At 39.2% G+C, this 72,089-nt stretch overlaps 3 protein-coding genes across 4 annotated transcripts in view; all 3 read right to left on the bottom strand.

Annotated features, from left to right (window-relative positions):
* mmp30 (matrix metallopeptidase 30) overlaps nt 1–3,087 on the bottom strand; it is a 7,643-nt gene extending 4,556 nt beyond the window's left edge. For both annotated transcript variants that reach the window (XM_061250473.1, XM_061250474.1), the window contains exons 1-7: nt 2,826–3,087; nt 1,581–1,816; nt 1,246–1,394; nt 1,032–1,157; nt 767–928; nt 479–650; nt 1–100 (exon numbers count right to left, since the gene is read on the bottom strand). The exon at nt 1–100 is cut by the window's left edge and continues 31 nt beyond it. In XM_061250473.1, coding sequence (XP_061106457.1) covers nt 1–100; nt 479–650; nt 767–928; nt 1,032–1,157; nt 1,246–1,394; nt 1,581–1,816; nt 2,826–2,936 — 1,056 coding nt within the window. In that variant the 5' untranslated portion in view covers nt 2,937–3,087. The remainder of the gene's footprint in view (nt 101–478; nt 651–766; nt 929–1,031; nt 1,158–1,245; nt 1,395–1,580; nt 1,817–2,825) is intronic.
* Nucleotides 3,088–26,605: 23,518 nt separating this feature from the next.
* On the bottom strand, nt 26,606–32,991 carry mmp13a (matrix metallopeptidase 13a). Its single transcript, XM_061250475.1, has 10 exons — nt 32,832–32,991; nt 32,439–32,680; nt 31,784–31,932; nt 29,959–30,087; nt 29,670–29,831; nt 29,443–29,563; nt 29,044–29,177; nt 28,598–28,757; nt 28,332–28,435; nt 26,606–27,342 (listed from the first exon to the last, which is right to left on the bottom strand). The coding sequence occupies exons 1-10, from the start codon at nt 32,934–32,936 to the stop codon at nt 27,242–27,244; spliced, it is 1,407 nt and encodes a 468-aa protein (XP_061106459.1). The 5' UTR covers nt 32,937–32,991; the 3' UTR covers nt 26,606–27,241.
* A 2,941-nt stretch (nt 32,992–35,932) lies between these two features.
* Nucleotides 35,933–58,877, bottom strand: LOC133134078 (interstitial collagenase). Its single transcript, XM_061250477.1, has 10 exons — nt 58,774–58,877; nt 50,460–50,695; nt 50,238–50,383; nt 49,884–50,009; nt 49,516–49,704; nt 48,024–48,153; nt 47,801–47,931; nt 44,406–44,565; nt 36,420–36,523; nt 35,933–36,326 (listed from the first exon to the last, which is right to left on the bottom strand). Exons 1-10 carry the CDS (start codon nt 58,828–58,830, stop codon nt 36,226–36,228), a joined length of 1,380 nt encoding a protein of 459 aa, XP_061106461.1. The 5' UTR covers nt 58,831–58,877; the 3' UTR covers nt 35,933–36,225.
* Nucleotides 58,878–72,089: the final 13,212 nt, after the last annotated feature.

Here is a 72,089-nt window from a genome sequence, read left to right as displayed (position 1 = left end):
GTATTCATATGCAGCATCCACAGAATTAATAGAAGGCCAGGTGGACTCCACAGTGTTCAACTCGATGTCCATAAAATAGTGATTTCTCTTCCAGTAGTACCTAACACATATATTGATATATGTATCAGATATACTATCAAACTCTCTGGACAAGTAAATGTTGCACTGAAACAGGTAGTGAAGTGTATATCTTTTATGAAAACAAACATATGCAATAAAATCATAGAGGAACATGCTTTTCCATAGTCATGGCAGTTAATATAGAAAAGCCACAAACTGAAAGTGAATGCATGTCTGTCCTGACAGAGATCTTCAACTTCAAAATGAAACATGTTCACATTAAGGTCAAAAGTGGAAATTACTTTTCCAATTGTGGAGTGCTTTCTTAACACATAATGCACTGATTTAAAACAGAACACTTGAAAATATACTTTTTCATTGAATAGGTAAGGATGTTTTCAAAAAAGGTCAAACTCACCCATCTTTGAAGAAGTAAAGTGCATCCCTAATGGTGGTAGCAGCATCAAAAACCAGGTCTGGATCGCACATTTCTGGTTTAGGCTTTGGCTTGGGATCTGGTTTAGGCTCTGGTTTGGGCTCTGGTGTAGGTTCCGGTTTAGGTTTGGGTTTTTCATCTGGAGTCCGAACACCTTTAGAGGCAAGGAGAGGATTACATTATAGTACTCACATTCTGTCTATATGACACTGTAGTGTCTCTATATTGCATACTGTAAGATAACACTATTACAGATGGTAAAACAGTTACCATATAAAGCTTGGACTCCCAATCTGTCATCTTTTGGCAGCTTGTATCCTCTTGTGTCCACATACTTATAGTTGGGGAACATCAGAGCAGTGGGATCTCTTGAGTGGTCCAGGCCTAGAGCATGGCCAAACTCATGGGCAGCCACCAACAGCAGATTAATTCCTGAACACATAATAGATGTATGCAGTTAAAAATGGAGACATTACAGAGATTTGAATAAGGTATTGCTCAATTTCTCCAACCCAATGCTATGCAGTATCTATACCTTTCTGGCTCAGAGTCCATTTCTCATCATCATCGAAGTGTGTGTCTCCACCTTTATTTGGTCCAGGAGAGAAGGCATGGGCCAGAACTCCATAGGGACCATCAAAAGGAGAGGAGTCACCATGATCTGAACATCAAGAAAGGGGAATTGTATAGTCAAGTGAACCCAAGCAATAGACCCCTTTGGTGTGATAAACTATGGTTTTCATACTCACATCCACCCTTAAACAGGATCATGATATCTGCAGTGCCACTGTAGATTTGCTGGAAGTCCAAAGGGATAACATCACTGTACAGCTTGAACGCCTGGGCGATGGTGGCATCCACCTCTTTCTGCCTCAGGTGTTGTGTGTACTGGGTTATTCTGTAAGAAGCGAAACATTAAATGTATAAGAACACAGTATTTATTATGTTGCATGTGACATCTTGTTCTATAGCAAAGCTTCAAATGATTGCCCCTAGATTGAGTTTCTAGCATAGATTCTGCTCCAGAGGCATTGCATCACATCTTGTACAGACTTCTGCAGTTTGTATGAAGTCAAAACAGCACCTATATGTAACCCTTTTCTTCTCCCATTTGGGTTTTCCCCGAAAGTGGCCGTATCTGTTGATGTCAGCGACCCCGCAGCGTGGCTTCTTCATCACCTCCAGGGTGTTGGAGTCCAGTTTCCCAGTCACCTCCAGGCCAAAGAACTCCTGCATTGATTGAAGCCTCTCTCTGAGGGAGTCACTTCCAATTCTTCTGCCTCTGGATACATCGCTCGGAAAGAACTGAGACAGGTAGTACTGAACAAAAGATATGGCAAGAAAATAATTAGTTATGCAGGTGCTGCCAAAAATCAGCCGTGCCATGGACCAGCTCTTGTTTAAGACTGGCCTTTAAGTGATTGCCAGGCAGTCGAGATTAGTGTTTCAGCGTCAATCTCAAAATGGAATGGCAGGTGTTCTTGTGCTGTTTACACAACTGTAACACCATGGCATGGTGCAATGCATATAATTTTTTTTTGTTTTGTTATAATTATCATGATCTTATATCTAATGCTGAAAAAGGTAATGGTGTGTTACTACATTCTGATATAGGTGGTAGTGTGGTGAAGTTGATAAGTATTTAGGCAAGAAGATTACTGGTTTGTTTCCCACAATGGGCCACCGCCACTTCAGCATATCCTTCAGTAAAGCACTAGTTTTCAGAAAATAGCAAGATGAACAATAATAAATACATGTCTGCAAATTAATAATAAAAATACAAAAGCAGCCCAGGTGATTTTAGAGCAGCTCTACTCAACTACACATCCTGTGGGCCACAATTTCTGCAGCTATTTGCTCCTATCGTGCACTACACTACCTGATTTCACAAATTATTATACCTGGTTCAGATAATAAGCTCATTAGTTAAATAAGTGGAAGCAAACGCCTGCTGACACTGCAGGTCCAGAGTTAAATGAGTATGACATTTTTACACTTTCCAAAGACAAGTGTTTCCATCTGAACTGCTGAATTGTGTTTTCTGTCTGTTTTTAAATGCATTGTCTACTAGACCATGTCATGGAGCACAGCACATCTGCATAAGAATGATTAATCAGACACCATAGTTTCCTGTCAATGATCAATGGTGCGTTGTCAGCATTGTTAGCACCACATAGACACATCTCTTCCTATATCCTTGGGTGAGAGACCCTCACTTTAGACTAATTCATTTCTGAGTTTCATGGTCATCTTTCCAGAAAACAGTAACACAGCAGAATTTTTTAATAAATAGCACATTATTTAGGTAAGATTTATTAGAAAGTATTACCTCTGCTTTTTCTTGGTCCTCAAAGGTGACATCCTGACTTGCAGATGGGGCAGCCTGACAGAGACTGAACACCAATGCAGTGATCAGTGTGAAAACTATGCAATGGTCCATTGCTCCAACCTTCTTCTTCTGCAGAGAAGATACTTTTTCTGTCAGCTCCACTCAACCTCCCCATTTTATAACATTTGGGTGTTTGGGGTGTGGTACATAGGTCTGCTTTTGTGCCACACCCCAAAAGCAGACCTATGTCCAGATATCATCACAAAGCCTGCACTTGGCTTGTCAGTATGCATCTAGTACAAGAATTATTGCTGAACAAGGTAATTCTGGGAATTGTCTAGACAGGCACGTGGCCTCTTGGGTAAGGGATTATGGCAATGTGGGAGGAGGTTGCCCACATTTAGGTTTGCAATATCCTTGCAACATATCTGAGAACAGATTAAGATATTTGTTGCAATATATGTGCATCTCTCTTTACATAACTTTATTGCAGTGGGTGCAAACACAAAATTTGCTATTACAGCCTGACTGCACTCCTGCTTTGCAATACTGTGCTCAGCATCATTATGTAATCAATTACTGAAATGAGACTAAAATGTATTTTGCAAGAGAGACCTCTCCAACAACCATTAAAAAATAAACAATGTTTGTTTAAATTTTAAATTTTTAAATTCAGGCTCAGGTTTATGTATTCCTTTGTGGTTTATGTATTGCTATCACTGACAGAAAATGTGTTAGGGGGGGAAATTGTCACATATTCCCAGGAAACTGGGAAATTCCACAAGTATGGTGTGTCACAAGCAGAGGCGTCACCAATGTTTGCATACATTTGGGGCTGAGCCAATGTAATGAGGGGCTGAGCCGGGAAGGGACATTCCATGTATTTAACTGCATTCTTTAGTCCTTTTTATATTTTTATGTGTATATTTTTATGTGTAGGACTATACCCGTTTAACTTTACTTTTGTCAAGAACTGTTACCCTTGTGAGTTTCCCTGTGGCTAAATGTGCTACACAAATAAAGCACGACTTGACTTGTATCACCCTATAGTGCAGTCTGTATGTATTTGGACAGTTGGTACAATTTCTGTTCTTTTGGCTCTGTAGTCCAGCACATTTTGATCTGAAATAAATGTTAGGCTAAAGTACAGACTGTCCCCTTTAATTTGAGGGTATTTGCACATTTCCATTTCATATCGGTTGAATAGGAATCACATCCGTTTTTGTACATAGTACCCCCCATTTTAGGGGACCAAAAGTAATTGTACTGAATATTCAGGTGCATTCAATCACTTCCTAAGTGCAGGTATAAGAAAGCTTTCAGTATCTATTCTTGAGTGAAGGCCAGTGGCGTCACCAGCTTCGGGCTTCCGGGGCTTCAGCCGGGAATCTTTTTGAGTGTTCTCGCTGTGTGCAGTTGTTTGCTAACTTCCCGACTGACTGATAAAAACATAAGCACAGATTTCGTTCACACTCCTGTGATTGACATTGCAGACAGCCAATGAGAGTGTAACAGTGGGCGGGCTGTCTGAGACTACTCCAGCCCTGTAACGTTTCTCCCTATGGTTTCCCCGTGATTCAAGCGGACTCAATTCCAGAAGTTATGCTGCGTTCCATTTTCCATCGGAGATCAGAATTTCCCTGTTTAAATTTCCAACTTCCGACCTCCAAGCGTTCCAGGTGCATGACGCCAAACATAAACGAAGAACACGCCAAACTTGACTGTGAACTGGTAGTGTTTATGTGGCCAGTGTATAACCACATAAACTCTCTGCATTATACTCTCCGAAATTAATTAATTTAACATGTTTTTTGGTATTTTTAAAATTTTCCTAAATAACGTTCGTGCAAAGGCATTGCCGCCTCAGCAAGGAGATCCTGGGTTCAAATCCCGGTCGGCCGGGGCCTCTCTGTGCAGAGTTTGCATGTTCTCCCCGTGATCATGTGGGTTTTCTCTGGGTACTCCGGTTTCCTCCCACAGTCCAAAGACATACAGGTTAGCCTGATTGGAGAGTCTAAATTGCCCATGGGTAGGAGTGTGTGAGTGAATGGTGTGTGTGCCCTGCGATGGACTGGTGACCTGTCCAGGGTGTATTCCTGCCTTTTGCCCAAAGTATGCTGGGATAGGCTCCAGCCCCCCTGTCACCCTGTTCAGGATAAGCGGGTTAAGATGATGGATGGATGGACATTGGTGCAGAGAAGATAACTTTCAGAGATCATTTGCCCTAACCAGTGAACTAATAACATTGTAACATCAGTTTGCACACAGGCTTTATTTTAAAGCCATGCAGGAACAAATACTTTGTGTTGCTTTTTAGTTGGTGGTTTAATATTCATGATGTGTGCCTCCAATTGGTGCTGCCATTGTTGTCATGTGATGTCAGACAACTGCTTCTCATGAAGTTGGGGTAGATAGATTTGCCCAGCATTTGCTATGAATTGTGATCAAGACACTGAGTGATGATCGAAGCAGGTGTTTCATTACACCAAAGTGTCACTTGTGAGGGACTAAGTCAATTAATGTCACGTTGCAAAGACAGAATGAGGCTAACCTAGGGTATGTAACGTTAACGTTAGGTATGCAATGTTTTTAACTAAATGTAAAGAAAAATTGGGGACCCTTGTGAACCACTGCTGTGGATTGTGAAGGCACTAAACAGCAATATGAACTTACCTACTACATTAAGTACATATGTCTAAATTAGTTTGATGGGCAATATATAGTACTGGGCAAAAGTTTAAAAATAGAACTCTTAATAGTTTATTTTTATCAATGATCAAAATGCTAAGTGAGTGAACAGAAGAAAAATCTAAATCAAATCAATATTTGGTGTGACCACCGTTTGCCTTCAAAACAGCATCAATTCTTCTAGGTATACTTGCACACAGTAAGAACAGTACAGAACACAGTAAGTAAGGAACTTGGCAGGTCGGTTGTTCCAAACTTCTTGGAGGGCTAGCCACAGTTCTTTTGTTAATTTAGGCAGCCTCAAATACTTCTGTCTCTTCATGTAATCCCAGACAGACTCGATGATGTTGAGATCAGGGCTCTGTGGGGGCCATACCATCACTTCCAGGACTCCTTGTTCTTCTTTATGCTGAAAATAGTTCTTAATGACATTGGCTGTATGTTTGGGGTTTGTATGGTTTTTGTCCTGCTGCATAATACATTTGGGGCCACACCTGCCTAAAACTTTTGCACAATACTGTATGAGATTGTTTGAGATTATATAGTCTAAATTTAATGGTTGTTAAAACATTTGGTGAAGAAAAATATTTTAAACAGGTTTGTGTCCACCCACTAGGTGGCTGTGTATGCACACATTGCATTTTTTTTTTTTTTTTGTGTCCCCGGTATCTTGGGCAAGCAGTATGATTGATCTGGGTGCCGTGTGTTTTGGGGCCAAATATTCATTAAAGTGGTATGTGTGTATACGCGCATGTAAGTGGGCGTGAGCAGGTTTGTCACTTCCTGTGGAATGTTGGTGGATGTGAGGGGCGCGACAGGGCGTGGCTGGCCCCGCCAACCAGTGGCCCCCAAGCATCGGGCCCCCCGCACACACCCCGGCCGGGTCCCGGGGCCCCCGCCCCCAGGCGGCCACACGCATTATGCAGACTTATGTATTTCCCCTCCTTAAAATCTTAATCTTGCAAAAACAAAGATATCATTCTATAACTTAGAAATATTCCTTACATTCTTACAAACAACACAATTTATTAGATCATTTTGTGAATATGAGAAAAGTGTAAAATCAATTATTACATGTTATTATTTGATGTATGAATAGGCTAGATGACAGGAGTTATATAGATATGATACTTAGGGAGTTGGTAACCTAATTTGGTTAATGAGATAAGCAAAAACCTACTGCTTAAATGGTTATACAAATAAGTATTTCAATTCAATTACTGTCATCAGGCTCCTTGTTTATTATATTTATACATACAGACTGACACAACAATTTAACCTGTAAAGGTAAAATGCATGGAATGCCCCTTCCCAGCTCAGCCCCAAATTATTTGGCTCAGCCCCAAATGTATTCAAATCTTGGAGAGGCCCCTGCTGTGATGATTATCATGATACAAATTTTGTCCATATCGCCCACCCTTACAATCAGGTGTAAAAGATCAAATGGGGAACACCTTTGCCCTCAGGAGGTATGAAGTCGTTCAAGACTTGCCTTTTATGGCCGAATTTAAAAGCAGATGGCCAGCTCTGATTAAGTGTTTAATTTTGCATATTGCATAGTCTTCTTGCTTGATGTGCTGAACAATGAAACTAACCACAGATTGTTTGTTAAATTGTTTCTGTACCATCTTAGTCTTAAATGCCATCAAAAAAAATGGTTGTGTTGTAAGTTGCCTTTGTTGTATTTTTTCTCATTAAAACTCCAGATATGTGCCAAGTTCACGCGAATCACCACTATTCCCAAATTCATGTCACAACTAGACAAGTACACCACCAAACTCAAGGTGCAGGGTGCATAATCAATGATACCCTCGCTGTCATTGACCAGGTTCGCATATTTCTGTTCGGTGTGTCAGTAGGGAGTTGCTTATAGAATGCAGTGAAAGTTTTTGCCCCCTTCCTTTCCTGTATTGTTGTATATTTCTCAGGATGTTTTCAGATCTTAAGACAAAATATAAATTAGATATTTAGGGAACCTAAGTGAACAAATTACATTTTTTTACATATTTCAGTTTATTTAATGAACTAAATATTTCCATAATGCTTTTTTACTGCATTGTAAGTGTCACGTCATGTTTTCTTTTTTGTTTTATAGAATTACATGATTGCAACAAGGAGAGCCTGCTAATTAAAAGCACTTGCTGTGTATTTTAATGAAGACCCAGGGAAGCTCATAAAGGAGTGGTAAGTGGTCCAAACTCCTTTTTCCATGTAGCATTTGTTATATATTAGGGCGGCCTGTAGCATAGTGGTTAAGGTAAATGACTGAGACACGCAAGGTTGGTGGTTCTAATCCCGGTGTAGCCACAATAAGATCCGCACAGCCGTTGGGCCCTTGAGCAAGGCCCTTAACCCTGCATTGCTCCTGATTGTCTCCTGCTTCATCTGTAAGTTGCTCTGGATAAGAGTGTCTGCCAAATGTCAATAATGTAATGTAATGATTACTTATTGTTCAGTGTCATCATTGTCAACATTTTAATTTCTTAGTTAAGCCTCCTCTAGCAATGCACTTTTGATGCAGACATCAGCCTGATGTTGATTTTCAGTGGTGTTATCCTGTACTCAGTCTCTTACACAAACCCAAAATCATGCTAATGTGTATTTGACATGGAACTGTCTAAATGAGTGCATGGGGCGCATTGTGTCTGTTGGGCAGTGATTCCCAACCCTGGTCCTGGGGACCCCATGTGTATGCTCGTTTTTGTTCTAACCAGAGTTCCATTTCAACAAGCTGTTAATATGTGCTGCTTTTCCTGTTTAGAGGAATTAATAATCTCTTTTACCAGGTTTAAGAGATTTAAATCCTTTGTTTATTGTGCTATATTGCAAACAATTACATAAAAATGGTGACAAAATATGTAAACAGATCAAATTAGGTGAATCAATAGGTTAATTAGGTTGTTCTACACGTTTCAGTTCATGATGTTCACGATTCAGGTTTGGCTCATTATCATTTGCTTTGGCTTTGAATTCTTCATTATCTACTCTACCAAATTGTTAGTTTTATTGTCCATTTTAGTGTCCATTTTTATCAGCTAAATAATGTTGTCTTATGCAATATTTTTGTCATACATCATAATAAGCACAGCATGAACATCAAGATTGGTATTCTTAATGGAATGCTCAGCTATATCTGAAATAACTAAGAGTTAATAATTCTTAGATTCCTAATGACCTAGACATGAAAAGCACCTAATTAAGAAAGGTTAACAGCTTGTTAAAATTCTTGGATTGCAACTGTGGTTGAAATGGGCGTCATCAGGACCAGGGTTGGGAATCACTGCCGTAGGGATACTGGGGTTAGGGCAAGGGCTCAGGGTCAACATTTGGTCAAATGAAATTCAATATTAGTTTGAGAGTAATTTATGGTACGCTACAAAGAAAACAAACAAACACTAAAAACATGATGCTTGCCCAGTGTGAACTTAAACAGACCAATTTAATGGCTGAATGCAGATTAGTAAACAAACTGCTAACCAGAAAAGAAAGTGGTAGTGATATAGGCCTAGGCCTATTATAAAACCAAAAAATGTGCCAAAGTAACCATTGTTACTGAAATTAATGCAGTGGATTCTTTGGAGACTTACTTTTTCCCTCCATAGCCGTCTCCATTTAACACTGTAAAGGCCACCAAGGTCATTATGAGCAGGATTCTTAAATTCCAGTTGTTTTATATTAGACCTTGTCTTTGAAAGGTCATTTTTAAGAATTTATGAAAATGTAAGTTGCACTTAATAATTATAACAATAATATCCAATCTGCTTGAGAAATCAACCTCAATTTTAACATTTATCTAATAAAATACACAACCATGTTAATTTACATGAATGCACGTGCAATGCATAGAAATGAAGATATCCAGTTAAGTAGCATTTACTTAAGTCACTTTTGTGTACTTTATTTGAATTGAATGAGTACATATTAATGAATTAAGTATCTAACACAACCATGTTAAGCATTTGGTCTGAACAACATCTTGACCACATCTGCATGCTTTTATGAATTTAAATGGTAAATTGTTGGCATTTATATAGCTCCTTTATCTTAAATAATTTGTAAAAAAGCATTTATGCTTCTTATTGACCCATTCATACACTCACTCACATACTAACAGCAATTGGCTGCCATGCAAGGCATTAACCAGCTCATCAGGAATATCTGGGGGTTAGGTGTCTTGCTCAGGGACACTTTGGCACACCCAGGGCGGAATCGAACCAGAAACCCTCCGACTGCCAGACAACTGCTCTTACCACCTGGGCCAATGTCGCCCCCTTAATCAGTCAATCATGTGGCAGCAACTAAATGCTGATTAAATATTTGCATTAACAAGCTGGTGTACAGGTCTACCTCATAAATTGCTCACTGCACTGCAGACTATTCAAACTGTGACTGCATATTTTGAAGTCGCAATAGGAATAGGAATCGGAATATTTAATTATTTTCCCCATTTTGCAATAATATAAAAGAAATATTTATAGTCAGTACATTGTAGATTGTCATTTAGCACCAATTACAGCATGGAGTATGTTTGTATAAGCTTTGCTCATTAGATTTTTAGGATTTTTAGGAAATTTTGAAATTCACTCCAACTGTATGTGTTGGATGTAGAGTATAAATGATTTCAGGCTATACCACAGTTTAAATGGGCTTTGCCCAGGCCATTCCAGAAAACTGACTTTCTTGTTTTTAAGTGAGATAAGTTGGAAAACTATTGGTGTTGTCCAAATAGGTCCATACAAACGCTGCAAATGTGTAATAATAATCATCCGCACTTAAGTGATTCTTGGAGTGTAAAAGACCAGAGATTTAGTACTGGAGGTGAAACATGCAACTGTGGCCAATGTGATTACGCAGTAGGGTCAATTGCACAGCTATCAGTAGTTGAGTAAGTTTGCTGTACAAACAGGCAAGCGAGACACTTTAACAAGTGTTTTTTTCCACTTGCGTCACAGCCCTTGGACACAAGTAATCATAGAACTGTTAGAGAAAAAGTTGTTTATTTTGATGCTTTTATTTATTTCTCAGACTGTCAACACACATAAACACATACAGACATGCATGCATACAAATGCACAATTACCACCAAGTTTTAAAAAGTTTTTACTTCCATGCAGTCAATTTATTCAGGTTTACTAAATCAATTGAGGTTAGGTACACCAGCAGTGTCCCTTCTGGGAACCAACAACCTTAGGGTTGTAAACCCAGTTCTATAACCATTACACTACACACTGCTTTCCCAGACCTTTTACTGTTTTTCCTCAATCATTTTCACCCTGCTTGGCTGCATCATTTTTGATGTTCTCATAACTGTCGGAGCATTTGTCAAAACATATTATGCATACAGCACATGCCTTTCAAATAGCCTTTTGGCTAACTTTAGGTAATTTAACCTTAGCACACATATTACAATATTCAGCCTTATTACTCTCAGTGCTGTCATTTTTATACATATACAGTTAATTTTTATGTATAGCTTTATTCTTCCACTGTGGAGATGGTTTTCTCAACTTACTTTTCCGCACCTTTGTTATTGATTTACACTGCACTTCAAGTAATGTAATGTAATGTAATGTAATGTAAGTATAACCCTTTTGAACCTGCCCCACTTTTCATTCACAGTACTGCAATCAAGAACTTGCTACATTAGTCTACATTACTGAAAGTTGGCACGCTTAAAATAAAAAATCCTTGACTTAGAGGAGCCCCTCTTAATTTTGCCAAAATTCATCAAAACTTATTGTGGAATGATCACTTGTCCCAAGTGGTTCCATTACCTTTATACTGCGAATTCTGTCTAGATCATTACATATTATCAGATCTAGAATCAATTGCCCTCCTGGAGGCTGACTGACATACCCATGATAATAGTCTCACCTCCCTGACAAGCTTGTTTATATTTTTGAAGAGCATTGTATTTAGACTGCTATCTGAAGCTGGCTTTCAATAACACTCCAATATTAAGACCCTCATCTTGTTCCCCAATAAGCTTAATCCAAATATCCTTGCAAGGCATGAGTTGGTAAATTTCTGTAATCTCTTGCACATTAAGATTTTCCCTTACATAAACAGCCACACCCCAACCTCTATAACCTTCCTAATACTTTTACACCCCTGTCAGAGATCGAACGGAGAGAACCAATTGCAGACTCAGGGATTACGTAATAAGGCGGGCTTTAGTGATGGCATAGATCCTGTCTGGAGGGTTTTAAGTTATTATTGGCAGTGGTGCAAACTCTGTGTTCGGTTGTCCGTGTTCCTCCACTGTCTGTTTTTCTTGTTCACACAATTCGTCCTCTGTAAATTCTGGTTAAAAACTGTAAGGTTGCATTGTAACTTGGCAAAGTCAGAGCTGTCCATCATATCACTCAGGCTAGCCAAGGTTTTTTCTTTATTAATTTATTTTTTATACAGGTTCCGTGATATCTTTATGCTTATGTTACCGTATTTTCGTTGGAGTGTCATGTAATCGCCTGGATGGGTGGCCGCCCATAAACCAGTCTCTGTGTTCAAGGGTGAAGATTGAGCACCCATTACCTTCTGGGTAACACGGAATGGAGAGTGAAAAAGTTGTTCCCAATATTTAGGAAACGGCTACACTGACGGTGATTTTAAAAATGCCTACACACATCATTTAAGCATTTAATTAAGCATTGACCAAATAAGCCTGAGCGTGATAGTGCTCCTTTCAATATGTATGTAGCTGGCTCACATGCTGTATTATTAGACATGATTCTGTTTCCATTTGAATTCTTTTGCATACTCTGTTAATTGAGGAGCAACTGAGTGACAGGGATATTGATTGCTCATCAAGTGTTTCTTGTGACATGTTGGCTCTTGATGGTCCGAACACCTATTCACTCTGTTATGCAGGCTGAGCTGTATAAGCCTGCCCAGTTCGTCATCCCTCATTAGCAATAGCTTCTCTACCACAATGTTACAGTGATCATCATTACCATGCCACTGAAATGGATCACTTATGTACCAAGTTTTTATGAAAACGGAATGAATTTGAACTTTACACACACACAATAACCAAAGCGCCACTCCGCTTCACTTTCAAGAAGGCCGCTCTATGCTAGATACTATTAACTGCATCCGATACGCAGACTGTCACCGACCATAGACTAGATAATATTCCGTGTGCTTCGAATAACCATTGTCAACTGCTGAGAGGTGAAACCACCGTCTCTCTGGATTTTGGACACGCCAGATTAATCGATGAGAAACTTGCATACTCAACTTATTAGTCTGAATACTTAGCAACATTCAGGCTTAACAATACTCTTGTAAATATTAAACTACTTTTCCGTTTCTAACTACCACTGTGTGCTCAACTCTTTCTGTGAAATCGTGATCGTGGCGGTCTAGTGTTACGACCCATTGATTCACTTTGTTGTCGAAACATTGGTGGAAATTCGGGACGTAACACTTGCTAAGATGCCCATCATCTGAACTAGCTGTTAACCCCACATGCTGTTTAGTTTGTTTTGGGCCTTTCCAGTTAATTACAATTTGACTGACATGCGGCTCATCCAGTAGAGTACATTAACTAGTTTCCATCGATGTTCATCATTTGTCCCATTTGAGCTACCGTAGAGCTCTTTGGAAGCTTGCCTAAGCATGAAGTAGTTGTCATTGTGTGTACTTTGTCACATCCGTGCCCTTCTATTGTTTTTCCCTGTTTTATGTTCTCTATATTCTCACTCCAGTCCTTATTTTCCCTCTCTCTCTCTATTATATGTCTCCGCCCTTCACTCCCCATTTGGACTTCCTTCCTGTCATTTATAAATTCATCTCACCTGTTCCTCATTTCCTGTTCCCCAACTCCCACACCTGTTTATTGTTTAGTTAATTTGTTAGTGCATTTAAGCCCGCCTGTTTTATTCTCTTGTTGCTAGTTTGACAGTTCTGTTTCCCTTCTGTTCTGTTCTCAGTTTTATATTCTGTTCTGTTTAGATTTTAGATTTCTGGATTTGTTTTGACCTCTGCCTGGCTCTTTGGTTTTATGATTGCGATCTCTGGATTAGGATTGCGAGCCCTGTTTGGAATCACCACCTGGTTTTTCAACTTTCAACTCAACCGCTCTGTCTGCCTGTCATCTGCCTTTATTAAACCCGGCATTTTCTTATCTCTGAGTCTGTGCTTGGTTTCTCTGTCCCCCAAACCTTACCGAGCAAACTAGCCAGTCATGGAACCAGAGGACTCCGCCTGCTTGGACAGTCATTACTACTGCTCCGTTCACTTGGCCCAAATGCGACCCGTCTCCAGCCCCCGCACCACTTCTGCTTGAAGACGAGCCATCTCTGTGGCCATCTGGGCCCACCTTGATCCAGTTCTGAAGGTAGTGAGAGAAAGACACCCTCAAGTCAGCATACTTCATTTTTTTAGTGATGGGCCTGGGACGCAGTACCAACAAAAGGGAAATTTCTTCTACCACTCAACGGAAACCCTACAAGTATGGCTTCAAATAAATAATGTGGAATTTATTTGAGGCTAGCCATGGGAAGGGGGCACCAGATGGTATGGGTGTGGGACTATGGCCCATGGAGGAGACATCCCTGATACCCAAAGCTTGTATGACAAGCTGAAAAGCCTGGACACATGTGTTGAGCTGTTCTTCATCCCAGAGAGGGATCTTGAATCAAAGACTGAGGTAATTGTCAGTTAAAGCTACAGTCTATCCAATGTGCCCCATAGTTCATCTGCCCCAGTTTCAAGTCCCTGCCCCCCCTCTCCGGTCCAGATTACGGACTATAGCTCAAATCTGATCGTTTTTCATGTGTTGTGCTTAAAAGTTAGATTTTTTTCCATCTCACTATATCTGCAATAGCTGCTGTAAAAGGCACTAGGAGAATCCACCAAGCTATCAGTTTGACCTGGCCAGATGAAATACAGAGACATTTCATGTCTGTGTAAAAGGGAGGAAGGTGTTTTGGACTGCCTCTACTTTAACCTTCAGGAGGTCACTCTAGCTGATATTCCTCATCTGATCAGTCCCCAGCATGTGGAAAGACACCAGATAACCCTAGGAGACCAGAAATGATCGAGTTAAAGCACATTGGAGAGTGGTGTGTCATTAATTACGTCTCCGGGAGGACATCTGTTAGTACCAGGATTGGCATATACTTTGCCTAATACCAGAACGACAGGCTCTGAACTGGCACTCTCTACAGATTGAGCCGTCTGCTTGGAAGGATGTGGAAGAGCAACTAGAGAATTGAGCCTTGTCTCTCTGCAGAGAGGGAGTCTAAGTGATCTCTTGGTAGCACCCTGTTTTTTTTTTTATCAACTGTTCTCCACTTAAAAATGGTTTTCTTCTTGTTCTACAGTTGAATATTTGAGTTTCACTGTACTGAGTTTAACACATTTTGGGCATCATTATTCAGTGGCTGGATGCAGGTTCAAGTGGTAATTTCCCCCTATGTGAGAAAAGGACCTCTGACAATTTTATTTACATAATTTCCTTTCGATTTATTAAATTTATAAAGTAATTCAATGACACTCACAACTTGTCCACCCTGCCATGCCCTAGTTCCACCCAGTCATGTCATTGTCTACCCTGTCATTTTCATGTTTTATGAAGTTATCAAAGTTATCAAAACCTTTGGTGTGATTTATTTATAAACAAATGAGGGCCAAATAGTATTGTTTGAAAGTTTGACCAGATATCTTTGTTGTTAGATTGTATTTGGAAAAGAAAGTGCAACTCTCGCAGATTTTATAGGGAAACAAATATTTTGCCTTAATTTCATTATTATCAAAAGACTTAACTAAAACATATTGTTTCTTTCTGAAAATGTACATTTTATAATCACTATGCAATTAAAATGTATTTACTCCACTTTTAATTTGTCCATGACAGGGTGGACATATTTTGCGGTTTGCTTGTACATTGTCTGCGTGCAGTTAATGTATAAAAAGTGCTGGAGCTTGACCAACATGCATTTCTAACAGCATACAAGTGAAACTCGAAAAATTAGAATATCATGCAAAAGTTCATTTATTTCAGTAATTCAACTAAAAAGGTGAAACTATTATATCATATAGACTCATTACATGTAAAGTGAGATATTCCAAGCCTTTATTTCTTATATTTTTGATGAGTATGGCTTAAAACTTATGAAAACCCCAAATTCAAAATCTCAGAAAATTAGAATATTGTGGAAAGGTTCAATATTGTAGGCTCAAAGTGTCACACTCTAATCAGCTAATTAATCCAAAACACCTGCAAAGGGTTCCTGAGCCTTTAAATGGTCTCTTAGTATGGTTCAGTAGAATTCACAATCATGGGGAAGACTGCTGACCTGACTGTTGTGCAGAAAACCATCATCGACACCCTCCACAAGGAGGGAAAGCCTCAAAAGGTAATTGCAAGAGAAGTTGGATGTTCTCAAAGTGCTATATCAAAGCACATTAATAGAAAGTTAAGTAGAAGGAAAAAGTGTGGAAGAAAAAGGTGCACAAGCAGCAGGGATGACCGCATCCTGGAGAGGATTGTCAGGAAAAGGCCATTCAAAAGTGTGTGAGAGCTTCACAAGGAGTGGACTGGGGCTGGAGTTGATGCATCAAGAGCCACCACACACAGACGGATCCTGGAAATGGGCTTCAGATGTCATATTCCTCTTGTGAAGCCGCTCCTGAATAACAAACAACGCTAGAAGCGTCTTACCTGGGCTAAAGAAAAAAGAACTGGTCTGTTGCTCAGTGGTCCAAAGTCCTTTTCTCTGATGAGAGCAAATTTTGCATCTCATTTGGAAACCAAGGTCTGGAGGAAGAATGGAGAGGCACGCAATCCAAGATGCTTAAAGTCCAGTGTGAAGTTTCCACAGTCAGTGTTGATTTGGGGAGCCATGTCATCTGCTGGTGTTGGTCCACTGTGCTTTATTAAGTCCAGGGTCAACGCAACCGTCTACCAGGAAATTTTAGAGCACTTCATGGTTCCTTCAGCAGACAAGCTTTATGGAGACGCTGACTTTATTTTCCAGCAGGACTTAGCACCTGCCCACACTGCCAAAAGTACCAAAACCTGGTTCAATGACCATGGGATTACTGTGCTTGATTGGCCAGCAAACTCACCTGACCTGAACCCCATAGAGAATCTATGGGGCATTGCCAAGAGAAAGATGAGAGACATGAGATTGAACAATGCAGAAAAGCTGAAGGCTGCTATTGAAGCATCCTGGTCTTCCATAACACCTCAGCAGTGCCACAGGCTGATCGCATCCACACCATGCCGCATTGAGGCAGTAATTTGTGCAAAAGGGGCCCAAACCAAGTACTCAGTACATATCCATGATTATACTTTTCAGAGGGCCGACATTTCTGTATTTAAAATCCTTTTTTGATTTCATGTAATATTCTAATTTTCTGAGATTTAGAATTTGAGGTTTTCATAAACTGTAAGCCATAATCATCAAAATAAAGGCTTGAAATATCTTGCTTTGCATGTAATTTGTCTATGTAATATATTAGTTTCACCTTTAAAGTTGAGTTTCAAATTTTTCGAGTTTCACTTGTAAGGTCTACTTAATACAATGAATATGATGCATACCAAGAAAAAAACCTACTCTGGATCCCTCCATCATCCAGAACTACCACCCGTTATCTCTTCTTCCTTTTATATCTAAAATCATAGAACAAGTTGTTTCTAGTCAACTTTCTTCTTTCTTTTCTAACAACAACCCATTAGTCTGGCTTCAGATGTGGCCACTCGACAGAGACCTCTCCATCAGTGAATCACTCCATGCCGCACAAGCAGCCTCCCTCTCCTCTGTCCTCATTCTTCTAGATCTCTCTGCTGCCTTCAACACTGGATCGCTCCATCCTCCTGTCCTCCCTGTCAGCAACGGGGATCTGTGGCACAGCCCTGGACTGGATTTAGTCCTACCTCTCTGGTCGCTCCTTCCAGGTTGCCTGGGCTGGTACGGTATTGACACCTCGGCCCCTTGCCACAGGAGTTCCCCAGGGCTCAGTCCTAGGCCTGCTTCTTTTTTATCTTCCCACTCGTTCCTTGGCCCTATTATCACTGCACATGGTCTATCCTACCACTGCTATATAGACGATACCCAACTCTTCATCTCATTCCCACCATCTGATACACAGGTTTCAGCCCGTATCTCTGCTTGCCTGAGTGACATCCAGAGCTGGATGGACAACCACCACCTAAAGCTCAACCCAGGTAAGACTGAAATGATATTCATCCCTGCCATTACCTCTCCCCATCTGGATCTCTCCATTTCCCTAGGGGATATCACACTGACGCCATCACCCTGTGCAAGGACTGTCCCTCTCCGAGGACATTGTGGCACCGCCCGGTCATGCAGGTTCTTTCTATACAACATACGGAGAATCCCCCTCTTTCTCACCCCCTACTCGACCCAGGTCCTGGTCCAAGTGATGGTTTTGCCTGGACTACTGCAATTCCCTCTTGGCTGGCCTCCCAGCATCTGCCATCAGACCCCTCCAACTTATCCAGAATGCAGCAGCTTGTCTGGTCTTCAACCTTCCCAAATACTCATGTCACCCCCCTGCTTACTTCCTTCCACTGGCTGCCTATCATGGCTCGCATCAAATTCAAAACATTGGTGTTAGCCTTCCAAGCAGTCTGCCCCAGCTTACCTCACCCCTGCCAGACCTCTTCATTCAGCCTCCACAGGCCGCTTGGCACCTCCCCCTCTCCAAACTTCTACCTCACGCTCACGACTACTGTCTGTTCTGGCTCCATGGTGCTGGAACGAACTCCCCGTTGAGGTCAGAACTGTAGAATCTCTTCCCATCTTCAAGTACAAACTGAAGACGCACCTCTTCAAGCAGCACCTCTCCCTGTCCCTCCCTACCTCCCTGTGAAGCTTAATTGTTGTCTCTCTGTGATTTACTGTCTGTGTATCAGGATGTTGTAGTTTGGCTAGGTAAGCAGTGTTTGGCTAGTTAAGTGGTTGGTTCATACATTTGCGTGTTGCGCTTAAATAAAAATAATAAAAAATTATGATGATAAAATCGGCCCTGGTCCTTATCTTTGTTGTGCAGGTAGCAATTGAAATTGTACTTCCCTCTAGGGTCTTTCAGTGCACCTATCCCTGGTTGTGGGTATGCACTTTGTTGTACGTCGCTCTAGATAAGAGCGTCTGCCAAATACCATTAATGTAATGTAATGTAATATGAAGTTCAATGGAAAATCTCAGCTTTTTCTTTTGGAAATTGGGGAGTTTCAAAGGCACTTTATGGTGATCTTGACTCTAATATGAATTTAGAGAGTGAATCAGAAAAGAGAATTGGGAAGAGAAGTGCTTCTGAACTGGATTAACCTGCATTTCTACAAGCTCACTGTAAGTAGTAATATTATTGTTTGCACTATTTGAATTATAGCTTGCTAGCTACGTTATTATTTTCTGCTTTGCCTTTGCCACATTTTGATCAACAACTGCTAGCCATTTCTAGCAGTTTTTTTGTCCGGGATTCTATTTGAAGCCGGGCCTCAGATAATAGCTGGGGGCGTGGTCGATTCGGACAAATAAAGGCCGGCCCCCAAATACAATAATATTGCCTGCCAGTAGGGCTATCAGTCCATGAGCACCAGAAGACATTGTTTCGATTTAACTAAATTAAATAAAAGAGCTCTTCTTAATATTTTATATTGTTGGTTGGTTTAATACTGTTGCCAATGAAAAGTCGTTGTCCTACACCATGGGTCCCCAACACGTTGCTCTCAAGCTACCAGTCTCTTGCCGCCCCCTTCTGAATATCTTGCCAAAGGCTGAAGCAGTATACATTTAAACACAATTGTTGCCGCGAGGCATTCCAGCCTACAAATTTAATAAAAAGTAAATCAGGCAAAATGAAAAATGAACTCAATTTAGGCTACTTGGCTACGCAATAAGGTTTCCATGTATTTACAGCACAGCACACATTCAATGAATGAATGAAAGCGGCTGCCTTGACTCGCAATAAACAGACGGGTGGAAATCCCAACACTCTTTCAATTACATGAAACTTAACAGTGAACCATCAAATACCCCCCAGATTTCAGTGCCCATCAGTCCCAACATTTAGCAATAGAATCAAACAGTCCAAAAGTAAATTAAATCCCAAACCAAAGCGAAAATCTTTTGATAGCCTACCGGTATGCTGCTCCAAACGAAGCACTTGTCTCACAATAAAACGCACTTTAGGAAAAAAAGATCCTTAACTTGCTGTTATCTACACTAATTTGTTATTGTTCATGAAGGCGTGTCTGGCAAGTTGTTATTTTATGAAGACGCATCTGTTTTGGCTTTCATTAATGGTTTAGCTACTCAAGTTGCGTTTCTGAACGGTTACAGGAAGTATTGAACAGTGTTGGCTCACTTTAAGTGTAGCCTTTTACTTTATTTCTAAGAATAAAATTCTGCAACAGAAGCCTAATAAGAAATAAAGGCCTGCCTCGAATACAAGCCTGCCCCAAATAAAGGCCTGTGCTTTGTGCAGCCTAAGTAAATAAAAGACCCCGGCCACAATTTGAGGATTTACAGCATGTTAGCTTCAATGTTTATCTTGCATTTACAGCTTCTAATATCTGGATTTATGTCCCTGGGACGTTGGTGTTATGAATTTGCACATCGTATTACCTGGTATGAACTGGTCAATTAGCTACCAGATACGAGCTGCTAATATAACACTTCCCTTGGACTGATTATACACTCACTGAACACTTTATTAGGAACAGTATACTAATACTGGGTAGGGCCTCTCATTAATCTCACAACAGGCTCAATTCTTTGGGGCATGGATTCCACAAGATATTGGAAATGTTCCTTTGAGATTCTGTTCCATGTTGACATGATTGCATCATGCAATTTCTGCAGATTTGTCAGCTGCACATTCATGCTGTGAGTCTCCCATTCCATCACATGCTTTTTGAATAATGTACTTTGTTCCTGTTCTTACATTTCGCAATGTTTGTTCATTGGCTGGGTGAAGATGAGGAGGTGGCAACTGTGTCATTCTTGTGATATCCCTCTCAGCAGTGTGGCAGACAGCATCTACTTCAGTGGCATGGCCTTCAGAGGAGACAGGCACTGTGAAGGACTGAACATGCAGTCCAGGGTCTTATGTAAATAGTTTTTTCACCTGTTCATTTTTTATGCCTCCTAAAGTCCAACCCCTGTCCAGACCATAGGAGGTCATAACAGCACATTGTCTTCTTACATAATGTTTTGTTAACCACAAATACCTCACATTTGTTTTACGATGGCAAAAAAACATCTGGTATGCTGCCTTCACTGTGTATAACAAGGCTGCTAATCCCCTCAGGGTTGTCTGGCGCTTTGATCTACAGGTAGGGGTGTCTTGACCAGGAGGTAGATGGAAGGGAAGTGAAAGATAGTTTTGGGTTGATGAGAATGAACAGACACAGCAGACTTTTGTACTCATCCCATTTCATGGCCATAGGGAAACTAAAAGGATAAAAAATTGATGATAATCACAATGATTATCAATTATCCTATATATATAATATGTATAATGTATCTGTATAAATGCATTTCCGCTAATTGTTGAGCTATCAGACATGTAAAAGACTACAGGCTAGCCTACTTGAATGGTCAATGGGCTGTATTCTTGGACACATGTTGTATATTCAAAACGTTGTCTTTTTTTATTTCAATATGGCAACATGATTTGTAGCCTATATTTACCGCTATAGTACAATACATGATTGGCATACGCTGTTATCCGGAGCAAATGACTAAAATGTAAACATACAGTTGATTAGACTAAGCAGGAGACAGTCCTCCCCTGGAGCAATCCAGGGTTAAGGTCCTTGCTCAGGGGCCCAACAACTGTGCGGATCTTATTGTGGCTACACTGGGATTCGAACCAGGATTCAGAACTCATAGGCTCACGTATGTAAACTTGTTACATTTGGCAATAGGCAATGAGGGCTAATTGTCTTTCACACCATAAAATAAAATGTTCAACTTTCAAATATGTTTGTTATTTATTACATCAGGTCTCCTCTATCATTCTGTGTTGGAATTATGTAATAAAAAAACAAATGTTTCAGTCCTAGAGCTATTTAAGTATCAGTTCCCCTCCAAGACAAGCATACTGTGATCAGGTAAACTGGGCCACCTCTTCAGCTAAAATGGGACTGGACTGTACTGTACTGTACTAGACAGTAAAAACATCATTCTGAACAACATTTGATGTATTTATTAATTTTTACTTAAACAAGGCACCATAACAAAAAATAGTTTGTGTGTGTGTTGAGGTGTGTGGGTGTATGCATGTGGATACATGCATGTCTGATTTGTGTGTGTAAATGATGTGAAGGTGGATCTGTGGGTAGATCTGATATTACTTCGCGACTTTTCTTCACTGTTACTGAGCCAGCTAGTTTGCTAAACCCGTCACGATTAGTTTACTATTTCGACAAGCTGCTGGCTTCCAGGCTTCACTGAGGGAGTATACATTGGGCTGGAGGAACGCATTGGCAGATCAAAGGAGATGGAATCCCACCGGGGGGTGACAGCAATAGCCTATAGCTATGTTTCCCTGTCCTTGCAGAGAGCCAGAAGGAGGTGTCACAAGCCTCAAACAAAGTCATTATGTGGCCATGCTTCAAATCTTCTAAGAAAGCTGTAAATGTAATGTAAAGCCATAGCAAGGAAGCCTAATGCTGTGTTCACGTCATATTAGAATGAACAAATTAGCACCTTCCGACTGGGAAAAACAGTTCATGTCAACCTCATATAATGTGAGGCAAAAAAACTAAATGTCATTCCACTTCTATAGCCTACCATGATGTTTGTAGGTGTAACTTGAATTCTTATAGTTTGTTGTTTAGAAGGCGTAGTATGCTACACCATGCCCCATATGGGTTTTATGGAATTTATATTCCACTCCACTAAAGCATCAATTAATCAGGATTACCGGAATGAAACATCAGCCATTTTAATGTGGAATCCTGTTGTGTTTTTATATGATATGAATAATTATAATATCCAATCAGGATATTAAAATAATTTAGCCACTCGAAATAAAATAAATATTATATATATATATATATATATATATATATATATATATATATATAGTACTGTGCAGAAGTCTTAGGCACCCTAGATTTTATTATATATTTGTTTATTTTTTTGTGTGTGTAAAAGAACACATTTGAGATTTCCAAATATTCATTTCCAAAAGATTTAATTTTACAGAGACATTTTTGTATTTAATTTTAAAAAGTAACATATTACTGTAATCAATTGACTACTTTTTACATAAAAACTTGATCAAGGCTGTCTGAGATCAGAAGCAAGGAGCCAACCTGCAGAAGAACTGTTCTCCAACATGCTTGGAACAACCTCCCTGCGGATTGTCATATAGAACTGCAGGACTGGCTATCTCACAGAAGTGATGCAGTTTTCGTCTCACGTTTGATAAATGAGGCCAATTGTACAGACATTTTTATCACCAGTGTAATAACAAATATTTTACTCAATTGTGTAAACCGTGCACTTGGTTTCCCAAACCATTCCCTCAGTTTTGCATGGATGACAAAACAGAGGGTACAGATTGGGAAATTGAGCGCATGGTTTTCAAAACCGAGAGTACAGATTTCCACATTTACATATTTAAATACAATGGAGTGCCCATATGTGCAATTCATTGTCCAGATAAAGGGTGCCATTACATTAGATAAGGATATGTATTGGTCGTGCCCCTCAAAACATCTCCTCAAAGTCTCTCAACCCTCTGATTATAGGTGCTCCTCCCTCTCAAGGTACTTCCCCTGGCTAAGCCCTGGAACACATCCATAAAGAGGCAGACTCTCCCATGATCACAGCGCACCCTTAATGGACACCATATTTCTCAATCACCTTTGTGAAACTAGCCAGATCGCTGATAAGGGATGGGAACACTAAGAAACCTGCTTTGGGTACTGATGGGATAATGCAAGCAGATGCTTGGCGGAGTTGGAAACTAGACTGTAGGCCTATTTATGTAGTAACCATTTTGTATTGTAATAGACAGGCCACATTTTTGTAATTTATTTAGTTTGTTTTATTTATTTATTTATTTTCAACAGCAAAGCCATTTTATAGGCCAATCAGGGAAATTAAATTGTCTGGCCTTTTATTGAGTAAGCAGGACCTACTTTGGAATATAGGCTACAGCAATTACTATTTAGAAATGCCATGTTCATTTGCATTGTAGGCCACTATATTTATAGTTTGGCTCTAAATAGTTATATAAATAAGTTGAGTTGCCATTTATGTAAATATACTAATGAACACACAATTCCTGCCTTGCTATTGGGCAAAGTGCTTTTAAGCGTGTTATGGCAAGCAAAAATGCTGCCTTCTGCTGTGTTTATTACATGTATTTTGTAAGACACTTTGTTAGACATTTTGGCACCGTTGGCACCTCATGCATGAGTCATGAGGCCTGTCATGACATGTGCAAGATACAGTAGGCCATCACAGAACACCCAGCAGCCCTGTCTGTCTGTGGAAATAAAGTTACCTGGATCAATACAATTCAGCAGGATAAAATGTGACTCTAGCAACCCTGAAAACTGGCGATTATGAAATGTTATTCAATTGTTTTTAATGACCCCAGCAAACTGCTGGGCCCATTAAAAACAACAACCATTTCATAATCGGCAGTTTTAACCACAAAAATGACAGACAATGTACATCCATATTTTATTCAGAGATGGAAAATCATATTATGAGCTGAATGATTAGAGGATGTCCAAAACTTGAAGGTGGACAGTCTAAGGAGCAGGCAATATATGAGGCAAGTGCTTTGTGCATCAAGGTGCCAGGAAAGTCCCTGATCACCCAGTGTTGCATGGACATCACCTCCTGCGCAATGTGTCTTTAAGGAGGGAAATATATACTTAGGTTAATTAGCAACTAGAACACCTGTAGCCTGGAAGTAACTCAGTGAGGCATTGCTAAATGTATCCTTTTCATGTCCTAATATGACACAGCATAGATAGGTCTTATCGTTGTTTATGTATTTTCTAGTATGTAATATATATAGCTGTAGTATTTATAGAGTTTATATACACTCACTGAGCACTTTATTAGGAACATTTAGTGCATCAACTAGTTAGGCCCTTCTCCCCTGACCTCTCTCATCAGCAACGCATTTTTCCCACAGAACTGCTGCTCACTGGATGTTTTGTTTTTTGCAACATTCTTTGCAAACTCTAGAGACTAATCTGTGTGAAAATCCCAGGAGATCAGCAGTTTCTGAAATACTCAAACCACCCTTTCTGCCACCAACAATTATTCCACAGTCAAAGTGACTTAGATCACATTTTCCCCCATTCTGATGGTTGATGTGAACATTAACTGAAGCTCCTGACCCGTATCTACATGATTGTATGCATTGCACTGCTGCCACACAATTGGCTGATTAGATAATCGCATGAATAAGTAGGTATAATAAAGTAAAAAGTTACTTAGTCTCGCCATTTTAGGGGACCAAAAGTAATTTGACAGTTGGCTCCTCACCTGTTTCTGATTAGTGTGTCTATTTGCATCCTTAGTGAAGGTATAAAAAGCTTTCAGGTATAAAAAGCTTTGTCTTGATTCTAGGCTTTTCATTGCCTTTGGAGTCTGTTATTAGCATTTGTCTTTGACTGGTTTTGGACCAAACAATTGACTTACCAAAATAGACAGTTTAGAACATCATTTAGAAGAAAGATAAGAATAATAAGATAAAAATGTTCTTGCATGACGCCCAATGACTTGACCCCTTTTCTACCTCAGTGTTCGTACTCAAATGACCGCATCTAAAAACTTTCTGCACTACTAATGGACGCAATATGGACATCCATGACCAACAAAGATTAGAAGTCTACCTGACATCAATATGCTTGATAGGATATTTGTAATGTGATTTGTAAGGTCATTAGTACTGTTAAAACTGTGTTCATGTGTGTTGTGTGTTTCCAAATTCTGGGGACCGCACTATAAGAATGATATAGTGGCGCTGGAAAAGGTCCAGAGAAGGGCAGCCAGATGGATTCCATGTATAAAAGATAAGAGTTATGAGGATAGACTTAAAATGCTTAATCTCTTTAAGTTTAGTAAAAGGAGATTTAGGGGGGATTTGATTAAGGCTTTTCAGTTCAGTAAAGGGATTTACAAAGTGAACAATAGGCGATTCTTTAAGGATAAGGATAAATTCTGCACAGATATTAGGAAGTATTTTTTCACACAGCAAGTGGTCACTGTGGAATAACTTTCAAGACCAGGCTTAATACTATTTAGCTTTTAAGCAAACTAGGCAGTAGGTACACTTAGGGGTAGCAAGCATTGCTGTGCTGAAAGGCCTGTTCTTGCCATTATATTATATGACAAGACCAAGATGGAGAGATTCTAGTCTTTAGGCAAAATGGGGAACTAAGTAGGGGGGAAACTAAGTAAATGTTTCATATGCTAGCAAGCAGTAATTCTTCAGTGACCTGTTTTTTTTTTCTTCTATTGAGCATTAGAGACCTGAGTAGTCACCACATGGCGTTGTGAATTAATTGAGTAAGAGATTACTAAAAGGAAGTTAATTCACTAATGTGTCTTCCCTTTATGCTCAGTTTACTAAGACAACAAGTCACTACTGTACCAATTGCCAATTAATCATCTTAGTTATGCATGTCTGGCCCCACTGTTGGCTGACTCATGGTTAGCTGCAAGGGGAATTAAATTCTGGTTCCCCTGGGGCTTTTTTCATTTGTTTATTTTCATGTGATAGATGGAACTTAATGTGTTGGTATCTTTGGTAAAAACGACCACACTGCAACAGCATAGCATTTTATTGATAATATTCAGATTTAAAGTATACAAAGTTTTTGGATCATTCTTTCTTTGCATTGATAATAAAAACTTTTTTATCATACCCTCAAATGTATGTTGATCTTAAAATAATACACCATTCAATATACAGTAATGTGCAGATGTCTTAGGCACCCTAGACTTTATTATATATATATATATATATATATATATATATATATATATATATATATATATATATATATATATATATCTTATTTCTTTTTTTGTGTGTGTTGGTATAATGAACACATTTGAGATTTCCAAATATTCATTTTCCAAAAGATTTTATTTTACAGAGACATTGTGGAACAACCTCCCTGCTGATTGTCTTATAGAACTGCATGACAGCGTTGGCTATCTCAGAGAAGTGATGCAGTTTTAACGCTGAAGGGTGGTCACAAAAAATATTGATTTGATTCAGTTTTTAACTATTCTGCCAAATTACTAAAATGTAATGTAAAATGTATAGTACGTTTATTGAGGATGTTTCATTGAATTATTTTTGAAAGAATCTTATCTGTACAGAATGTTACACAGGTGCCTAAGACTTTTGTACAGTACTGTATGTCCTCTTTATCACAATTATGAATTGAACATTTTTAACATAATGTAAAATGTAATATGAATGTGATTAAATATAAAACAATAATATGTTAGTCAAACAGTGAGTAATAAAACTTGAACATATACTTATGCCAGGGCAACTAGAGATACTGTTGAGCTGCTAACTAGAAGAATCAGATGTGCCAAATTAGGGTTTAAATGCAAACCTATAGGATACTAGATCTCCAGGAACATGGTTGGGCAATACACATGAAAGACAACCTTTTAACATATTAAGATGTAAAAAAAAAAGATTCCTGTGCCAGATGTGTTCACATTAGTCAAAAAGCATAATATGATTTAACAAGGTAAGAAATAGCTGGTCCTCAGCTCTCGGTAAAATCTTTTGCTTCTGGAATTGAATTCAAACATCCTTGATTCATGGAAGAGGTAGGAATATCCTAAAAAGAAATGGAAGTCATTGAGTCAGTTTCAAATAAAGCCACAAAGATTAGAAAGAAAAGCTTGTTACAAATGAGAGATCTATTCAACAAGAAGTTACAGCTATTATAATGCTAGAAAATTGGATCGCAGAACTATATTTTGCTGTTGAAATTCAAAGAACTACAGGTGAATCTCAAAAAATTTGAATATCGTGGAAAAGTTTATTTCCAAATGAAATGCTAAATTTACTTTCATTTGAAAAGAGGACTTTGGGCCACTGAGCAATGGATCAGTTATTTTTCTCCTTAGCCCAGGTAAGATGCTTCTGACGTTGTCTCTGGTTCAGGAGTGGCTTGACACGAGGAATGCAACACTTGTAGCCCATTTCCTGGACACGTCTGTGCATGGTGGCTCTTGATGCACTGACTCCAGCCTCAGTCCACTCCTTGTGAAGCTCCCCCAAGTTCTTGAATCGGCTTTGCTTGACAATCCTCTCAAGGCTGTGTGTACCTTTTCCTACCACACTTTTCCCTTCCAGACTACTTTCCATAAATATGCTTTGATAAAGCACTCTGCCAACATTTTAAATTTTAAATCCGTTTTTTGATTGGTCTTATGCAATATTCTAATATTCTAATATTTTTTTTATTTTAAAGATAGTTTTAGGCCTTTTTCAGCTTTATTGGACAGTATATAGTATAGAGAGACAGGAAGAATGGGAGCGAGAGAGAGGGGAAGACATGCGACAAATGTCAGACGGTCGGATTCGAACCGCTGACGTAGCGGCTCGCAATGAGCATGCGGTCAGTGCTCTACAGGCTGCGCCACCGAGACACCCCAATATTCTAATATTTTGAGAAATCTTTCACTTTATGTGTAATGAATCTAGAATATATGAATGAATAATTTTGAATGAAATAACAGGAAAAAAAAGAACTTTTCCACGATATTGAAATTTTTTGAGATGCACCTGTATATGACATTTTGTTAGTTGTCACAGTCTCACCTTCGAATTCAAAGGCAGCTGTGACTTCCCCTATCATGCCTTGGAACTCATCTTCTACCAGTTTGGGGAATCCTCTGTCCACTCTCTGACTTGCCTCATCATAGCTATGGAAATAAAGGTAGTATACAGTAAGAGGTGGTTAATTGATCAAATTAAATGCAAGTAAAATGCTATAAAACAGTTAGTACACAAGCACTACTTATTTTTAAATGCAGTGTTACAGTAAAATATATTAAATATCAAATTCTGTGAATTGAGACACAAACCTGTAGTAGTACTTGTCAACAAAGAACAAAGTTTTGCCAGAATGTACTTCATATAGAGCAGCAGTGATTTTCTTCACAGTGTCTGGCAGACCCATGCTGCTGATGCTTCTGGGATAGCTGCTTACAATGTCATAGCCAGAGAGTGCCCAGACCTGTCTACCTGTGAATCAATATATGTAAAGCTTTTGAAATCAAAACAAGTAATGGTCAAAAACAGTTAGCAATGCCAAAATTGAAATGTTGAATGGCATGCATGTTGGGCAGCCTGTAGCCTAGTGGCAAAGGCACATGACTGGTCGGTGGACTGATTGGTGAATCAAGCCCCGGTGTATTCACGATAAGACCGCATTGTGCCCTGCTTAATCTAAGCAACTCTAAGTAAGTCGCTTTGGATAAATGTGTCAGCTAAATAGCAAATTATAATTATTATTATATGAGACGCTTGCCTTTGAAGAGGTAAACCCTATCAGTCTCTCGGCTCTCGTAAGCAGCATCGAGGTTGTCGGGAACATCAGGCCAGATGTTTTTGATGAGGGTTTGCACAGCTTTTCTGCTCTGAGGGAAATTCCTCCAGAAGAACCTGAGAGAGGATTCAAATGCTCACTGCTTTGCTAAAACTGAAATTTCATGTTTGGCTTCTTTAAGCTCTCTACTGTACATGCCTCATGAAGAAGAACACAAATACATAAAAATGTATGCCTTATTTGGGTAGGTGCTACTCAGCTATAGTATGATTTTTTGTTGTTGTTGTTGAGGTAGTGGTTTTATTGTTTTGAATCGTATTGTACTGTAGGAACAATCCTCCATTCCATACTGATGACAATAATTTCACATTTTTCTCATACCTTCCCTTGAAGAACATCTGTTCTCCACGCAAAGTTGCAATGGCGTCCAGGACCAGGTTCGGATCACATGCATCAGGGGTCTTGGGGGGCTCGGGGCCTACAGGCTTCACAGGGTTTTGGCCTGGTAATCAGAAGGAGTGAAAAAGTGACAGACATATTGCACAATGCTACTCATACAACAAATTATATTGACTCATTGTTTCATGGATTGTTCTGTTTTTACTGACCATAGAGAGACTGTATTCCATCGACATCATCTCTGGACAGGGAAAAGCGGTTGGGGTCTCTGTAGCTGTAGACAGGATACATTAGGGCCCCAGGGTCTTTGGAGTGGGACAGCCCCATGGAGTGACCAAACTCATGAGCAGCCACCAAGAACAAGTTGTACCCTACAGATGAAATATAATCCAGACAAATGAATGCTGCTTCATTTGTAATTTACATCTTTCAAAATGATATCAATTATTCACTTTGGATTTCCCATTCAGTAAGAAATCATTTAGGAGGAAACCTCACCATGTGATGACTGGAAGGTGAAAGTTTCATCATCATCGAAATGAGCGTTGCCCCCAATGCCAGGGGAAGGCGCAAAAGCATGAGCCAAAGTGCCATCTGGTCCATCAAAAGGATAAGAATCACCATGTGCTAGAGAGAGAAAATGTATTTAGCATGAGTCTCCATTCATAATACTCCTGTAACACTTGCATGTATTATTTACAATACAATATTCTCCCTATCTGCTGTAAATGTAAACAATCATTAAAGGTAAAGTAGGTCATTTTGGACATCTAACGGTCAAGAGAGACTCTATGAACGTGCTGACATTGAAACGCCATTGGCTTGAATTATTGTACAACTGTACAATGTTTTGGTACAGAATGCCGGCCCGTCAACTGTATATTTTGAAACCCGAATTTAAGGACTATAAACACAGGCAGAGGGTGAATCAACATGTCAGTGAGCCTTTCTTAATGATAGGAAGGGATTTACAATGGTCTGTACAATGTTTTAACACAAATATCTTACCTATTGTACCTTGAACCTTGTACCTTTTAGAGGTCAGGTTTGCTTCTGTTCACTTACAGTAGATATTAATTGCGGATGAAACACACTGAAGGTTTTAATAGAAAAAGATATGCAGATGTTGGGTATTTGGAGAGATTTGAGTACACTTCAGGTCATCTGGATGTGGAATTTGAATGCCTGTTCATCTTTGTTCACATCACGATTGTGCACAAATAAAATAAAAAAAGGTTGGCCCTTGACTTAGAAATTTATATTCAGTTCTTCTTTCCAAAATAAATAATATACCTAAATGTTACTAAAACAAAGTTACAGATGCTCAGACCCAGTGGAAGTGGAAGCTTTTTTTGTCCTCCTCAGATGAGCGATTTTTTTCGAGGCCTCAAAATGTAGTATTTAGATGTACAATGTATTTAGTCGTCACTAAATATTTTTTGTTGTAAAACATCAACATTTTCAAAAACAAGTTTTTTCCATTGTGTAACTGTCTTACTGTGCATACTAAGAATAAAGGCAAAATTATTACACTGGTGAAAAAATACCATTGGAAATTTCATTAGCTAAAATGCTACTCAGTCGTCACTCTAATACCATAATCCTAACTGACTGTACAATGAGCAGAATTAATACTGTATGTGATTGCTCACAGAGAGGGCGATTGTCTATACCATGCGACTGCATTAATGGGACTGGCCAGAGAACCTCGTAGTTGCTGTGATTGTGTTTGAGAGAGCCAATACAAAACATGGGCAGTAGCATTCCTATGTACAAGTAATTTTGTGAGATGGACAAAAATGGTAATTCCAATTCAAAGTAGACAATTAGCATTCTATCAATCTTTCCCTGAATTTTTGGAATTATAAACTACTATGGATTTGGTTCACTGGATCCTCACTGTGAAAAGGACACTGACATTACCCTGATTTCTGTCGTTCGTGAATTCCCAAATGCCAAAAAGAGAAGGTGAGGCCCCCTTGCTCGTTTTTCCGCCCCATGTGTTAGAAAATAAATAATTATTGTCGCTAAAGCAATGGCGTCATAAAATTGTTCATACAGATCAAACCGTGACTTTTAACGCTTTCAAACAGTATATGCTGTGACAACATTGATTGATCCATCCTGTACTGTGAAAAAGGGGATGAATGCAAAAAATCCCACTCAGGTCCAAATACAGCTGATGCGACTTAGAGGGTCTTGGATATAAAAAATATTTTCACCATAAATATAGGGTTCTGAGATTTCAAAAAATCTTATTTCAAAAAAAATATTATGTTGGAATATGCAAAAAAAATACTTAAGTTTATGCTCCTTTCTTTACCTCTGGAGCCAAAGGAGATCATGATGTCTGCTATGCCACTGTAGATTCGATTGAAATGCAGTGGAGTGACTCTGGCCCACACCTGCAAGGCTTTCTCAATGGCAGTGTCCACCTCAGACACGGACAGGTCAGGAGTGTAGTTCTCAATCCTGGAAGACACACACAGCTGTCAGTCAACATCTAATAGTAATACCACCTAACAAACAAGAAATAATTTCACTCGCACAGAATTATGGGGAGCCAAATGCAATATAAAACGTTATTATTTTTTCCCATATTTAACCAAAATATAATTTCTGATAAATATTTAGCAAGATGTTTCATACATTTACCTTAATGGTTATACATTTAGCTAAATTTATAAAAATGATTTAATAATGAAATATTTAGCTTACATATACTCACTGAGCACTTTATTAGGAACATTTGACTTTATTACAAATACTTATTCATGCAATTATCTATTCAGTCAATTGTGCGGCAGCAGTGCAATGCATACAATCATGTATACACCGGTCAGGAGTTAATGTTCACATCAACCATCAAAATGTGGTAAAAATGTGATCAAAGTGACTTTGACCGTGCGATAAAATGCACTGTAAAATAATAGCATTTTTTTCTTGAATTTGGCATCCCATACAGAATAGGTAGTTACCTGTAGGTCAGCTTGTTGGTTGGCCATTTGAGGTTCCCATGGAAGGTGGTATACTGGGAGACATCAGGAACCCCACACCTTGGCTTGTTCATCATCTGCAAGGTGTCTGAATCCAGAATCCCGGTCACTTTGAGTCTGAAAAATCTCTGCATCTCACTCAGCTTTTCGCTCAATGGACTGATACCATGGCGGAAAATGGTTCCCTTCTCCTCAGTCAGGTTGTAGAACCTCTTCAGGTACGTCTACAGGAGTGATGTGGAGTGAACAGTCATTATATACCTTCATATGCAACTTTATCTGAAACAGTTTTAATTATATACCTAAATCAGTCATCATTTATCTTCAATTAAAAGGGTCATTCTTAAGCAGAGCACATTGAAAATCTAATCTTACCTCAGCCACATCTTCATCTTGTGCTGTGCCAGGAGGGGTTAATATTGGATTGCAATGGGCTGCTATTGCCAAGGAGGCAATAATGCACAGGGTTGATGTCTTCATGTCTTCCTTAGGCCTGTTTCTTGTTTGTATTTTGTCTCCCTGAAACTTTGCTTCTTATACACTGCGACTCTGGTGTGTTGAGCAATAATGAACTGCATCATGAAAATTTCAGGAAGTCTATTATTTATTATACCTTTGACTAGTATGTATTTTAATGCCACAGGAAAAAATATAAAAGGAATACAAGTAACTTTACATTTTTACTTTTCCTTGAGCCCAAATGTATTCACCATTTTGTTTGTATATTTTAATGGAGAAGTCGTTTGCATACACATTTTGACACAAGTATTTAATTTATGAGAGGAAATAATTGTTTTGTCACTGATGGTAGTTTTCACTGAGGCAATCCATGATTAGTTAAGAAATGTGACATTCATTTCTTGAAATATTCCAATGTATTTTTCCATCTTTTTTGTAAAAAGTACTTAAAAAGTCTTAAAGCATGTATATGGTTTATGGCCACTATTTAATGAAATATAGATCCATTTCAGTATAGTATGCATCATAGATTATTGATTGACCAAAAAAACACTACTATTATTAATATTTTTTACCATGTTTTTATGTTATTGATTTATCTGGACAAAAAACTATATGTAAAAAAGAGGTTTATGGATGTCCACTTTCAGTTCAATAAGTTAACGCCTTAAAAAACCTGTGAGGGTTTTTTGCATTCATTCCATCCTGCAATTTTCAATCACTATGGGAACAGAATATATTGTTTGAAAGCGTTAAAACTCATGGTTCTATCTGTATAACTTATTTTAACATGCCATTGCTTTAGTGACAACAGTAGTTGTAAAACAGTTCCTTATTTTGTAACATGTGGGTGGCAAAACAAGTGTGGGGGAAACACACCTTCTCTACATTTTGGAAATCACATACTGCAAGAAATAAGGTAACATTTTTCACGACAAATGTACAGTGGAGCAAATGTAAAATAGTTTCTCCTTCTAAAAATATATTTCAGTGAAAAGCTGATAGAATGTCCATTGTTTACTATCATATTATTTTGATTATTTCGCTTATTTTCATGATCTTCTCGACAGCAAAAGGTGAGGGAGTTTGGGACAGAGAGGTAGGGAAGGGTGACAGGTAGGGGGAGGTGAAAACATTTTTTTTCAGGATAAAAAGTGTTGTATAGTTCAGTAAGAAAAATGCAGCATAAGACCCATAATATAATTTAGGTTCCACATGTCCTTTTTGGAAAACTGCCAAGACAGATTTTAAAAACTTGAAAAAACTTAATTGTTGTGACTTGACTCCATTGTGTATCTAAGCGCACAAGCCACAGCTACAATCTGTATCCAGTCAAAAACAGAAAATCTTTTCAGTGGGAAACCACTTCAACTTTCTCTGTGTTTGAGCTTCTGTAATTTTGTTTCAATAATATTTTTAGTAATTCTAACAAAACCACCAAGTTTATGCCTGTAGACAAGAATAGTAACTATTTTATTTCGGGTATGTCATTTTTAAGCTTGTGTCAAGAAAAGGGCTTAAGAGTTACAGCAAAGCAACATAAAATAGTTTATGTTGAAATACGTAGTCGGAACAGAAATACAGCCCCCTCCAAAAGCATTGGAACAGGAAGGTCAATTCCTTTCTTTTTGCTATACACTGAAGACAATTGAGTTTGAGGTCAAAATATGTACATGAGATGACAGATCTACCCAGTGGAGCTACACATAATTACTATGACAGCACACTGGGACTCTGAGATTCCATCTTCCACTATCCCAGTTATTTTAAGCAATAGAACCAGAGAAACTCATGTCAACATGGTAGGAAGTTAGCTAATCTTTGAGTCATCCCATATTCAGTCCCACCTGTCCCAATGCCCACCTCTAACTGCACTATCAAGCTGACCCTTTTAAATGTTAGATCTCTAAATAATAAGTATTTTCTAATTAATGATTTTAAAATGGTTAAATCATTTTTAACCGTTCTCTTTGCTACAGTCGACAGACTGACAAACCCTTCAACTTCCTCCTGAACTCTGTTGTAAATAAATGCAATGATTTTGCCTTGTATTTTTGCATCAAAATCAGCAACATTCAATCAGCCATTAGCTCCTCTGCACCCAGCGACATAGCGGCACCATGTTCTTCTTCTCTGGTAAAAAACTGTCCTTGCTTGTCACAATTCAGTGAAATTGACAATGAGGTACTTGAAGAAATAGTGCAGCACCTCAAACCATTTACTTGCTCATTAGATCCTGCACCCTCTAGATTTTTAAAAGGTAATTTTACCTATTTATATTCAGAAATACTACATCTGCTCACTCTGGACAGGCCTTTTTCCAAATCTTTAAAAACTGCACTCTTTAAACCTCTTTTAAAAAAGAAACATTTTGACCCATTCAAATTAAGTAACTATTATTTCTCACCTTCATTAGTAAGATCCTTGAGAAGGCTGTTTCTAATCAACTTAGCAATTTTTTAAACCAAAACTGCCTTATTGACACTTTTCAGTCTGGTTTTAGATCCCATCACAGCACAGAAACGGCACTCAAAGTTTTAAATGACATTCGCGTAAACAGTTTTGCCTGCGAAGACCAACATGAAGACCAGAGAGGTCTTTGGGAGAAAAGCAAGCCATTTTGAAGCTTAGAAAAGAGGAACAATCTATCTTTACTCTTGCTATCACTCTGATACAAGTGAGTCTTGGTCTCATCTGTACTTTGTACCAAGTTTTAACCTACTCATCCTGTTTTCAATACATTTTGCAGTGTAGGCTCTGTATTTCTGTTCATGAAGTTTGTAGACAATAGTCATTGAGACGTACCGAGCCAAATCATGAAAAATCAGGTCTTTTTATTCCACATTATGGAGTTCATGGAATATGCAGAATTGCATACAGTAACATTATAATTTTGTTTTGTAAAATATGTTGATACATTTACAGAAAATAATTTGTTTCTTATACAGTATGCATTATACAAAGTCATTAGAAGCTGCAGATTTGTGATTAGTCATACATGAAAAAATACAGTCACAGAGCTTTCTGTTATCCGGTTTCAACAGTCAGCTAGCTGGCTGGCATCCAGTGAAATTACAAAAGCACATTGCATTTGTCCTAGCAGTAAATATCCTGGAAGTTGCATCATCTGGTCCAGCAATACCGGTGCTTGTACTGAGAAAATTACATTGCAAGTCTATAATAATAGAAGCGTAATATTTACTGTTTGGATCGGGGGGACTGACTCACCTCCCCAACTTGCATATTTGTATTTCATTGTTTTATTTGAGGCAAAGCAAACATTATGCAGTGATTTTTGGCCCAAGATTATTTAGCATTGTAACCATTTATTTACATGTGTTGTTTCAACAATGTATTTCAGGATAGGGTCATATTTATACTGAAGATTCCCAGAGAAGAATAAGACAAAACCTGTTGAAGAACAACAGAGAATAATAAACAGAATATTTTATGCTTCTTGCAAATGTATTAAATAAAGGTAAGATTCTAAGATTCGATTCTTACCTGCATGAAACACAGCTGCATCCACAGGTGTTTTTACACCCGGCCAATCATGGAGTATAGGTTTAGGATAGCCCTCTTCCATCTGATTCTGCTCCTCATTATATCTGAAAGACATGCAAATTCTTACAAAATCGAAGAAAATTGCTTTTCCGATGTTACAATTGTAACAACGAAAAATAACTGCATAAATCATTAATATCTGCATTATATTCCAGGACAAAAATTTTGCCTAAACAAGCAAACAATTAGGTATGTAGTTTATTTTTAGTTTATTGCAAGATTAGATTTGTTTCTGTCTCATCTGCATTGTGTGAAAAAGAGACAGAAATTGAGCCCCTTACCAAGAAATCCATTTTTGTAACTGCTTATCTGAGTTGTGTATAAATAGAAAAAGAACATAACCATATTTCAAATGAAAACTGTATGAGAGTTCTGTGTTTAATTCATGATCCTTCCATTTGAGCTCTATGACAACACAAGCACCTCATAATGAAATGGGTGTGTTATTGTTGCCATAGGTACTAGCTCATTTATGGTCATTGATGACATAAATCCTGATAGCAGCAGAATGAATTGTGTCAGAAGCATCCTATCTGATCAGATCCACCCAAATGCATCAAAACTCATAGGATGGTACTTCATCTTGCTGTAGGACAATGACCCCAAACATACAACTAAAGCAACAAAGGAGTTTCAGGGACAAAAAGTGGAATGCTCTTGACTGGCCAAGTCAATCACTCATCCTGAAGTCCAACTGAACATGTGTTTTAATTGCTGAAGTCAAGGGTAAAGGATAAAAACCCCAAAACAAGCAGTTACCGAAGATAGCTGCAGTACTAGGCTTGAGAGAGCGTTCAATTGTCAAATTTCTGTCAGTTCTGATTCCAAAAGCATTATGTTACATTGTAACAGGTTAAGATCTTATCTATTTTGCTACTGTCCAAAAACCAAGTAATCTCATTGGCTTGGAGTGTAGGAAAAGGCTCAGAAAAAAGGCCTAGGTCAGACACTGCTAGTCAAAGGAGTGCTTGACAGAAAAGGGAAGCAGCTACATATTGAGCTAACATTAGCCAACTTACAGGATTCAGTGTATCCTCCTAATAAGCTTGAATTTGGTTTGCCAAGAGTTGCCCAAGTGAATAGTCATGTGGTTGTGTCCACTATAATACCACTATTTTGTATCACTACAGTATTTTCCATTGCACTATTACACCTCTAGGAAATGGATCAGTCTAGCGCATCATATATTGAATAAACTTGTTTTCTAGCATTATCAAGCAATCATTTTCTTCATTGTATTAAGTTGTAGTGATATCATTATTTAATGGAAAAGGGCCTTAAAATGAAACCTCATTCTTTCAAAATGAAACAGTTTTAAGTCTTGAAAAAATTACTATAAAGAGCAGTGAACAGTTAAACTAAATGAAATGAATATTTGTTGTGACCACCCTTCGCCTTTAAAATTTCATCAATTATCTTAGGTACACTGTCCTGTTTTATAAGAACATCTTTGGCTAGCAGCTTCCTAGCAGAGGCAACCAGATTTTCTGCCAACACTGCCAACAGTTCAGATTTTACAACAAAATAATTATTTTACGATGCCTACATCTAGAGGACTGATCTCTTCTGAGTGAATATTTCTGAGGAAGACAGTGAAAACACCTTTGACTCCACAATAGAGGGCATTTTCAGTGACGTGACCCCATTTTATATCGGTGAGCATCTAAATACATTCTGAAAATATTGTTTATTATTCAGTATGCTTATGAATAAGGGGGCTGCTGCTTTTGAATAATAGCAGGTGAAATTGTGGAATGTGTTTGACTTGTTGATGGGGGTTGGGTATTTGACAAAAACGTCACTCAGCGGTGACATATTACTGTCAGCAACTGACTACTTTTTACATAAAAACTTGATCAAGGCTGTCTGAGATCAGAAGCAAAGTCTGCAGAAGAACTGTGGCAAGTTCTCCAACATGCTTCGAACAACCTCCCTGCTGTTCGTCTTATAGAACTGCAGGACAGCGTTGGCTATCTCCGTTCCCATCAACTATAGTGAAAACAGAGGGAGCTAAGCTAAGGAACGCTTCCAGTACTCACACTAAGGAGCAAGAAAAGGTTTTGACAACGTAAACGTAAAGGATATTGTCAGAAGCACAAATAGCGAGTGAGGAGGAAGGAAGTGGCAACAAGACACTGAAGCACTGAGCTACAACCTGGGAGCGTATAAATAGCCCTCCCACAGCTGGTGCGAATGATGCTAATGAATGGGAGGTACACGCCCACTAGGAAACCGGAAAGAAACTCAGAAAAAAGGACGATACCGTCCCCATGGTGAAACTAACACCCAGGCCGTAATAAAACTTGACAATCTCAGAGAAATTATGCAGTTTTAAGGCCGAAGGGTATTCACAAAAAATATTGATTTGATTCGGTTTCTGCCAAATTACTGAAATGTAATGTAAAATGTATAGTATGTTTATTTAGGACCTTGAATTATTTTTGAAAGAATCTTATCTGTACAGAATGTTATACAGGTACAAGTACTGTAATTAACAACTATACTAGTGTATTTATTAAGCATGAAATTAACATTTTATTAGTTAATGTATTAGTAAACTGTACTGTACTAAGTAATGTATTAATTTCATGTTTATTTATACATTAGCAAACAATAGGATAAACATATACTTAGTTAAACCATACAACAAATACATGAACTGTTTTTTTATTTTGATTCCAATGCAATAACTAACATAGTTAACATGATTTAATGATGCATATAATACATAACTAAAGCTGTACAGATAACTTCTCAGTAGTTACTTAGTAACCAAATTAGTTAATGCCAATTAATGTAACATTGTTGTAAAATGTTATCCCCCATTTTCATGTGTGTGGCTGACAAAGCACAACACAACATCCAGTATTTAAAAACACAGTTAAAAGTCTGTTTAGGAAAGCCTATGACATGGGTCATCACACATAGCATGTTATTTCTCTGGTCAGCCTACCTTCAAGTTCCTTTTAACCACTGTTTTTATTGCTTGCTTCCTGTATTTTTACATTTATTTATTGACTCATTTTTTTATGTTTATACTGTACAGCGCTTTGAGCTTGGGAAAATATTATATATTATTTATTATTCTTATAAATATTATTATTTAAATATCTCTGCTATTATTAAACCATGATCCTTGGGTTCTCCACCGGGGACAACATGCACTTGCATCCTCTTCACTGCAAGTGTGCAACCATTTCATGCTTTAAAAAGTTGTAATATTGCCCTTTGGTAGTTTCTACTAGCAAAACAGGAAGTGATCGAATGACACAATGTAGTTCCCTTAGACTGAGATCTACCAGGCAGCGGCAAATTTGCATATATTTTGGGTTTTTCCACAGTAACTACTTGTTGTTCACACAACCACCACCAGGTGGCAAATGTGAGCACTCTAGTCTAGAGCTGTTTGAAATACTTGCAATGTTCCGACAGAAGGGGGCAGCAGAGTGTTGTATTTCTAATATAGGCATACATTTCAAGAACAGTCCACAAACTCTTCCCAAACTATCTAAAGATACACAAACCTACACAAAGAGACAAAGGGGACAAAACCTTCCAGTAGTCTTATGTTTTGCTTCTTTAATTTTTCCAGTCCGTTTTCAGGCATTTCGGACGCTATTTAAACTTGCCCTAGAGCTGTTTCAACTTGTTTGATCCCTTTCACTACTGCTACTTTGGACTGAACTGTAATTGCCAGGAATATCATAGAATTGTACAGATGGTCTATAGTCATACCAAAGACATGTATCTTCTTTCTGGATGAAAAATATTTGCTCTAATATGTGGGGGGAAATGTTTTAATCAAGCAAAAACCTGTTTGGTTATTCCCCAGTCTCCCCTATGTAGATTCCAACAAATATAAGCCTATTAGCCTATATTTATTAAAAATAACTGTAATTCCATGCGCTTGCGCTAACCTTATTGAGGTTGTGTAATTGTTTGCTCATAGGAGAGTGGATAGTGGAGAATGACATGTCAAAGCTATACTGCCTTATAACTCATAACACAGTGATTTAAATGACGTGCACTCAGTGAGCACTTTATTAGGTATTTATTAGACTTATTAAGTCTTCTGCTGCTGTAGCCTTTCCAATAACAAGTTTGATCCGTGTGTGTGTTCAGAGATGCCCTTCTGTATACCACTGTTGTAATGCATGGTTATTTGCATTGCTGTTACCTTGTCATCAGCTTCAACCAGTCTGGCCCTTCTCCTCTTCTGACCTCTCTCAATAACAACACATTTCTGCCCACAGAACTCCTGCTCACTGGATGTTTTTTTGTTTTTGGCACCATTCTCTGCAAACTGTAGAGACTGTTATGTGTGAAAATCCCAGGAGATCAGCAGTTTCTGAGACTGGTACCAGCGATTATTCCACGGTAAAAGACACTTAGATCACATTCCTTCCCCATTCTGACATTTGGTCTGAAAAACAGCTGAAGCCCTTGACCACCTCTGCATGCTTTTATGCCAGGGGTGCACAGCAAGGGCCAAACCATTTCAGGATTTTGCTTAACTTCTGCTTAATTACTTAATTAGCTCCATCATACTGTATCTTGGTCATTTTCATAAGCAGCAGCTACAGTCAGGTGTATCCTAAAGATTTTACTGTGATCCAGTACAGGATTGAACCAGTGTAATCTATAGAGCTGTCAGAAAAATAAAATGAAAGTAATTGGTTGGAACAAAAACCCCCATGTTTCAACATGCCCTGGGTTAGTTTGTGCCCTGTTCTGTACAATGAAAAACATGGAACCTGACAGTTCCAGAGTTTTAATTGGCTAAATACTAAGATTACATGCACAATTCAAATGCATTATCTATAAAAAGCTACCGAGAGCGTGACATCTAGTTTTCTAGTATTGAAGTATTGAAGCTTGCAATGATATCCACTGCTGTAAAATATTCTGATCTAAAAATAATTGAAATGGTAGACACCGAAGACAATTGGCTCAAAGAAACAGGAGTACATATTTTTGCTGTGGTTCACATTTTGGTAATATCCGTAAGCTTTAAAAAAAGACCTCAAAATATCTGCATTTTATAGAACCCAGTATATACATTTTGGGGGGGTTTTGGCTCTCTTATTATGTGTGAAAAATGCAGAATTCTGCATCAATGTGACAAAGACACACCATTTATGAAAACAACATGTACAAAAATGGATATTTGGATGTAATGGAGTTATTACATTATTGGAATTTGGCAGACGCTCTTATCCAGAGCGACATACAGTTGATTAGACAATCCTCCCCTGGAGCAATGCAGGGTTAAGGGCCTTGCTCAGGGGCCCAACAGCTGTGCGGATCTTATTGTGGCTACACCGGGGATTCAAACCACCGACCTTGAGTTTCCCAGTCCTTTACCTTAACCACTACCCTACAGGCCGCCCCATTTATCCCCACCTGTTATCATATGTTATCAGCACTGTTAACATATGTGCAACATGTCCATTGCACAAAACTAAAATCTATGTAAAACTATGCTGAATGTTAACATTGTGAGTTGTTGACGTACAGCAAAGTAATTAGTGATGAGCATTCTGGCTCTTTTCAGTAAGTCAGATCCGGCCAAAGTTAGTGTTGGTTTGACATATGATTTGTGCTTATATATAATTTAAATTGTTAAATGAAATCTGACTGTCTTCTAATTTCCAAAATGACATTATTTTGCATTATTCATTCATTCATTCATTCATTCATTATCCTAACCCGCTTATCCTGAACAGGGTCGCAGGGGGCTGGAGCCTATCCCAGCTTACATTGGGTGAAAGGCAGGAATACACCCTGGACAGGTCACAGGGCACACACCATTCACTCACACACTCATACGTATGGGCAATTTAGACTGTCCAATCAGCCTAACCTGCATGTCTTTGGACTGTGGGAACCCAGTACCCAGAGGAAACCCACGCAAACATGGGGAGAACATGCAAACTCCGCACAGAGAGGCCCCAGCCGACGGGGATTTGAACCCAGGACCTCCTTGCTGTCAGGCGGCAGTGCTACCCACTGCACCATCCGTGCTGCCTATTTTGCATTATGCTTGTAATAAATTTAAATATTTAAACAAATGTAAAAACAGAAAGATTATTAAAAGGGGATTTGAATGTATACATCTACATCATGGTTACCATAATATTAGGCTACTTTATAATCAATTTGATTAAAGGAATTTGGGGGTTAACAATTAGGATATGGCAAGACTAATATTCAATTAATAGACCTAGTCGTTAGCCTAAATAATGCATCTACTACCATCTCTTACCACCTTCAAGCTGCACCTCTCCTCGCCCCTTCCTACCTCCCTGTAAACCTTAATTGTTGTTGTTGTCTTTACTTGTGTTATTATGCTCGGATGATACCTTTGCCAGTTTTGTTTGGGTAGGTAAGATGTTTATTGTTCATATATTTGCATGGCACGGTGTGCATATATACCCTAGATGTATTTATATATATAAATACATCTAGGGTCTTTCAGTGCACTTATCCCTGGTTATGGGTATGCACTTTAGTGTACGTCACTCTGGATAAGAGCGTCTGCCAAATGCCATTAATGTAATGTAATCTATTTAATAATTCCACAACATTGTATGGATAAATACATTGCGATTTGATCTCTGCAGTATAATAGGCTGTCATACGAGTCCCGCGTCTCTATTCAGAATTAAAATGTGCACAATGATTGGATAATTAATGACTGCGTTAATCTGTAATCATACAGTCGTCAAACATATAGCCTACAATATTAAATCAATTTATTCAGTCTATTCAATACCACGTAGCCTACATCAAATGTCTCTTCACTCTTGCTCGATAATTATATATTAAGTTAACGGTATGCCTCCACTTAATTATTCTACCATTATTATTGAATGCAGGCGTCATATGAACGCTGAAGTAATAATTCCACCTCCCTTATTCTCCCCCAGAACTACAGAATTTCTTTCAGCTACCAAACTGAATAAATCCAAGATGAATCCAAAGTAGAAGTTATGAATGAGTGATTATGGTCAAACGTTTTACATTGTTAAGAAACAATGACAGTGCATATAAAATGATTTGAATGAGGCTATATAAAAATACATTTGGTCCTTCAAAAAATTCCAAAGCACACTTGCCCTTGTCACATGGCACACTACTGCGCACCATTTGAAAACCACTGCACTAGAGTATAAAAAATGTGATAACATGAGTCAACCATACACAGAAGACACAGATGGTAACCATCAAAGGTTGGACATACCACTTAGCACTGTAAGGGCAATAACAAAAAGGGGTAAAACATATGGAATTATTGCAAATTTGCCAGGAAGAGCAGGCAAGTGCCTATTATCCCCACAGACGGTAAAGAAGATGGTGAGGGAGGCCATAACCGAAGGATCGCAGACACTGGTCATGAGCTTCAGTTAATGTTCACATCAACCATCAGAATTGGGAAAAAATGTGATCTGACTTTATCTGTGGAATGATTGTTGGTGCCAGACAGGAATGTTTGAGTATCTCAGAAACTGCTGATCTCCTGGGATTTTCAAGAGTTTGCAGAGAATGGTGCGAAAAACAAAAAATGTCCAGGAGTTGCATCATCAAAAATGGGCAGAAACGTGTTGTTAATGACAGCGGTCAGAGGAGAAGGGCCAGGCTGGTCGAAGTTGACAGGAAGGTGACAGTAACACAAATAACCACACATTACGGTGGTATGCCGAAGAGCATCTCTATACATACAATGCATCAAGCCTCTAAGTGGATAGGATACAGCAGCAGAAGATAAGTCTAATACCTAATAAAGTGTAGGTATATATAAAAGGTATATTCTGTATATATATATATATATATATATATATATATATATATATATCATACATAGTTTATATAAAATACTTGTATGTACTGTGCAGTATATTATCTCCAAATATAAGCCATTGATACCGCCAACACATATTCCCCGTGAAGAAAACTGTCTGCCGTGCTCCTCGAAAGTGAAGGGCTGCATCAATTGCTCTCACAGTACTAGGGAACCCAAACTCAGAGATATTCTTTGGGAATCCATGCAAGAGTTCCAGCTGCTGCACTGCCCAGTACTGTGAACCTGTAACACAGACAGTTTATTTCCATTAACCATATTTATATCACCTTATGTGAACATCACAACATTTCAATGTGATCAGCCACAAGTATTATTATTTCAATATAAGTGCAATTCAACTTATGAAAGGAAACCGCTGGCATTCAGATAATTGTTACTTAATTTACTCATCAGACTATGAATAAATAAATTCAAGCAATGAAATAACTTTTTTTAGCTTTAGTTTTTATTTTATTTACTGTGAAAGTAGCTTATCCAGTCTTGGATTTCCCAGGGTGCCACCTTATTTGCAAGTTTGCAAAGCATCTAGGGATTGTGACATCACATGGTTGCAGTTTGCAGTTTACAGTCTTGGCTTTCAAGTACTCAGCGTTTCCTTGTTTTGTTATCCTCTGTGCACGCCGTAGTCAGTCTGTCAGTTAATTAATTCACTGTTATTCGTTTCACCTGCGTTTCACTTCCTGATTGTTTCCCACACCTGATTATCATACCCTCTTGTTTATTTATTGTTGTTGTTTATTTAAATCCCTTTGTTTGCCCAGTTCGTCACTAGATTGTTATGTGTCAATACCATACTCTCCAGCGTTTATATCTGACTGATTTCTGTTACGACCTGTTTTGTCTCCGACTTCCATATTTTGCTTTACCTGTCTGTCTTGTTTTGAACCACAGTTTATCGACCCGTTTTGGCTTTTCGACTTTCGTTTTCGGATTCTGTTTTTGTTTGGTTTGCCTGATAGTTAACAACCCTTTGCCTGTGACCTCGACTTCGTTTTTTGATTATCCCTGATATATCTGTTTGCTGGTGTATTGACCCTCTGCCTGGACACTTAAAAACAACCTGCCTTATCCCTGCTGATTCTTGTTTGCTGACTATCGACCTCCGCCTGTTTTACCTGCCAAAGTTACAATAAAGACTCTGGACTGAATCTGGTGGTACTGCGACTGGGTCCTGTTCTGATCCCTGACAAAAACATACTCCTCAACATGTATGATGTTTACAAATCATTTGCATATGGGTGAATACTGTAATTCAGAAAGTTTTTCCTCTTCTAAGCTTACTCATGAAGTCTAAACATCACTTAGTCGATCAACAAATACTTCACCCCCTTTGTCGTTGAGAGCTCTTTTTATACTTGATTGTCATGCACTTCTCGTTTGTGAGGAAATATGGGTAGGCACATTTCCCGGCTTTAGATCCCGACAAAGATCGCTTCGCGTCGAAACGCGTCGTTAATGTTGGCTGTGCCGAACACACCGCAACGACGGTCCGCCGACGGCCAAGTTGCACGTACGTTCTGCGCCTGCGTGAGAGGTAATAACTCTCCACACCAGCAGGTAGTCTGTATTTGTCTTTCAAAAAATGGAAACCGGAAGACCGGGGAATGCGTTTGCATTGCGTTGGACCTAGAAGCAGCCATTGTCTCGCTCACAACAAACAGTTTGCAGCAATTTCCTTGTTCTCTCGCTATTTAGTAATACTAATCGAAAATTTTGTCTGGTAGTGATAGTAACTTTGGAATGGCTTGCTTTCATTGCTTCCGTTTCTCTTCTCGTGCACTGATTCACTAGCTGGACAGCCAATCAGAGAGCTCTCTCTCATCGACGGCTCCGATGGCGTCGGAGCCCTCCAAAACACGCCGACGGAGTGTCAGCATGCGGGACACACCAGAAAGACTCGGCCGACAGGGCGCCACCGACCTCCGACGGCCGACCCTCGGTTTGGTGTGTCCGAGCCTTTACATCGACTCAGTCCCAAGTGCTTGTTAAATTCTTAGTCCATTGTTGAAGCAATCACTACTGAAGTGTTGGCAACACAGCCAAGCATCTTTTTATTGAAGTAAATGAAAGTAAATAACACTTAATATTAGGTAGCATATCCCTAGCCTGCAATACCTGCATCAACCCTACAACCCATTGACATCACCAAACTGTTGCATTCTTCTTTTTTGATGCTTTTCCAGGCTTTTACTCCAGCCTCTTTCAGTTGTTGTTTGTTTCGGGGGGTTTTCCCTTCAATCTCCTCTTCAGGAGGTAAAATGCACGCTCAAGTGGGTTGAGGTCAGGTGATTGACTTGGCCAGTCTAAAACCTGCCACTTTTTCTCCTTAATTAAGTCTTTTGTTGTGTTGGCAGTGGGTCATTGTTTTGCTGCATGATAAAGTTCCTCCCAATTAATTTGGACGCATTCATCCGTAAGTTGACAGACATAATGTTTTTATAGACTTCTGAATTCATCCTGCTGCTACCATCATGAGTTACATCATAATAAAGATTAGTGAGCCCACTCCAGAAGCAGCCATGCAAGCCCAAGCCATGACACTTCCTCCACTGTGCTTTACAGATGAGCTTGTATGTTTTGGATCATGAGCCGATCTCTTGTTTCTCCACACTTTGACCTTACCATCCCTTTGGCAGAGGTTAATCTTGGTCTCATCAGTCCATAAAACTTTGTTCTAGAACTTTTCTGGCTCATCTCTGTACTTCTTTGCAAACCGATTCTTACTACTGATGAGTGGTTTGCATCTTGTGCTATAGCCTCTATATTGCTGCTCTCTAAGTCTTCTTGAAACGATACCTTCACCGCTGCACTGTGGAGATTGTTTGTGATTTGTCACTGACTGATGTTTTGGGGTTTTTCTTCACAGCTCTCACAATGTTTCTGTCATCAACTGCTGTTATTTTCCTTGGTCGAGTTCAATGTCTGTTGCTTTCTTTTTCAGGACATTCCACATTCTTGTAGAATCTATCACTAATGCTTGCCCAATGGTTCTGATTTCCTCTCTTTTCTAAGCTTCAAAATGGCGTGCTTTTCCCCCAAAGACGGCTCTCTGGTCTTCATGTTGGTTCATCTTTTCTTTTTTGATATTTTTTTAGGCCTTTTTCAGCTTTATTGGACAGTATATAGTATAGAGAGACAGGAAGAATGGGAGCGAGAGAGAGGGGAAAACATGCGACAAATGTCAGACGGTCGGATTCAAACCGCCGACGTCGAGGCTCGCAATGAGCATGCTGTCAGTGCTCTAGAAATGTTGTGATGTTCAAGGTGATGAATCTGTCAATTCACATGCACACATGACATTTCTAAACCTCAGTTTTACCCACCGGGATAAACCCATTAGAACTGCTGATTTTGGTAGAGTCATGCTCACTAGCATGTGATTGCTGATGATTGGAAGAAGATGACCTGCACTAAAGAGCATAATATGTTAAAATTAGAATTAACAAGTCTTATTTACCTTTGAAAAACAAAATGGTGTTCTCTGAAGTCTCATATGCTGCACTGATATTTGAAGGAACAGCAAACCATAGACTAGTTATCAATGTAATGCCTACTTGATCAAAGTTTGGGTGAGTCCGCCACATAAATCTGAAAAAGAAAAACATGATTTTATCAATATTGAAAATGTTGCATAACATTTTATGATTCTGAAGTTATATTAACAGGACTGGCCCATTTACCTGTCTTTAAAGAAGACCATTTCCTGTTGCATTGTCATCACAGCGTCAAACGACAGACTTGGATCACATTTCTCAGGAGTCTTTGGAGGAATACGAAGCTGTGACATCATCATAAGATCTGGATTGACACCTGAGAGGAATGCATTTATGCTGGTTAACACTTAAGAGGAAAAGGAATTGCTGATTCAAGCCCCCAGTCGGCACATAAAGATGTCCTGACCTGCTTCTGGAGAGATGAAGTTGTTTCCTACACAAAAAAAAGAACCCTATCATTGACCCCTTTCAGTGTCGTCAACATATCCTATTAAAAGGCCAAAACCGATGTTTCTGTCCAACTCTTTATTCTACAAACTATTAATTCTCCATCATGCCAATGCCATTATACCAGAAGTCATTGAACTCCATTGATGTCCAAAAAGGTATTAAAACAAGTCAGTGATACATAATGTTGCTTTGGTCAGCATAATTAATTATTAAGAAGAATCTGAGCTTTGATTTTTTTTATTGACTTAGGTTAAGACAAAGCTGAGCTGTATTTAAATGAACTTCAGTGCACATTTGGATCTGTGTGCGCATGCTATCGCCTCTTTTGTGATCAAGACCCTTCTCTGAGCTCACTTACAAAAGTTAAGGCTATTCAGTAGACAAATGATCTAAGCAAACCACTAAACAAAAATGCATTATGCAAGCCCAGGGTTTTATCAAACAAATTTGGGGCTCTTACTTTAGTACGCTGTGTGCTAAAACAGGCAGTGTGGCAAAAATGTGGTATGGAATAAGGGCTAAGCATATGGAAAATGGAATGGAATGCCATAACAGTAACATCACATTCTCACCAGCTCTGATGCATGTGTTACTTATCCACAAAATCAGTCACAAAATGTTCTGAATTAATATAGGGTACACAAACCCATCAATGATCCTTATTTAAATTAAATATTTTAAAACAATAGAGGGGTCAGACACAGCAATGTCACATTTTAAAGAGTTTCTGGAAACTATATGAATGAGTTATTGTCTTGAGTACTTGGGTGCAATATTATTATGTAAATACAGATCTGTTACGTTAGCGTTAACGTTAGCTAACTAGATAAGTTAGCGATTTGGCTGTATAGATTTAGCTAGTAGCAGCTACACAAGGGGGCCATATTATATTAAAGAAACACAGCATTCAAGTAATGTATTTATTGTTGAGACTAACGTTCGTAGCGATTAGCTAGCTAGTCCGCTAAGGTCAGCTAGCAAGCTAGTTTGATGTTATTTAATGATTTATTTAAATGATATTTCAACCATAAAGTTACCATTCAACATATTCAATATTTCAACCTGTCACACTGACAAGAGCAAAATAAAGTTTAGAGGCTTACAAACAGCATCATACCAGCTTGCAAACTGTCCTGCCACTTCCTAGTGATTCTGTCTTTTTTGCTGGACTTTTGGCAGTCTTGCACGCAGGAAAAGATGGTGTTTTCGTAAATATAGATTGACTGACAAAACCGCCAAGAAGAATCTGACTTACCATACATTTTTTGAATACTTTCTACATCATTAAAGGAGAGGCCAAACTCATTTATTGTGACAAAGCTGTAGGCAGGGTACATGACTGCCCCCGGGTCTGAAGAATGTGGGAGACCCAGAGCATGACCAAACTCATGTGCAGCCACAGCAAACAAGTTGATTCCTGTAAGAGATGACATGAGTGCACACTTACTGCTTTGCCTACCTTTTCTCCGTATCTGTTCAGGAACTGATATTGGGATGAGGTCCTTACTTCCCTACAGCATTGATTCATTACAAGAAACAATTGAATGAAAACGCTAAATATTCTGGCAGTATGTGCACCCCTCTCCCAAATTTTACCACTAGAATTCATAGTCCATCGCTCCTCTTCATCAAAATGGACATCCCCTCCAATGCCATCTCCAGGCTGGAAAGCATGTGCTAGGACTCCCCCATTGCCATCAAAAGCAAAGTCGTCCTCATGATCTGCGGCAGATCCAGTAATGATGAGGGTATAACCCACTAACCCACCAAATCCTTACAGACACATAAGAAAATGGATTTCTGCAAAGCTGTTCAAAACACAATGTACATGTTGTAATTAACTCTCTACCCTTATGAAAATGTCAAATTGAAATCACCAATGAAATAAGGTAGAATATCACGTAAGTATAAATATCTTTTATAATAAATATATTCATGTTTCATGGTCACCTCTTGTTTTGAAGGAGATCATGATGTCAGCTTCTTTTCCTTTCCTCCGCAAGAATCGCAGTGGTGTGACGTTGCTCCACAACCTCCATGCCTTCCTAACAGCTCTTCTCAGCTGTGAAGATCTCACTGCCGGACTGTTTGCAATGCTGTGCAGTTAGCATACACAAATGTTAATCTTACAAGGATCAACACTCCCCTCCCAGTTGACTGCAGCTCTCTCACCTGTAGGTCAGATACTTGTTTTTCCACTTGACCTTGTCCTCAAATGTCTCCACATCTGATAGTCCACAGCGGGGCCTCCTCATTGCATTCACAGTGCAGGGGGTTAGCTCCCCAGTCTTCTTAAGACCGAAGAACTGATGCATGCCTTTCAATTTGTCCTGGAACATGTCAATTTCTGTCATCCGCCGCTGCCGCCCAGTATTAGGTTTAAATCCACAGAAGCTCTCCAAGTACTTCTAGATTAAATAGAAATACATTGTTATTAAAGCCGGATGCTTGGCATGCCAAATATTTGCTGGAATCATAGAACAGTCGTGGCAAAGTAGTTGAAAATGACTAAAGACTGAAAAACTGGCAGAAATCGCAGGGGTTTTTGATCTCAGCAGATGTGAAGCAACTGAAATAACATGAGCAACTGTTTCAACACAGTAACAAATGCTTGAAGTTTCATTCACAATAACAATGCTTGAACTCCAAAGAGTTCAATTTTTGTTTCATGTAATGTAATGTAATGTAATCAGACCAGAGAATCTTTTGAAATTGAAGAGTGGCTTCCATCTAGCTACTCTACCATAAAGGCCTGACTGATGGAGTGCTTTTGAGGTAGTTGTCCTTCCAGCAAAAATACTTTTTATTAGAGTACTCAGTTTAGCCAGACAGTCAACTCCTGTCAAGTCCTGGTGGTTCCAAACTTCTTCCATTTCACAATTATTGACGCCACTGTGCTGATGGGAACACTCAAAGCTTTAGATCTTGCCCTGATCTATGCCTCCCCACAATTTTATTGCGGAGCACTACAGAGAGTTCCTTGTACTTCATGGCTTGATTTTTGTCCCGACATGCACTGTGAATTGTGGGACCTTATATGCACAGGTATGTGCCTTTCTAAACTATGTCTAATCAATACATTTTGCCACAGGTGGACTCCAGTCAAGTTCTAGGCACATCTCAAAGAAGCAAACAGGATCCACCTGACCACAATTTGGAGTTCCTTAGCAAAGGGTCCGAAAACCTATGTTAATAAGATAATTTAATTTTTCAATTTTTAATAAGATTTTATAAAAACATGTTTTCACTTTATCATTATATGTTACTGAGAGTAGATTGATGGGCAAAAATTGAATTTGTATCCATTATCTACAACAGAATAATAAATTGAAGGGGTTTGAATATTTTCTGAAGCCATTGTGTACTGTAGTTTAACCGAAGTACAATGCACATAAACTATTTTGTACTGCATTTTTACTTCACAAGCACAACACCTACATTATAACTGCAATAAATAAATTGTGTGTCAAAAATATTGCAATAACTATGGTGGCTCACAAGGGTCAACGCTTCAAAAGCAAATGCAACATGGAAACATGCTGCAAGAAAAGAAACATACTGAAAAATGTCTGGGCAAATATAAAAAGGCAAGTTCAGAAACTATTCAAATAGAACGAATGCGCTTCAAAAGAGAAAGCACAAACTAAAAAGTGTAGTAAAATTAAAAAGTGCAAATCATCCAAATATCCAAATTCAAGACACTATAACACCAGAGTTGACACAAAGGAAGTGATCCATGCCACTAGGGGGAATCACACAACGTAATAGAACTGAAACTTTCAGTGGTCCTAGACCCAGAAGTAAATATCCATTCATTCTTTCCAAAAATGCCTAGCTAAAGAGTTAAACCAAACCATCCATCTATGAGATGAATCAGGACATTAGAAAAATAGCAAAAATATCTTTGGGAAAAGGAAAAAACACAAAAAGTACTGTGTACTTCACGTTTTTAAGAGGGAATATGGATAAACCTGACTGGTTTATCCATATAGCAATCTCATACATTTTATTTTTAGGTTTAATTACATTTTCTCTTGTGTGCTTACTTGTTGCAGTGTTGGGAATTTCTTGTACTTAAATGAGCACTGTCATGCTTTTTTCCAGTTGATCTTGTAAGGATTAAATGCTTAAATTATGTGTGTAGGCATTTCTCTAATCACTGTCAGTGTAGCCATTTCCTAGATATCTTCAGCCTGTGTTACCCAGAAGTTAAAAGGCGCTCAAACTCCACCCTTGAACGCAGAGACTGGTTTATGGGCAGCCACCCATCCAGGTGATCAGGACACTCCAACGAAAATACGGTAATGGTAGCATACAGATATCACAGAACCTACCTTGGCTAGCCTGAGCAATATGAGCTCCACTGCAGCCATCATTTTGACATTCAGCAATTACCATCAGCCATCATTTTGACATTCTACTGGCTCCATTGCAGCCATCGTCATCGTCAATACATCTGACAGCCTACTGTTGTGTTTTGCTAGCTCATTTTACATTGGATGTCGACAGCTATGATGTATTCATTAGACTAAGCAACAATGCTTTGGTTCAGTTGTAACCAGCTAACCAGGTAGCTAGCTTGCATATACCATTGTTTCACAACCTCGTAGCTCATGGTAAGCTTATTATACCTTTTACGGTTAATACAATCATCTATGAATCTAATTCTAGGCCTATATATTTCAATGAGAGAACTTATTAGGCATCGATTTGACATATGTGGATGTATGACGCATTTTTAAGCCCACTCATGAAGCATGCTACACTCATGTCTTCTAATCATGCACGCTCTTGTGGTCGCTCTCAACATGATGATTGCCATAAAATGTAACCAATCAGAACATCACAGTCCAACTCACTCAGCACACTTGCTCTGCCATTTTATTTATTTTTGGGTTGAAAAGGGCTTGCGTATATTGTATTGAGAATGTGTTACTTACCCAGCTATCTATCTATACTTCAGGCTTTTGTTGCCCTGCTGCTCTAGGATCTGATTTCGCAAAATATCTAAGGAACATTATGTCTGACCCTGGAGAAATGAGCAACATACTTTACACCACAAAAAAACAAAAAAATCTCTGGTTAGTCTGTAGCTATCCTAGTCATCACCCACACAGAACATTACTAGCTAATTATGTTAGCTAGCTAGCTATGTAGCGTTAAATAGGACAATTTAGCTATAATGGCCACTTCTAGCTAGCTAGCTATGTTATTAAGTCCTGTAAAGCATATACATTAAACCAACAACAGCAGACTCATTGTCACCCCCAAGCTTAGAAAACGGCATTGCCTTAATGTAACATTATCTCCAGATTTGCAGCTATCAACAGCTAGCACATCCTGGCATTAGGCATGACATCTTCTCCGTTCATTCTCTTTCACTGCCTGCAACTACATAAATTACATGGATAGCTATCATAGCTAGCAATATAGGCAGAGCATGCCGCAATGCCACAAGTCAGACACTAGCTGAAAGTTTTGCAAAATCAGCCATCGCAATGCTTCTGGACAATTACCGTAACTTCAATTATTTCATTTTTGACTCAGTCCGGAAAAGGTGAGAAGAAGAATGTGGTTCAAGGGGTTCAAGGGGTTCAAGGCTTGTTGGCTACTTCATTGAAGCTCTTGCTGCTGTGACGTTTATGTGTAAGGGCCATTATGTATTTGATAGGTAACAGTCTGAAACTACTTCTCTATTCTTTATACATAGTCAAATTATAATAGTCATTAATAGTTCCAGTTATTATGGCAAAATTTGTGGAGTTTATTCAGAGGGAATATTGTAAAATGCAGATTTTGAAATGGTTTACTTTCTGATAACACAAGATATCATCGGTCAGGGCAACCACTGTTTATTTAGATATGATTACATTACCTTACGGTAAAAAAGTATGGAAATTCAACACAACTACATTTAAAGTGAGAGAATGTCATAATGGTTGGCAAAAGCCAAAAAAGATAGGAAATTCACAGAAGCATGAAGAACATCTTGACCTATGCACCGACAAGGCCTCCAACACACAATGCATTAATACCAACCATGGGTACTGTCACTATAGTGGTCGACTTCAAACAACATGTACCACTGGGCAGGCTGCTGAGGATTAAATATTCTCTTTGAATCAGCAACAAAATAGATTATTTTCAGACGAACACAGGAGTTAATTTATTAATTTCTAGAAATCAATTAGGTAAGCATTTTGTTGCTATATGTACTTAAAATGTACCAATTATGTCATGTTACTTTCTAGTAATTAATACTTTGTGTGGTGGAAGCCTTGTCAGTGCATAGGTCAAGATAATGTTCTCGGTGCTTCTGTGAATTTCCTGTCTTTTTTAGCTTTTGCCAATCATTATCTCTTCTTTAAAACATTTTTTTTGTGTTGAATTCATTTCATAAACCGTAAGCGATTTGTGTCATCGTGATTTACCTTTTGTGTGGACATTTTGACTATTACATTTTTAATTGAAGCATTTCACACAGTTTTGAATACTGGATACAAGGTTGTGGCGGTATGTCTTATTTTCCCTTGCCCTAGCTGCAGGTAATAATGACCCAGCCGACCAAATATCCTGTTACGGGAGGGAGGAGATTCTGTGAGCTAGATTGAGCACGGCTGCCATTTGGATTGGTCCACGTCAGCTTAGAAATGGTGAATAGGGAACTAGTTTTCCTGGACTGGACGTGAAGGAACCCGTGGATTTCTATAGAATCCAATCAGCGGGTGCAGACTCCTTCACTGGGGACGCCGTGGGGCTTCAGAAGCAGGAAGTCAATGTAAGCAGCCATTTGCATCCTCGGACCTGAGACTCGTTGTTATAGCGACACTCCCACACTGGCATTTTCTGAACCCTGAAATCAACAAATTTCAATATTCTTCTGAGACACGGGACTCTCACTGCCTGGACAACTCCTTCCTTTTTGGATTTGTTTCACTTATTTAAATGCGTGCTTTGAATGTATATGTCAGGAGCCTGGTGGCTGGGCTGGATTTGCCAGAGTTGGGTGGGGCTCGGTGCGCACATGGATCCACGCGTGTGACGTGCCGGCTGTCGGGTTTGGGGGCGTGACGCAGCTGTTTCCTGTTTGTCTAATGAAGCCGGGCTTAAAAGAAGCAGGTAAGGGGCAGACGCGAGAGAGATGCCGGGGGTTGAATGTTGGAGTCCGCAAACTGAATTGTTGGTTATTCTTCAGTTTGTTGTGTTTGGGTTTCTTTTTCTTTTCTTTCTTGGTTCTTGTTCTGTTTTGGCTGTCTCCCACATTGGCGGAGGTTAGCTGGCTGGCAGCCCCGGAAAAATGTGGACGCTACACATGTGATACTGCTATTAAGTGGGATTCTGGAGGCGAGGCGCGGCGCTGTGTGGAGCCGGACTGGTGCCATGGCAACGACTGCGCGACTTTGCTGAGGAACGACGCAGTGAGACTACACTCACCCTGACAAGGGCGGAGGGAACTGTGAGTCGTCCACACGGCTGTAAAGCAACGGGCGGACCAGTACCGGAGCCAGCACTAGCTCACTCCCCATTGGTGAAACAGCGAGGAAGCTGAATGCGGACAGTGCAGCAGATCCAGCGTGCAGTGTACAGCAGAGTGGTTCGGGGCGCAGCTCAGCGACCCGGAGACTATATTGCACAGCGGGAGACAGCCGATTGTTTAGCGGTTGGGTTTTCTTTTTTTCTTTTTTTATTTTGGGATGTAGAGGCCCAGCACAGCGGTGGGGGCCAACTACATCCCCTTTTTAAAGTTATTTGTTGTGTTGGTGTTGTGCGTGGAAGTGAAAGGTGTGAGTGCGTGTGTGAGACCCCGCCTGTGTTAGTTGACTTCCCCTTTGAGTGAGGTTTCCCCCCCCCCTCCTGGGCATGGGCTAGGTAGCAGGGGGGCCCTGAGTGGGAAACAATGGAGTGCTGTTTAATCACTGGGGAGTTCAGCAGCGATTGCCTTTGTGTGTGGTGTGACGGGTTTGGGCTCTACCTGTGCCGGGCTCTGGGTACGGGAGGGGGGGGGGGGAGTGTTATTGTAGGAGTAGTGGGGAAGTCGAAGGGGGGTGGGGTTGGTGCAAGTTTGTGCCGTGCTCTGTGTTTTTTGTATAATAAATAAAATAAAGCTTTTGACCTTTACCTGCTTCGTTCTGAGCTCCTTGTGGTGGGTGCGTTCTGCATAAGTATAATAGGAACCCGTGGAGGGGGCGGGAGTCAGCTGGTGCTTTTCCTGCTCCCGACATATATCAACAGGTTTTGTGGGTGAAATGTCACTTGTGTGTTTTGGCCATTTCATAGCATGTTGCATGTGCGAAGTGGATTCCCTTCTGCACTATTTTTGTGGGTGTAATGCAACTTCTCCCAGTCAAGCTACTCATGGGGGGATTACTATGTGTGCAATCTGCCAACTAATACTGCTAGCCTTGTTAAATGAGGTGGACAGTCCAGTCTTTGTTGGTACATCATTTTAATGTGTGAAGCAGACTTACAAAATAAACATTTCAAGAGGGGAAAAAAAGTAACTGAAATAAAGATTAGCATTTTCCTCATTTTGTGTGTGCGTGTCATCCTGAGGATCCAAACTTGCTTTGAAATTTCCTCTTGGCAGTAATAGTGACATTTGCAATCCGCAACATTGGTGAAAACTCATATCTGAAAGTTTTGGTTTTACAAAAACATTATAGGGTATAAGAAGATACACAATTCTAAATGTACCTGTGTAAGCAGACCTCACACTTCAACAAACCTGTCAGTATTGTGGTATCTCTGGATACAGGCAGGTAATCGATCCATAATATAACGTAAAACCATATTCCGACACAACTGTGACTGAGTACATTCACAACCACAACCTTCTGATAAACGGCAGCTGCTCTCTCTCCTGTCACCTGAGTTTTGTCTTGTGTATCATACCACAGTCGATCCCTCACTGCGGTTGTCTACATAGACCAAACTTCACCAATGGCAACACTTCTTTGTCAACTGGAACAGCATTTCACTCATCCACTAGGACCATTTCATCAACCCTGACAACATCCAACTTTACACAGATGCTGCCCTGTCTGCCCGTTTTGGAGGTCTACATGGAGAAATGAAGAGCCATGGCCCCACATGCACACAAAGATCCAACCATTTTCAGCACGGTATTCATTATCTAAACACAACCTTAGTAGACCTCATTAACATTTTTTTATTAGCCATCTATAGTAGCAATTCAACCTCAGTTTTCCTTCATTTGATCTTGTAATTCTAACCAAAGTTGTTATATACGCCCACACATCTTCGTCCAACAAAATCCCAATAATAAATGTAATAAACACTAAAATCAAAGTTAATAAACACACTTGCTAACTTTGAAGGCTATACAGTTTGTCATTTCAATTAATATTGACTACACTATCATATCATGATTAATCACTATTTATCATATCATAATATTGTAAATGAAAAGAAATATAACATCATATCGTTGTTCAAAGTATAAATATTGTATCACAAGGTGCACAAGGAAGACTTTGGGAGTTCACTGAACCCAGGAGCTATTCTTTGCCAAAGTCTTCCCTACTTGTTTATACATTTACATAATCTATCTAAAATGTATTGCTTTTAACTGTGAACACCTATTCAATAAACATTCTTGTTTGCATTCAGTTGATGGCGTGGTTCTTGAATTGAACTCTTAAGTTCAGGATTAAGACCACAACCACAATTCTTCCCACTTTATTCCTATAAGACACGTTACATCTTCATTTTACCTGTCCCATGCTCCCACCCCTCTCTTCTCACTCTGTCTATTTCTCTGCCTCTTTAAATATTACTTGGTCTAGAGGGAGACTAGACCACTAATAGTAATAATCCTTTGCTGAGTTCCTCCCCACACTGCAGACTCAATGTCCATACCTTTATACACCTTGAAATAGTCTATCTACAATTTATTGCATTCAATTGCGAACACCTGTTCAATAAAAATCCTTGTTTGCATTCTGTTAATGGTGTTGTCAATCATTACAACTACAGTTGGATTTATTTATGATTTGTAAGGGGTTTAATCCAGCCTTTGACCTACCTCTGCACTCGTAGCTAAAACTATGCTCCAGATAATGTGATGAACTAATTCCAGGAATTTGTCCTATAATTTGTCAAATCTTTCACCACAGAGATTTCAGATCTTTGAGAAAAAATAAGAAATGCCAACTCTATTCCAAAAGACCAAACAATGCTAATGGATCTATTTTTGATTCATTGCTGCTATTGAATTTCATTTGCTTCTAATCCTATTGGCACTATGCTTTAAGATGCCTCCTTTACCAGTCCTCATTGAACAGAATCTGCAATCCATCTTTCAGATCTCAACATTTGATTTTTAGTAACACAAATGCAACTTGATGTTACATCCCAGTTAACAAAAAAAAGAAATTTCTTTCACAACACCAGAGTAATTTAAATGTACTGGATTTAAAAATCCAGTCCTACCAACAATATTGATACCATTCAAGATTATAAATACCTTCGCAAACTCCAGTTGGTCATCCTCTGGTCTCAGTGGTGGCAGTGGAAGAGCCATCAGCAGACATGGCAGCAGAATAGTCACACTCCAGCAGAGTGTCCACATGTTCCTCTGGTGTGCAAAGCAGAGTGTATGCCAGAACATCTTCATGCTTAAATGCTAAGACAGGGGACACCTGGATCCAAGCCATAATTACCTGCAACTCATGTCACAACAGATGCCCCATAATCATGTGTTTATGTCTTAGATTTGCATATACCGACTTAAAGGTAAAAAACATCAGGGCCGACCAAATAACAAAAATATGCCTATTTTTAATCGCTGAAAAAGACAGGAAATTCAACCCAAAAACCATGTTTTAAAGAAGAAAATCAGAAATTAATCAACTCCAGCGTTCTTGCATTCTATTTGGTTGTTGATTCAAAGCAAACATTTGATTGAATCCTCAGCAGCCTGTGAATTTTCTGTCATTCTCGCTTCTTTAAAACATCGTTTTTGGGTTGAATTCCTGGTCTTGTTTGGCTTCTGCCAACCATTATGACATTATCTCTCACTGAATTTCCTGACTTTTTTTACTGGAAGGTAATCTAATCATATCTATATAAACAGCGGTTGCCCTAACTGATGATATCTTGTGTTTTCAAAAAGCAAACCATATAAAAATTTGCATTTTACAATATTCCACTTGTGTTCTGAAGAAACTCAGCTAATTTTGCCATAATAATCCATCCATCCATGCATTATCTGAACCCGCTTATCCTGAACAGGGTCACAGGGAGGCTGGAGCCTATCCCAGCATACATTGGGTGAAAGGCAGGAATACACCCTGGACAGGTCGCCAGTCCATCGCAGGGCACACACACCATTCACTCACACACTCATACCTACGGGCAATTTAGACTCTCCAATCAGCCTAACCTGCATGTCTTTGGACTGTGGGAGGAAACCGGAGTACCCGGAGGAAACCCACGCAGACACGGGGAGAACATGCAAACTCCGCACAGAGAGGCCCCGGCCGACGGGGATTCGAACCCAGGACCTCCTTGCTGTGAGGCGGCAGTGCTACCCACTGCACCATCCGTGCCGCCTGCCATAATAATTTGAACTATAATTATTAATGTCTAATATAAGTAGCATTTGACCATTTAAAAGGACAAGAGAACTGTAGGTAGTTTAGGACTGTTACCTATCAAATACACAATGGCCCTTAAATGTGAATGCAACAGCAGTAAGAGCTTCAATGAAGTAACCAAAATGCCTTGAACCCCTTGAACCACATTCTTTTCTGCCTTTTCCAGACCAAGTCAAAAGTGAAACAGTTGAAGTTACGGTAATTGTCCAGAAGCATTGCGATGGCTGTTTTTGCTAAACTTTCACATACCATTTGGCTTGTGCCATTGCAAGTGGATTTCTTAAAGTTTCTTTTAGACTAACTAGTTAGCTAGGTCACTAAGCTAGCACAAAAAGAGAACAGATGAAGAGATGCATGCACTTTACTTTCTGTAACTTCCTACCCAGGACCATGTAAATGTTATGATACTAACTACAACACATGCTAGATTCTATTGGCTTAGAAACACATTCAGTCATTTCCACAGGATCAGTCTGTGTGTGTGTGGCAGCAGTTATATCCACAGGGTCAGTCACAGTTGCTGTAGCTTCTCAAATCAGCACCTTTTCATAAGACAAGTTAACCACAAAATATCTGCTTGTTTGGAATGCAAGACAAATCATAAACTGCATTTATTTTTCCTGCCTATATAATGCAGAATTCTGCATTAGTGTGACCGCTGATATAAAAATGTCTGTAAACCGTAAATATAGTGTGTTGCATACACTAATCAGCCGTAACATTAAAACCACATTATAACAGGTGCTCCAGGACATATAGAATTTATTTTTAAAAATAAAAACCACCCGCCATATTTAAAACCGCATGGCATCTAATCCTACATCAGTATCACCCTTCTTCCCTCCAGTGGAATTACATGGTACTGCATGTGGTGAAACTTCTGTAGGGTTGCGTGAGCATATTACGTTTTTTCTTTCCAGCTTGCCGTAGCAACTTTGCCCGAAATAAAATAAAAAAACAAGAAAGTCAGAATTCTGTTCATTGTGATCAAGGGTCTGTTGTTTTTTTTCATCTGCTAATGGTTAAGGTTAGGATTTGGGGAGGGAGATCTGATCCTAGATCCTATGGGGCAACTTCACCCCCCAACAGCAGAAAAAAAAGATAACAGCTCCATCACAAGATCATTCCAATACCTGCTGACTACACACGCTCCCCAAATTTTTGCTAGCTGGCTATGTGACCAACCAACCATAGGAGACAAAGTTTGGCTAACTTTACTGTTCAAAATAGCTAACGTTACAGGATGATCAAAGCCAGTTAAGAGCTAGCTTTGCCTATCTTGCTAGCTATGACAGCTATCCATGTAATTAATGTAGTGGCGGACAGTGAAAAGGAATGAACAGAGAAGACATCATGCCTCATGCCAGGACGTGCTAGTGTTGTGGGTTCCCAGACCAACAAATGATCAGTCCAATTACAACAAGTATACAATCCAATTTATAAAATCAGGAATCTTGTAGTAAAGTGTCAAATAATAGGTTTTTATTCCATCAGATGGAATCCAAGTACAAAAGCAGGGATCATCTGCAGAGCACAGAACAGCAAGCGCACACACACACACACACACACACAGTGTGAGTAGAGCCGAGCAAGCTGAGTGCACACACTTAGCAACACAGTTTCTTATATATAATTTTCGTGGCCTTGGTATCTCCCTCTGTCTGGGTACAGCTCCATCTTCTCCAGTCACGGAATAGTTGTTTACTTGTTTCTGATTGGCTTTTACACCTCTCGTGATTGTCTTACACCTTCTCATCCACATCTCAGAAACTTTTAACCAACTTAACATTTTACTTTAAGAAAACATTCAGGACTCGGAACTGTACTGTCCTCTCAGGTCCTCTTCGCACTTGTACTTGTGTTTGATCTGCACTTCGTTGTACGTCGCTCTGGATTAGAGCGTCTGCTAAATGCCATGTAATGTAATGTAAGTGTTCCAGTGTTTGACCCCCTAATACCTTTGACTTTAAGAAAACATAACTTCCAGTGTTTTAAGGAAAAACAGAAATAATACAATTCAGTGCAGAGTACTTCAGTACTCAATAATACAATATAGTACAAATATCATATTTCAGTGTATACTTCAGTGTTGTGTTAGTGCAGATACTGATACATAGAATAACATAAAATAAACATACTGATACATAACATAAACATAGAATAAATAGGGGAAATATTCTGTACTAGCTGTTGATAGCTGCAAATATGTAGGTAACGTTTTATTAAGGCAAATGTGTTTTGTAAGCTGACAACTAGTCCACGGCTGTTGTTGGTTTAATGTATATGCTTTACAGGACTGAATAACATAGCTAGCAAGCTAGACGTTTCCAGAACGTAGAGCAGCAGATAAACTTAACCCTGAAGTATGCTAGCTAGCTATGTAAGCAACCTAGCTGTTGTAAATGTAGCTAGCTAATTAGAACAATAACTCTTATTTTAAAAAATGTTAGCTAAGTGTATACGTTAGATCTGGCTAGCTTGTCTATGTGCTGGTCAATAGCTAGCCACTGCATTAGTCCTACCTTGTTGCATAGCTAGCCAGCTGCTATGCCTTGTCCATAAACTCCAGAATTCAAGAGTGTACCGTCAGTTACCGTCACTACCATTGAGCACGTTATTTCAGTCACTTCCGATTGCTTTGCATGAGATATTGGTTAATTCCGGGCCAAGCAGCAAAGCTGCGTAGCCACACAGTGGGCCACATTTATGAAACGTGAGCTGAACAAATTTCACCGTAAATCCATCTGAAATGCATTTTCACAAATAATGAGGGATTTACAAATTTTTCGGATGTCAGTTTTTTGTAGGAGCCGAACAAACTTCATGAGTGGTCTCAGCAGTTCATATTGTGTGTGGAAATGGTTGTAAGGCGTGTTTTGTTATTTTATTATTCCATTCATTAATATTTTATTTTGACTTAGAGTGACTAAATTATTTAAATAATGTAATTATTCATATCATATAAAAACACAAAAGGGTTAAACATTAAAATGGGTGATGTATCATTTCAGTCATCCTGATTAATTAATGCTAGAGTTGAATATAAAACCATAAAACATGTATGGTGCATGGCGTAGCCTACTTCCGAAAGAGCACATCTTCAAAGACGCTCACAAAAGACAACAAACAATAACGGTGAGTTCAAGTTCATGGTACTGAAAGTTCATGGTATGAAAGTTGCATGACATGTGGCTCATGCACTTCATTTGTTTTGTTTTTTGCCTTACGTTTAATGTCAGAAATTGACGTGAACTGTTTTTCCCAGTAGGAAGGTAGTAATTTGGTCATTCCGATATGACACAGCATTAGACTCTATTACACTACATTTACAAGTTTTTCCTTTAACAGAAGATTAAACCATATTCAAGACCCAGCCAATTTCTGGAGTCTGTTCCGACTGCCCAGACACTGCCCTCAGTTTGTGCAACACACTGGAGCCAGAACTTGTGCTTTCTGTCCTCAGCTGCTTGCGGATTTGCACAGGACAGTGAAAATATATCGCTCCTTCATAATCCCGGACAGTAATGTCTCTCCTATTATTTTATAACTTTGCCTCTAGTCTTTTACCTGTCCCACGGTATGTGGAACTCAAGACAGAGATGACAAAAATAGCTGCACGCATGTTGGACACCGCTCCACAATTTACACAGTTTTTATTCCAGTCCTATGTGGTGTATACATAGTTTATGTAGCCTATAATTAGCCTAACTAAAAAATCACGAAAAGAGGTCTATCATTTTAAAGGTGCAATAGGTAATTTCGGTCTCCTAATGGTCATGGGAGGCATTGCAACAAACAAACAACCTCAAACCACAACATTGTTTATGCTTCCCACAGTCTTATGAATATAATGCTTAATATCAAGCGTTATTATACAGTTCAGTATCCTTGTGCACTGTTTTGGAGAGCTGACAGTCACAAACGCAAGAGAGCCTGCCGTCTTTTCATGGGGTTCTAGTAAGAAAATGTTTGCAGAACAGGTGACTATTTATATTTTTTCGTCTTTTTGAAGTTTTCACTTTAGCTAGAAAGTTATTTGGCTATGTAACTTGCTGGCTATATAACTAAGATATGATAGTCTACCACAAATGATGCAACTGTAACTTACAGTTTGAGAGAAATAAAGATTTAGCTAAACACTGATGATTGAACACATAAAAAGAGATAGAATTTACGTGTAACCAAAAAATGTATTTCCGGAATTCAACATGAATATTGTGATTAAAATATCAGTTCAACCTTAAATTAACGTATTGTGGACATATATTGTCCGTATCTGGCATTTTAATGTGATATACACACTGTTTTAGTCACGTTTAAACATTTTCTTAGCGTTCAATCAATGACAAGTGTAGGACTCCGATGGCACCGAAAATCAAGTGTTCCATTTGAGAATTATTAGTATTCTGGAACTTCTGTTCGCGTGTATGTAAACAAATGCCATTATTTTATAATCAGTGCAATTACTAATGCAATGACTACAACAGGCTTTCCATTCCTTAGCTAAGGAAAGTGGCTATCAAGCATTCTTAAATGAAGAGCTAAGATCTTCTGGGGTTAGTTTAATGACTTCCAGTTTAGATTGACTACAATGTAAAAAATTTAAAAACCCTTAGTCGCTCCTGGCTCTCCGCCATTCCTCAACCTTATATGTAGCCGTTCAGGGCAGTAAAGTGACCTAATTGGGTGCGAATGCTGGGGGGGGGGTCCTCATGCCAAAATGCACAAAATGGCCGAGGAACATCTGGAGCAAAGTACATAGAAAACATCGTAAACGAATTGATGACAAGCTCAAACCCAGTTTCGAACCTGCCCTGGGATGAAATATGACCAAAAGTTTCTAATATATTATTAGAAAACATTAAACAATAAATGGCTTTTGGGCAACTAGATTCAATATGATGCACCTCCCTTTCCCTTAATAATACATTAGGAACAATTTTTTTCTTTTTTTGTTTGTGGGTGCAGTGCAAACAAGATTCCAGGGTGTGGGTGAGTGTGCGGCGGTGGGGGGAGCAACTATGTACTGAGCACCTACTAAGCTTCTATCTCAACACCTATAAAAGTAACATGTTTTACCTGTACTATAGAATATCTAGGGCTGACAGTTAGTTAACAGGGAGTCACCCTCTCCGGCCCCCTGTCTCATATCACCAGCTGTCATTCCATAACCATTTAAGTAAAAAAAATGTTTTGGACACTTTTCTTAAATAAACAATTGTCTACCTACAGCAGGGGTGTCAAACTCATTTTCACTGAGGGCCACATCAGCATTATGGTTGACCTCAAAGGGCCGGTTGTAACTGGAAGACTGTATGAATGTAACTACTCCATAACATATTAATAAATAACTGTCTGTGTAATTGATTATTATTTATTCAAGTTATAAATGGTGTATAGTACTTTGATAAAACTCTTCATTTTTCAGTTTAATAAACTCACATTCAAATCAAATGTTCAATTTTTTCAAGTAAATAACAACAATTATCAAACAAGTCAGGTTTTGGGTGAAGTTGATGAAATGATGCCACAAGCCAAGTAGATCTCTTCTTATCCTGAGAAACCATATCACAAACCATTCCCATCCATTGATCATGTTCTGAAAATAACAAACAGAAAACCGAATGCAAACACCACCATTCATTTGGACACAAACTGTTCTTAGGTTGAAATACATTTTATCATAATTTTAAATCAGGTTCTTAAAAAATGCTTACCTATGTGTTTTCTGGCCAGATATCCACACCGTTTTCCTGTGGCCAGTGCGTCAATGACCGGTTTCAGGTCTTGCGCTGCAGCAACCCTAAAAACAGCATGGAGGTTGTCATCCCTGATGCATGATCTAAGCTTGGTCTTGTTCAGATTCATTAATGAAAACATCTGTTCGCACAGATAGGTGCTCCCAAACATGGACAGGACACGGGCAGCATGAAGTCTGATCTGTGGCATCTCAGCAGGGGGGAGTAGCCGGTAAAAGTCCTGCAATACAGCATCCTGGAACTTTGATCTCAGGCCGCTATCGCTTTGGAGCTTGATTAGCTCCATCTGAAGGTGATAGGGGGCGCTGTCAACATCGGCAGTGAAAGGGCTGGCAAAGATGGCAAAGCCTGAATGTTGTGTTCTGAAGTCGCAGAAGCGCCGATCAAACTCATCGATTAACCGGTTCACTTTGGTTGCCAATCGAGCGCAAGAAAAAACGCCGGGAACTGAGGCTGAGATGCTCTGACAAGCGGGAAAGTGGGCAAGATCATCCTGTTCCAGTTGGGACTTCCATAGCTGAAGTTTACGCTGGAGAGCTATGATCATGTCGGACATCTGCGTGATGACGTGCTTGCGTCCTTGCAACCGCAGATTCAGCTGGGCGAGATGCTCCGTTATGTCGCACAACATGGCAAAATCACACAGCCAAATTGGATATAGCAGTTAAGGCACGGGTTTTCCTTTATGTTGCGCGAAAAGAGCAATTTCTTCCCTAAGCTCAAAAAATCGCTTAAGCACTGTGCTTCTGCTCAGCCACCGGACTTCCTTATGATAAGGCACGTCTCCGTGCTCCGAGCCCATCTCCTCTAAAAACAGCTGGAACTGGCAGTGATTCCGGCCACGCGCCCGAATGAAATTTACAGTTTTTATGACCGTGATCATAACATAATCCAGTGCCAGAACCTTTCCACACAAAGCTTCTTGGTGGATTATGCAATGATATGTTGTCAGTAGTGTATTCGTTTCTTGCAGTTTCCCCTTCATTAGTCCAACCAAGCCTGTTTTTTCTCCACACATTGCAGGTGCGCCATCAGTCGTTAGCCCCACCAACTTTTCCCAAGGCCAATTAATTTTTATTTATGGACTTTTCCACCACATCAAAAATGTCCTTCCCTGTTGTTGTTCCATGCATAGCAGCTACATACAGGAGCTCCTCCGTTACAGAGAAGTCCTCCTTCATGGCCCTTAAAAAGATTGACAGCTGCGCCGTGTCCTTATTGTCTGTGCTCTCATCTACAGCTAATGAAAACGCCACACAACTTCAGCCAGCTGTGTTGACAGATTTCCCGCTAGCTCTTTAACTCGGTCTGCGATGGTGTTTCTTGATAAACTTACATTTTTAAAAGCTTGTATCTGGTCCGGGCACACTTGTTCACACACCTTTAGCATGCACTGCTTCAAAAATGCCCCCTCTGAAAAACACTTCGAAGCTCGGGCGATTTCATGAGCCACAATAAAGCTAGCTTTGACTGCTGCCTCATTTTTCGCGGTAGCTTTTGAGAACAATCCTGCTGCGATTGCAGCCTGACTTTTAATTCTTGAACAATTTTGTTCTTTTCTTGGAGGCTAAATTTAGCATACTTAGCTCCATGTTTGGTGTCAAAATGCCAGTGAATATTGTACTCTTTCATCACCGACGCTGCCTCGTAACACAAAAGACATACCGGTTTTTCTCCTTGAAGAACACACATTCACTTTACTACCTTTCTTGAAATTGCCTACCTTCTACCTTCGAAATGCATTGTTGTAGTTGTTGTAGTTTATGGTAAAGCAGCATGGAATGGTACCTTTTAACTAAATGCGACGCCAAACACTACTCTGTTCGCGTGAATCTGGCGCTACGTTTTTCAACTTGAGCGAACGCTCATTTGTGTCCTGCCCTTGACTTTTAATGCATTCGGGTAGCTTGAAAATTTGCTCCCTTGGGCCACACAACATGACCTGACGGGCCGTATCCGGCCAGCGGGCCTTGAGTTTGACACATTTAGTCTCCTATTTTGTGCTGCGTATTTAAAATCAGCTGTTTTGAATCGCCTATAGAACCAGTTAATTAGAATGGCCTATTTAGAAACATCTATTTATAATTGCCTATTAACAACTGCCTATCAATTGTATACTGCCTCTCGAAACGGTTGTTTAGAATCGCCTATTTAGAAATGGCCTCCTATTGTGTGCTGCCTATTTAGAATGGACTATTAAAAAACACCTATTTAGAACAAAAAGGGCCCTAAATCTAGCCTATTTTCTGATTTTGCATATTTTCATGATAAAATTCTAACTAATGATCTAGTAAAAGTGGGTACTCTGATACAGAATTACCCATTTCATCATCTATTTATAACGTCGTGCACAATTTCCACAATTGTATTGAATGTGCATTGAGCGGAACCTGACGATTGCTCACAAAGTCCTAAATGTAGCCGACTCTCATCTTTAAAACAAAGGCCTGCAGTTCCATATTTGTGCCCTAATTTTGAAGTACCATCAGTTGTCAGCATGATTTCGCTTTCTTGTAACAATCTTATCTTTAATTTGTTGCAAGGAAAGACCTTGCCTCAAAAGCAACATATTTACAAAACGACTCGCTTGGCAATCTATCAACAGTACCAGTACGCAACACGCAGTCTACTACCTCCGGAGCTTTTGATGCACTAACCCCCAATGCAGAAGTTAATCCAATATTGTGTGACGAGAAAACAGAAGAGGAGGAGGGCTACGGCGTTCAAGTCAAAAGTATAAAGAAAGGTGCTCTTTGGTCCAAAAACATGGGGAAACCATCCAGTTAAACGAGCAAAAGAAGTGGATCCAAGGCACTCTTCCAATGAAGTAAAAAACAGCTTTATTAAAAAAAGGCTAGTTCATAGTTGAACACTAAAAAAATACCAACATGTTTCGGCCAAACAGTGGCCTTCATCAGGGCAGACATGAAAAGAGAGAACAAACAGCAGTAGTATATATACACCTAAGGGTGTCATTACGGTGATTGACCACAGCTGCGCAAAGTGGGAGGGCTCAGGAATAAATCTGAATGCAAGACAAACAGAAAACACTAGAGGTCAGTAAACAAACAATATAAAGAACTGCTGTACAATACATAGAACTGCTATAAAGGATAGTAAAAATAGAGAGCAACTAGTAATCACTATATAAATTCAAAAACTATCCTGCTCGTTATGCCATATAACAGTATTAACAAATAGTAAGAGGAGAGATACAGTCAGTAAGAAGACAAAGAATACACTAAAAAAGGGGCCCATACCTAAGGGGTTTATAAAAAAGATACCATATCTATAGAATCATTTAGGCCCGGGAACTCCATAGCTTTGAGTTTATAAATCCAACGGCTTTCTTTCTGATTTAGTATTTTCTCTCTATCACCTCTTCTAATGTTCAAAGGGACATGTTCAATACCAAAAGCTGAAAAAGGGACAGATCTGCATTCATGAGCGTCATTGAAGTGTTTCACAATAGCATAATCAAAGTTGTTAATTTTAACAGCATATTTATGCTCTGCTAACCGATCCTGTAATCGTCGCTTAGTTCGCCCCACATAAAAAGCATTACATAGCGAACATAACAAAATGTAAATTACATGTGTGGTCTTACAGTTGATAAACTGATTCGTAGAGTAAAACATTTGTGTTATAGGATGGGTGAAACCTTTAGATTTTATTACGGTGTCACACTGATTGCAATGGCCACATTTAAATGTGCCGTTAGGTACTCTAGGCAACCATGTGTCACGTTCTTTAGCAGGTAAGTGGCTATGAACTAGTTTGTCACGAGTCATTATATTTACCGTATTCAAATAACGTTATGTTTTTGTTTTGAAGTGACTCAATTTCGTCACGCAGTTGTGTGCATTCCGGCTGCCAGAATTGCACCTCTTTGTTTAACTCTTTAATTTTTCACTACAGAATTAATTTTGGAAGTTATCCCTAATTCTTTGCAGTATTTGCCAAAGAATAGTTGCTCCCCCTCACCAGTAGTTGGCAATGAATCTGCCAGCCAGGTTCGCCGTCTCGCGGTCATCTTGGCAGTTGGCTTGTGGTTCGAACTGTCAGAATTCTGGAAGATGGCCAGGTCCATATTTCCACTGGACACTATGTCCCGCCTTATAAGTCCAAAGTCCCTGATCACTTTTCAATAGTTTAAACGGATTTTGATAATAGACAAGTCAGCTCCGATCATATTAAAGCTTTTGAGCGTGCGTCAGTTAAGTTTACGTAGCAAATAACAGTGCTGTATCCTTCTGATAATTCAGAAAATGTATAACTTAAAGATTTAAATCGATCCTATGGACTTATTTATGGATTTATGGACAGTGCGACAGAAATTTTTTGTGCCGTTGACCGTAATGCTATGCTTTATTTTGTATTGTTCGAATGACCAAGTACCGTTAAGCACCACATTTTACGCCTTATTGCTATTGGCTTGCGCTAGCTACATCGTGCTAACCTCATACGGTAGTCATTAAAGGTTACCAACTCACTAGCAGTTCGTTTTTGTAAGTTTCACCACCTCTGCTGTGAAGTAAAAAAGTGGACTGTGAGTAATGTATTGTTCAGTTCATGTGCACACACAGCGGTTTACATTCTAAAGCTCCACTTTGCCCTCCCTAGTGTAGCTGCCCAAATTGAACTCCAGACAAGCGATCACTGTTAGACTAGTGTGTCGGGGTTGGACCCAAAATGCATGACTCAGACAACAAAAATATGATAAAGTACCGTCAGGGCTCTATTAGGTGAATGTCCAAAAAGTTTTTACATTTGGCACACTGATTGGGGACATTCATGTCTCCACCTCAAGCGCTCTAGCACCACCAACAGATCAAAGTTGGAGGTAAGTTTATGCATGTAGGTTTTGAAGTGTATGCTGATTTTCAAAAATTACACACTGTTGGGTTCCTTGGATCTAGCCGAGTTCAACGCACCCATTAGGAACAATTTGATTGTCTGCCATTTGGATTATCTGAAAAAGTTTAGAAGTTAAATATTTAACATTTAAACAGGGCACAAATTTTGTCCAATCTTCACCAAATTTGGCACAGATGATGTTCAGACCAAGACTCACAAAAGTTAGCAAAGTCTTCATCCATCACAGCCGATTGAAATCAGTGGGGAATTCGGGAAACAGGAAGTGAGCTCATTTCAGCAATGCTTTGAACAAACTTATATATAGACTCAGTACCCCTTCCCGAGGACGTGCGTCATTAGACCAATTGGGGGTACCACAATAAGTATAAACACATTTTGCCCAATGACTGTTGATGTGTTTCCCTTAAAGTAATTATTTTGTGGAGATCCCAAGGCAAAAACAAAAGCGCTCGTCCATTACAGGCTATCAAAAATGGCAGCGAAGTCGCCACACAGGAAATGAGGTACATGGACTCGAGACCTCATTTTGAGCAAGCACCAAAAGTTCTCCCTCTTTTGACCACTGAGGGGCACTGCAATAAGCAAGAATGTGTTTTGGCTAATAAGAGGTGATGTCTTTGCTTAAAAGTGTGGGGCTTTGTCTTTGCTTGTGTCTGGTGATACTATGAGAGGCCGAGACATGGCAACTTTTCATGTCAACCTGATTGATGTGGCTGCCAACAAATCTTCCACTCTCACTGTGTTTGAGCTTCTGTAACTTTGCTTTTTTACTAATTGGAGTAATTCTCAGTCTTGGAAAACAAACTCCAGAGGGTTACTTTTCAGATGAGACCAGGATTACACCTGTATTTAAAAGGGTTTGAGAATATGAACCATTTTATATTTCTTATATAATTCTTAAGCTTGCTTCAAGAAAAGGGGTTAAGAGACATAAACCAATACAATATTGCAACACCGGAATTCCCCTTCCTGTTACAAATATATTTCACCATATCTGGTTGCTTCATTCCTTACGTGATATTTGTGCTTTTCTGACTACAATGTTGGTGCAATAAGTTAAATTGGTTCCCGGTTCTCTCCTTTCAAACAGACATAACTTGAGACACAGAAATTATATGCATTTTGACATCCTTGCACATGTGGTTGATATCTAATAACTTAGTAATCAATTCAAATTAATAGCCGTGTTCTAGCTCCACTTTCAGCCATGTCAACAATTTTTGTCAGGGATTGTTTTTGGGACACTAAAATTTAACACAAAACTGTCACATTTCATGCTTGTCACGTCATGTTTCATGTTTAGTTATTGTCTTAGTTATTTTATTGTCATGTCACATTATGTTAGTCTAGTCTCGCCGCGTTTGTATGTTTTGTTTCTGGTTACGTTTCATTGTCATGTCATGTTACGTTTTATGTTTAATTCTTGTTACGATGTATTTTCTCATCTTGTCATGTCACATTATATAGTTTATTCATATCACAGTTTTGCTAACTTGTTATGTCACAATTTATGTTTGCTTCATGTTATGTTGTGCCGTTCATTGATT

This window comes from Conger conger, chromosome 7 (assembly GCF_963514075.1).
Source record: "Conger conger chromosome 7, fConCon1.1, whole genome shotgun sequence".
Lineage (NCBI taxonomy): Eukaryota > Metazoa > Chordata > Actinopteri > Anguilliformes > Congridae > Conger > Conger conger.
The sequence above is the reverse complement of the archived record's forward strand: the minus strand, read 5'-3'. Positions and strand labels throughout refer to the sequence as shown.

Bases quoted from the DNA above. Each gene is read 5' to 3' on its own strand.
- mmp13a (XM_061250475.1), bottom strand. From the start codon at position 32,936: ATGAAGACATCAACCCTGTGCATTATTGCCTCCTTGGCAATAGCAGCC. The intron at 31,933-32,438 runs GTAACTACCTAT...TGTGTCTTCCAG, and splicing joins ACCAACAAGCTGACCTACAG to GATTGAGAACTACACTCCTG. The intron at 29,832-29,958 runs GTGAGGTTTCCT...TTTCATCTGTAG, and splicing joins CACCTTCCAGTCATCACATG to GGTACAACTTGTTCTTGGTG.
- LOC133134078 (XM_061250477.1), bottom strand. From the start codon at position 58,830: ATGGCTCTTCCACTGCCACCACTGAGACCAGAGGATGACCAACTGGAG. The intron at 50,384-50,459 runs GTGAGAGAGCTG...CTAACTGCACAG, and splicing joins AACAAGTATCTGACCTACAG to CATTGCAAACAGTCCGGCAG. The intron at 44,566-47,800 runs GTAAATAAGACT...TCTGTGTTACAG, and splicing joins CACCATTTTGTTTTTCAAAG to GTTCACAGTACTGGGCAGTG.